Source organism: Pelobates fuscus, chromosome 11, assembly GCF_036172605.1.
Source record: "Pelobates fuscus isolate aPelFus1 chromosome 11, aPelFus1.pri, whole genome shotgun sequence".
In the NCBI taxonomy this organism is placed as follows: domain Eukaryota; kingdom Metazoa; phylum Chordata; class Amphibia; order Anura; family Pelobatidae; genus Pelobates; species Pelobates fuscus.
Window position 1 is genome coordinate 39,165,284 of NC_086327.1, and position 72,089 is coordinate 39,237,372.

The following is a 72,089-nucleotide window of genomic DNA, read 5'->3' on the forward strand; positions in this document are numbered from 1 at the left end:
TTCATTTTTTATTTTTATTTATTTATTTGATTTTTATTTTATTTTATTTTTTCATTTTTTTTCTTTTTTAATTTTTATTCTTTTTATTGTTTTATTTTTTTCAATTTTTTCACTTTTTTCACTTTCTTCTTTTTATTCTTTTTATTCTTTTTTATTTGTTATATTTTTTTTGTATTTTCATATTTATTATTTTCTTATTATTTTCTTATTTTCTTATTTTTCATTCTTTATTTTTCATTCTTTATTTATTCTGTCCTCATTATATTTATTTATTCATATTTTAACTGCTGGATAGAGGCATTATGTATGATTATATCTTTAAGTCCATTATATGTAATGTATCTAGTGATCTAGGGATCACATGGAGTCCTTGTGACAGGTCCTGCGCATTACATATGTGCTGTGTGTATGTTTTGATATGAAGTCATGCTATTTTGGACCTGATGCCGATCCGTTTTCAAGGAAGTGCCGCGTTTGCGTTTCAGTGACGTCATTTGCGTTTCACAGACCCGGAAGTGAGCCGCGGCCAGAAGATAGTGGCTCTAATACATTATTTTTTCGTTTATTTTAATGCTAGGACATATGTGGTATGTCAGCTAAATGTCTACCGAGATACGATTATGCTTAATAATTTCTTCAAAGAAAAGAATACTAGAAATTGGTTAAGGAATCAAAGTAGAAAGCCCTGTTTAACGTGGATATTGGGCCCTCAGTATGGATAGGGAGGTTATGCTATTAAATACCTCACAAGAATCAGAGGACTCTCCAGTTCGATGTATTGCAGAGTTTGACACAGGGTGGGAGGTTCTGTCCCCTACCTAAACAAGATGTACACCTGAAAGATGCAGTGACAATTACATCAATTACAGCCAGGAGGGGCAAAAACCGAAGGGATATACTGGTACCAAGTCATCTCTCAGCTGTTAAACCCCCCAATAACTGGCTCAAAAACACCACAATGCGTACCTACAGATGCCGTAATTGCACAGCGTGCAAGTATATTCTTCGCAACTCAAAGACCATTGAGGATAGTTCCCTGAGCTAAAAAAAATTCAGTCAAACATTTTTTCAACTGTAAAACAAGAGGAGTGGTTTATCTTCTGAACTGTTCATGTGGAAAAAAAAATACGTAGCTAAAACTTTTAGAGAATTTAATCGTATTTTAGAGCACATCCGTTCTGTAAAATGTAAAACTGACACACCAATTTCAAGACATCTATGGGAGCACCATTCATGGTCACCCAAGGACCTGCGTTTTGCAGTGATCTGGATTGCCTTCTTAGGCAAACAGAATCCTACTGGATTTATAAATTGAATACCCTGTCACCCTTAGGCTTGAATAAAGGTTTCACATATACTCCATTTTTGGAATAAAAGTATGGGATTGATGCCTTGGCTCTTTCTACTAAGCCAGTCATAAATGTAATACATTTATTTAATGTCATATATGTAAATAATGTATTGGGCCGGCCTTAGGGGTGTGCGAGCTGTGCGGCCGCACAGGGCGCCATGGAGCAGGGGGCGCCGTGCGGCCGCACAGCCACTTAAAAAAAAAAAAAAAAAAAAAATTTTTTTTTTTGTAAAAAAAAATTTGCAGCGGGGGCGGAGCTTACCGTGCGGCGGGGGCGGAGCTAAAAGCGCCGGAAAACGGCTGCAGGGGAAGCAGGAAGGAGTCCCTGCTTACCCACCAAACAGTCACCAGGAGCTGCACTGCCTCAACAATGAACTCCACAGGTAACTGTGTGATTGTCAGGTGAGTGTGACTCTCTGCCTGTGTGTATTACTGTCTGTGTGTGTATGACTGTCTGCCTGTGTGTGTGTGTGTGTGTATGACTGTCTGCCTGTGTGTGTCTCTGTGTGTGTGTGTGTGTGTATGTATGACTGCCTGCCTGTGTGTGTGTGTGTGTATATGACTGTCTGCCACTGTGTCTGTGTGTATTACTGTCTGCCTCTGTGTGTGTGTCTGTGTGTATGACTGTCTGCCTCTGTGTGTGTGTCTGTGTGTATGACTATCTGCCTGTGTGTGTCTGTGTGTGTGTGTGTGTGTATATGACTGTCTGCCACTGTGTGTCTGTGTGTATTACTGTCTGCCTCTGTGTGTTTGTCTGTGTGTATTACTGTCTGCCTCTGTGTGTTTGTCTGTGTGTATTACTGTCTGCCTCTGTGTGTTTGTCTGTGTGTATTACTGTCTGCCTCTGTGTGTGTGACTGTGTATGACTGCCTCTGTGTGTATGACTGTCTGCCTCTGTGTGTCTGTGTGTATGACTGTCTGCCTCTGTGTGTCTGTGTGTATGACTGTCTGCCTCTGTGTGTCTGTGTGTATGACTGTCTGCCTGTGTGTGTCTGTGTGTATAACTGTCTGCGTGTGTGTGTGTGTATGACTGTCTGCCTCTGTGTGTATGACTGTGTGTGTGTCTGTGTGTATTACTGTCTGCCTCTGTGTGTGTCTGTGTGTATTACTGTCTGTGTGTGTCTGTGTGTATGACTGACTGTCTGCCTGTGTGTGTCTGTGTGTATGACTGTCTGCGTGTGTGTGTGTATGACTGTCTGCCTCTGTGTGTATGACTGTGTGTGTGTCTGTGTGTATTACTGTCTGTGTATGTCTGTGTGTATGACTGACTGTCTGTGTGTGTGTGTGTATGACTGTCTGCTTGTGTGTGTGTGGATGTCTTCCTGTGTGTGTATGGCCGTCTGACTCTGTGTGTGTGTGTGTCACATACAACCAATACACGCATATCACACACTGTTAATATACCCATTACAAATATCACACATAGCATACATATCACACACAGTCATCACACGTACTATTACATACACAGACAACACAAACATAACAGCATACATGGATGACGGGGGGGGGGGGCGCTGTGAAGATTTTTCGCACAGGGCGTCTAAATGCCTAAGGCCGGCCCTGAATGTATATATGTAGATTGGAATAATTGTAGATCTTTGTATATTCTCCTGTTTTAATGTTTAAATTTAGCTTTAGTGCCCCTCTGTACAAATAATGATGTATTTCTCTAATACATATCAGGATGCTAAGATGGCTAGGAGCATATTATTATAATATAGTTCCAGAGACGTGACGGTCCATTTATATTGCGTGTATACACTTTCTCATGATAGACTTTGTATATCATAATAATGACACTAAACATAGACACTAGTGAGCCCCTGGTATCTAAGCCTCTGTATCTCGCCTCTGTATTTGATTATGATGATGTATGGACGGTGATCATTCTGATTGCCCTTCGGTACTATTATAATTCTAGTGTACAAATGTTTAAAAATAGTAATTCTGTAGTGGGTTTTTTTTTTACTTTTTTTTGTAAGCCTTATCCAAGATGTCCGCCAGAGTGCTTCTGGCGGCTTTCCATACATAGGAAATTATTTAATATGGATTTTGAAAGTGAGACCGCAAATCAGCCGGAATGTATTTTCTGGATGACTGGGTACACCCCAGGTGGCTCTTCCAGGTGCAGCAAGATGGCGCAGGAGGAAGGACTGATCACTAGATGAAACCGGAAGTACGCGCCATGCACTGCCGGAAGTGACGTGACGCATCTGAAGTGGGCGTGTTTTTGGCGCCAATCTTTAAAATAAAAAGGGGACAGAAGGACAGTATCAGTATGCACCTGATGAAGGTGTCCAGCCGAAATGCGTTGTGCTTGTTTTAGGAAGAATCTCTTCATGCAGCTTGATGTGCTTCTTATATGCAAGAATTTTTTAAATAAATGTCTTTTGAATAAATGTTAAGATTTTACTTTTAATTCGTGCTTATTATTCTTCACCCTATGACCATTGGGGGAGAGCACAGAAGCTGAGGAACTACATCTTCACATCCTACCTATGCTTATATACCTGAGCCAGTTTTTTATGCAGGCTCATTGAAATTTGAGTAGGATGCAACTATAAAATAAATATTTAAGATTCACTTGTGGACACTATACAGATTGTATTGCCCTATGTGAGGATTTTCTCTTTTAGAAATACCTCTGGACACAGTTATTTAAAAAGTGTATGTATATATCATTGTATCTGCTCTTTCCTTAACACTGTGCACATATCTGTTGTCACATTTTATATTTGTTGTAAGTGCGCTATCCACTTAAGTTTTTGGGTTTCTACACGTGTAAGTGCTGTTTTAATATATTCTCATACTTTCATTTTTTATTTTGTGTGGCACAATGAAATTGGTAGTATGTAAATATATTTTTCTCGATTGTATACTTAGATGTATGGTCCATTTATAAAACAAACTCTGTCCTTGGGGATATTCCAACATTTGAGGCTCCTCTCTTTTTAGTTTGGGACCATCTTTCTGGTCAATATATTGAGGGTTTGGCCCTAATGTTGAAAAATTATCCTACTACAAGACCTTTCTTTATTTTCTTCTCGTGATACCGGGATATATTGTACACCCTATTTGTATTTGGTGGACAGAGTTTATACTTGGTTGAAAAAAATTCAAGTAATAGTAAATAAGTAGAAGTATTTGGTTGTAAAAAAAAGATTGAGGAAAAATTATATTGTTTATATCACTGTAACATTAAAACAAAGTGAAATTACCATAGGAATTATTTGCAGGCTGCAATAGCAGACAGCTATACCCTGCTTAGCTAAGATGCTTGATGTAACTATACCTAATTTATCTGAGCAGTTCACAAACATCTGGGTTAGCCATCACTATGTTTAATAAACATAGGCATGCATTCATTGTATATTCAGTGTGCCCGTCCCATCCCTTTATATTTGATGTCCAATAGAATTTCTAAAGGTAAAATTAATTATTTGAATATTCAGAATGAATAAATAATATATTCTATTGTACAGTGCATCCCTTTATGTTGGAGTTATAATAATACTGACTATGTAATAATTAAAAGAGGTATAGTTCTAACTATTCAGCATTTATTCATAATCCCTGTTTGTATAGTTGTATGCTAATTTTCTGTAAATTAGGAAAATATTCATTCACCCTTATAATATGTGAAATGATGTCTATAAAAAAAGGCACTTTTAGATTCAAAATTAAAATCAAGAGCAGTGAGTTTAATGATACATACGTATGTCAATTTACTTAGCAACTCATGATTTCAAGTATGTAATTGCTCAAATGTGACTATGGTCCTACGGTAAATATACCCTCTGGACTTCCACTTCTAGCTATTATCTAACCCCTTTTGAACAGTGAAGGTCTGGTAATGAGTTGAGCAAATTGGTTAATTTGCTCACAGATTTCCAGACCGTGCTTTCTACATAAGTGAATGGTTTGACATCTTCCTTTTATCTTCCTCTTCAAATTCAATGAAAATAATTTATATTTATGTTTATAGTTGAGCAAGTTAGATACTGGAAACCAAGTATATAACTATGCGTAATTTTATTATTAACATGTGAGCATATATAGGCAGAGGCATATCTACTGAATATAGCGCCTATTGCAAGCACTATGGCGAGCCCCTCAAGGCCCCTTTCCAAACATCTGACACCCGTCTTTTAGATAACATTACCATACAAGCAGCTCAAAAGTTCAAGCGGTATGTAATGTGTGTGTTTGTGTGATGTGTCGTGTGTGCTGGCTGTATGTGCAATGGCTGTATATAATGTGTGTGGTCGTGCTCTGTGTGGCCTTCTCCTGCTTGGTCCAGTGGAGGGGTCATACTTCCTGGTAGTCCAGCAAGGGTTAGCTGAGCTTGTTGAGCTTAATTTAAACATAGAAAAAAGGGCAATTGGGGGCAAACATGCATTTCTCGGTAGTGGTTCTGCCATAAAGAACCAAATTTATAAAAAATACAGATTAAGAAACAGTGCGCACACACAAAAAAAACAGTTTTAAATTGTACAAGGCCACTTAAAATCACCTATCTCAGCAAACAAACATGGGGGTTCAGTTCCACCATATGGTCATATCGTGCATTCGCCCTATTACAGTGTTGAAGTGTTCATGGCTCAGGCTAAATGGGTGAAAACCACTATATGGCAATATAGTTGCTATATTCTGAGCATGGCAACAGAAACCATACCAGTTTTTCTGTTTTTTTTTTATTTTAAATTGTCCTCCAATCTCCTTACAATCCCAGATTATTTTTAATCTCATATAATTTTGTAATGAAAAAGCTCTTGATCATTTACCAGGAAATTCCGTGCCTGGCGAGGTAGTTTTATCAGATTTTTTAGAATATATTTTATAGAATATTCACAGATATGATTAAATGTGTGTGAACAGTTTGTTGATCCAATGAGAAATCTGATTGAGTCAAGAAGTAATTGTTTCCATTTTTTCAGCAAATCGAAAAGTGCTTCAATTGTTTTTCTTGTTGCTTCTTTGCCTTCTTTTGGATTAACAGCATAAAAGAATATGTTCTAAATTAACTTCAGGTTGCATGCTCGGATGGACAGGGCCCTCTTCACCTACTGTGCCTACATGTCATATATGCTTTGTCAGAATTACATAGATACATAGGTTGAAAAGAGTCACACGTCCATCAAATTCAGTCTTTCTCACATTTGTTTTTGATGTTGATCCAAAAGATGGCAAAACAGTTTAAAGTTCTCCAAAGTTTGCAACAAATGAAGAAACAAATTCCTTCTGATGGCAGTCAGATATCTCCTTGGCAGGGGCGTATTAGCCGCGAGGCAAACAAGGCATTTGCCTTGGGCGGCATTTTTCAGGGGGCGGCAAAAAAAGCCGCCCCCAAATGCCCAGGGCAAATGCCTTGTCAGCCTTGCGGCTAACAAGGCATGCTGTGTGGCCGGCGGGCTGCTGGGCAGTGCGGGTAGGGGGGCGGCCGGCGAGGGAGCACTTCCTCTGAGCAGTCTGCTCAGCTCCCTCGCGCGCCGCAGAGTGAGGCTGGGAGCCGGAATCGCCTCCCAGCATCACTCTGCGGCGCGCGAGGCAGCTGAACAGACTGCTCAGAGGAAGTGCTCCCTCGCCGGCCGCCCCCCTACCCGCACTGCCCAGCAGCCACTGGACCACCAGGGAGATAGATACCCCCCCCCCCCCCCCAGCATTCCCAAAGGTAAGGAGGCTGGGGGGGGTTAAATTTAAAAAAATGTATTAAATATGTGAGTGATTGAGTGTGTTTGTATGTCTGTGTATGTCTGTTAGTGTGTGTGTATGTCTGTAAGTGTGTGTCTGTTAGTGTGTGTGTGTATGTCTGTTAGTGTGTCTGTGTGTGTGTGTGTCTGTATGTGTGTGTCTATTAGTGTGTGTGTGTGTGTCTGTGTGTGTGGGTCTGTGTGTGTGGGTCTGTGTGTGTGTGTGTGTGTTAGTGTGTTTGTCTGTTAGACTGTGTGTGTCTGTTAGTGTGAGTGTGTGTGTGTGTATCTGCTAGTGAGTGTGTGTGTTTGTTAGTGAGTGTGTCTGTTAGTGTGTGTGTGTTTCTGTTACCTAGTGTATGCATATTTGTCAGTGAATGTGTGTGTGTGTATTTAGAAGGCGGGACGGGGGAAGGGTTGGGTGGGGGTGGCGCGGGCGGGGGGGAGGGTGGGTGGGGGTGGCGTGGGCGGGAGGGGGGCGCCTGAGTTTTGTCCTGCCTAGGGCAGCACAAAACCAGGATACACCACTGCTCCTTGGATCAAGAAGCTATTACCTCACAAATTAAGAATAGTATCCCTGAATATTATGCATTTGCAAGTATTCATCCAGTTGCTGTTTAAACATCTGTACAAACTCTGATAAAACCACTTCTTCAGGCAGAGAATTCCACATCCTTATTGCTCTTACTGTAAAAAAAATGTTTTCCTTTGCCTTAGACGAAATCTCCTTTCTTCTAGTCTAAATGTACACGTGAATTAAATAGGAGGCAAAATTATATTACGTTTGTCTTGTTTACCTATTGTACAGCGTTGTGGAATATGTTGGCGCTATATAAATAATTGTAAGTTGATGGAATTTAGTCTTTTTTTTTCAACCTAGATTCCTATGTAACTACGTAACCCCTTCCCAATAAAAAAATATTGACGCAGCACACTATGGTGTCACTCACATTAACAAACAACTTATGGCGGGAAGAGTATATCTAAGACGAGGATATTTAAATTTTTTTATTTATATTTACAGCACACTACATACATGAAACTAAAAGTTCACTTAAACTGGACTGTTATAGATTTTTCTATTAGTACATGTATAATATTAATAATATTTATTATGAGCTACTTTATTGGTTAAAATTACTACCAAGTCACTGTGAAACTATGGAAACAAGCAGAAAATAAACATGGGTTTGAACCCTTCCCATAACAGGTATGGGCACGGTCTGAACGCTCGGGACTTCATTTCCCGAAATGCTCAGTAAGTCGCGTTGCTGAATGTGCAAAAAGCAAAGCGTCTTACTAAGCATCACGGGAGTCGTAGTTCATCGCTACCATTTAAAGTGTGTGGCAACGCAAACACGTATTTAGGGGCGGGGATACCGGCTTTCAATCTCCGTGCTGCCTCTGCTATTGGCGGCAGGAAAGGACCGGAAGTGACGCGTGGACTGCTTTTGATTGGTCATCTGGGCGCGTCCATCCACCCAGGGCTGTGGGCACTTCCGGTATCTCTGGTGTCAGCTCTACAGGGGGAGAGAGGTACTGGCAGGATGGGAGTTGCTGGTGACCTGTGACCCCTCGGGGGAGACCCAGCTGCGGGGCAGGAAGACTCAGATTGTGGGAGGGGGGGGAGATAAAGGTAACAGCCGCAGAGACTTGGGAAAGCAGGTAAGAGGCGCTCCTTCCACCCTTCTCCTCTATGGTCCCTGGGAATAGCCTGGCTCTCCATTTAGGGTTGGACTACCACTCCCATTGGGGCTGGCTGAGCATTAAGGGATCTCTCCTCCAGTGGGAGCAGGAAGGACACACCTGGACCCCCAGGTACCCAGGCTGTGATATCCCCACAGCTGCTGATTGCTTACAGTGCTGCTCAGCAAGATGGTTGTGTGGCTGAGCATCATAGGAGTGTGCATCACAGTTGGTTGATTGAGCATCATAACAACTTACGTCTTCAACAGCTGAAGTGCAACTTTTAGTCTAAAACACAAAACCAATAACTAAAATAAAGAAAGTCAACTAAAATGATGTTACCGCTTGTCTCATACCCCCATTTCAACCTTTTAGATTGTAAGCTCATGGGCAGGGCCCTCTACCTGTTGTATCGGACTGTTCTTATTGTGTTTGTCTTTTTCCCCAATTGTACTGCGCTGCAGAATTTGTTGGCACTTTATAAATGCCAGTAATAAGAATAATAATTGTGTGTGTGTGTGTGTGTGTAGAGAGAGAGACGGTGAGTTAATGCAGAGAAAGGAGCACTCTCTTTGTTTTCATAATCGTGTATTAATTCACTTCCATTCACATAAACGTTTCGACCGTCCTGGGTCTTTATCAAGATCTTGATAAAGACCCAAGAGGTTTCGAAATGCTTATGTAAATACACTATTGTGAAAACCAAGAGAGTGCTCCTTTCTTTACCTGATTATGTATCTTGCGCTGGAAAGCACCCAGGTGATCACTGAAACGTTTTGGTTTGTTGTGTGTGTGTGTGTACTCTCAAATCACATACTGCAGTGGATGATGTCACATTATTATTATTTTATTATTTATATAGCGCCATCAGATTCTGTAGCGCTGTACAATGGGATACAAAACATGCATTGCACGGTGTGACTAACACTTTCTAATGCTGAAACCTTAGTGACACATTGGGTCATTAAGTCTTACTTTGATGGGTGTTGCACTACAAGACAGCAGCTGATGCTGTTGATGATATCCTTGGCAGTTTGACCGTGAATCTCTCTTCTCAGAAGTTTAACGCAAAATTGGCACTTGTGGAGTCCTTACGTTTTTCTCAATGGTTGCATATTTATGGGTTATGTATGGGGGGGGGGGGGGGGGGGAGAAAGGTAAATTTACCTAGCTGACACTCTCTCTCACGGCTGCTCCATCTCTTGCTGCTTCCATGTGGAAAGCCCAGCAAGACCAATAGATTTGTAATAAGTTATCTTGTGTACCAGCAGTGAGCTGGCATAGTCATTTGCCCATTGCAATACAAGATGCATATCCCCTTCAGCTGGTTTGAAATGACAAGTTGAGGTTCTGATTTGTATTGGAATGTCAGTGAATTCCAACATTGCATTGGAGTTTGTTTTTTAACTAAAGATTCTATCTGTAATTTTTATGATGCCAGGTGTACCCTTGCCCAGTTCCCTGATAATGGGGCAATACGTTTAGTAACTGTTTGCCCCTTATCTGGTTTACCTTTGGGTTCCGATGCTCTCTAGAGGTCCAGTGATGTGCTTTGCGGCTTCTGCAGAGCTGCAGTTAAACCTCCAGCAGCAGAGGGGTTAATCTCTGCGTGTGCAGCTTTTGAAAGTGAAATGGTGCACATACAGACTGAAGGCACCATGACCACTTCAAATAACTGAAGTGGTCATGGTGCTTGGAGTAACCATTTAAAGCTGTTTTTGATGCTTGGTGTCCTTTTTAAATTTGTCAATTCGTAAAAGTGTAAGAGAACATGGGTTGTAACAGGGCCTGGTGACCTTTTAAGAGGCACTCCAATCACTTTAGCCACGAAGTCATGTTGTGACTATGATGCACCTCCATTATCTATAAAAAAAAAAAAAAAGTTTTTAGTATGTACGGAGTTGGCACACACTGCATCTTGGAGCATGACTTCATAGGGTGATTCTGCTGCTGTTCCAAATAAACATAAGCCATGATGTTTGTTGTAGTTTAGAATTTGCTTATATAATTCAGAATTTCGCAATTTATTTTCTTTTATACCACATTATGTTAATTATGTATATGTTTTATTAACATAGAATTTTCAGATGTTCTTCAACCCTATGTATGCATCTCCAATCAACCATGTGTTTAGCTTTCAAATTTTTATCAATTCCAAATTTCAGCTTAATTTGACCTTCTCCAAATTTGCTTTCTGTTGTGGATTCTATACTGAAACCTCTATTTAAAAAAAAAAAAAAAAAAAAGGTGGGGGGGACGGGACCTCTCCCTTGCTGATAAGTCAAAAAAGGTCACTATCTACTATTTATAGTTTACCTGTTGACTGTGTCCTTTATGACAATCTAATGAATTGTTTTGTTTATGCTTTCTACTAATAATGTACTTTCCCTTCTCCTCGGATTGTGTCACAATGTAAATCTTGCTTACTTAAAGCAAAGCGTAAATTGATTTAACCAAGAATAAGGGAATAGTGCCTTCAGCCCAATGATGCTGTAACCAGTTATGGTGCCTTGTCTACTTCTTTAACCCCTTAAGACCAAACTTCTGGAATAAAAGGGAATCATGACATGTCAAGTGTCCTTAAGGGGTTAAAGTGAACCTACTGTGACACTTTAAAGGGACACTCTAAGCTTCAGAAATCCAACTGACCATGATAAACACTGCCTTTTCTGACAAAAGGTCACCTTTAGTGGATGTCACTCAGGCAACCACTAGAGGAGCTTCCTTGTGCAGTCCTTAAATGTATTCAGGACCATTGTTCGACCTTTACGCTCTGCATATAGATGCACTGATATAAAGCATCTCTTTTAAGAAATGCCAATTTGCGCAGCACAGAGATTTCTCCACATTTACAAAAGTCTCACAATGCTTCCTTATGGAATACAGACATGTTCAAAAATGTAATTGCTAATTTTGCTAGAAAATAATGACTTGATGGTAGACTAAGGATATTCTTTCTTTGGTCTACAATTTATGAGGGAGTGATAGTCAACCTGGTCTGTGTGGCACACTGGTGTTGATTTTCATTGAATGACATTCCTTATCAAAACTTTTAAAGGAACACTAGAATGTTTGGAATACAAAAATGTATCCTATTTGGATTATTTACTCCCCCTGCGCTCCTGTTTTGACGCTTCTTTCCTAGTTGAGATTATCAATCCTAGATGATCTCAGCCAATCCAATGAGTCCCCCAATGGAAGCATTGGGAGTCTAGTGTGCGTGCATAGTGAATCATCATGCTAACTCCATGAATCTCAACTGGGAGCATTTAACATCTCCACACTCTGCATGGAGATGCTCATTGTTGGTCTAGGAAGTCCCCCTAGTGGCTTTCAGAGTAACAGCCAGTTGAGGTGGCCTTAGGCAGCAGTATAAACACTACATTCTCAGAAAAGTTTATGCTGCAAGGACCATCTCTACAGCCCAGAACCGCTAACTTAAAGCTGTAGTGGTTCCGGTGTTCCTTTAATGAGTTTATGTCCAAAACAACCATAATCTTGGTATCCACCCAGACTCCCACCTATCAGCCCACTCCCCCACCCAACTAAGTGACTGACCCTGCTTGGAAAAGCTTCCTCAAGCAGGGATCCCCAAACCCATGATGTCATCTCGCTCTTTAGCATCAGAACAGAGTGCCATCTGCTTGCCACAATGCATAATCATCACTACAACTGTGGTAGAGAGCTACATTTTTTGGGCTCTGGCCTCTATGACAATAGTTTTATGATGGGTGGGAAGGGACCAAATACTTATTATTTTGTATTTCAGAATTTCAATGCTCTTTCGTTAGTACCAATGACTAGCACACTTTAAAATCCCGAACCCTTCAGAAAGCTCTAATTCATACAAATAACCTCATCTATACCCTTTCCACTCTGGCAATGACTTTATATTTACCATAGTTTCTCACCATGACTCATAACTCGACAACATCTTTATGGCTACTCCTTTCTAATGCAATGCCCTTCCTTGACCCATTTCATATTGCGCTTTTTCCAGTCATTTAAAAAAAAAAAAAAATCCTAAAATGTCCTGTATATTGTTACACCTAGCAATCCGCCTTCCCACTGGATAACCTGCAGTCCATTTGACCTTTTGTATAATTTCACCCAACTCCTAAAGAATGTAAACAATCACCTATTGTTAACTATTTTCCTATCTTGGTTTGTCACAGTTACAATGTCTTTTGTTTACCCACTGTACAGCACTTTATAGCAAATATTTGTCATGCGGGTCTACTAAACCACAAACATGTAGCACCAGTTCTTCTCACTAACTAACTATCACTTACTGTGCACCAACCAGAAGGCACCTAATTATATTTTTGGAATGAGAGTGGAAGGGTAGAGAGAACCCCTTCAGTCACTTACCTGAGGCAGCGGCGATGTCCCTCCTCCTCTGCGCCGCTCCTCCCTGTGCTTCCGTCGGCCGGTGGGCGAGACTGATCCCGCCCACCGGCCGAGGAGACCGCATGCGCATTAGGGCTCCCCATAGGAGAGCATTGAAACCGAATTTCAATGCTTTCTTATGGGGATTTGAGCGACGCTGGAGGTCCTCACACAGCGTGAGGACGTCCAGCGATGCTCAAGCACAGGTTTCCTGTGCTATGAAGCAGGAAGTTCCCTCTAGTGGTTGTCTAGTAGACAGCCACTAGAGGTGGAGTTAACCCTGCAAGGTAATTATTGCAGTTTATAAAAAACTGCAATAATTACACTTGCAGGGTTAGGAGTAGTGGGAGTTGGCACCCAGACCACTCCAATGAGCAGAAGTGGTCTGGGTGCCTGGAGTGTCCCTTTAACAACAAATATTGCAAAGCACACATCAGTTCTCTGCTAATCGTATTTTTAGACCAGTAGGTTTAGCAGTGCAAATATTTTAGCAGTTCCTAAATACCGTATATACTCGAGTATAAGCCGAGGCCCCTAATTTTACCCCAAAAAACTGGGAAAACTTATTGACTCGAGTATAAGACTAGGGTGGGAAATGCAGCAGCTACTGGTCAATTTCTAAATAAAATTAGATCCTAAAAAAATTATATTAATTGAATATTTATTTACAGTGTGTGTGTATATAATGAGTGCAGTGTGTGTGTGTGTATGAGTGCAGTGTGTGTGTGTGTATGAGTGCAGTGTGTGTGTGTATGAGTGCAGCGTGTGTGTGTATGAGTGCAGCGTGTGTGTGTATGAGTGCAGCGTGTGTGTGTATGAGTGCAGCGTGTGTGTGTATGAGTGCAGCGTGTGTGTGTATGAGTGCAGCGTGTGTGTGTTTGAGTGCAGCGTGTGTATATGAGTGCGTGTATGAGTACAGTGTGTGTGAATGTGTGCAGTGTGTGTATGAGTATGTGTGCAGTGTGTGTGTGTGTGTTGCAGAGCCTTGGTGGGGGGTGGGCAATTTTATTATTAATTAGTTTAATATTTTATTTTATTATTTTTTATTATTTTATTTTATTTAATTATTATTATTATTTTTTATTATTTTTATATTTTGTGTTATTTTTTATTATTTTATTTATTTGTAATATTATTATTTTACTTATTAATATTTTAATATTTAGGTTTTTTTTTTCGTCCCCCCTCACTGCTTGATACATGGCAGGGAGGGGGGCTCTCCTTCCCTGGTGGTCCAGTGGCATTGGTAGTTCAGTGGGGGGGGCTGTGGGGGCTGTGAGAGAGCGTTACTTACCTCTCTGTCAGCTCTCTCCTCCTCCGCGCCGTCCGTTCAGCACCTCGGTCAGCTCCCAGTGTAAGTCTCGCGAGAGCCGCGGCTCTCGCGAGACTTACAGTGGGAGCTGACAGAAGAGCTGAATGGACGGCGCGGAGGAGGAGAGAGCTGACAGGAGCTGCAGGAGAGGTAAGTAACGCTCTCTCACAGCCCCAGTCTCTATTATGGCAATGCAAATTGCCATAATACAGACTATTGACTCGAGTATAAGCCGAGTTGGGTTTTTTCAGCACAAAAAATGTGCTGAAAAACTCTGCTTATACTCGAGTATATACGGTAAATAAAAAGTCGCATGGCTACTTCTATGTTCAATTTTATTACATTTTAGATCCTGAAATTTCTTCTACAAACTGCTATGCTGTAAATTATTGCAGGAATCCCTGTAAAAAGGACACTCCAGCCTAGAGTTAAAGGGACACTATAGTCACCAGAACAACTACAGCTTATTGTATTTGTTCTGGTGAGTGTATGCATTCTCTTCAGGCTTTTTGCAGTAAACAGTCTTTTCAGAGAAAATTCAGTGTTTACATTACAGCCTAGGGATGCCTCCACTGGCCACTCCTCAGATGACTATTAGAGGTGCTCCCTGGGGCAGTGCTGCACAGTGCAACTAAAATTCAGTGTCTCCATCCTCTGTATGGAGACACTGAACTTTCCCATAAAGATGCATTCAATACATTTCTATGAGGGGATGCTGATTGGCCAGGGCTGTGTTTGGTATGTGCTGGATCTGCCGCCTTGACGGACTCAGCCAATCCAATGCCTTCCTATGGGGAAGCATTGTGGTTTGATAAGAGGATCACTTCTGATGATGTCAGCAGAGGAGGGGCAGAGCCAGCAGTAGCAGACTGGAGTAAAGGTAAGATTATACTATATTTAACCCCTTAAGGACGGAGGACGGTTCAGGACCGTCATCGGCATTTTTGCATTGCCGACCAGTGACGGTCCTGAACCGTCCTAACCGTCCAATGTACTTACCCGATCGCCGTTGTTCCCCCGGCGGCGATCGGCGGTGCTCCCGGTGTGGGGAGACTGCCTGCAGCCCAGACAGTCTCCCCATGGCGGTTTAGGACCCCTGTGGCCATGTGATCGCCCAACAGGGCGACCACATGGTCACAATAGGTGTCCTAGTCTCTGCCTGCAGGGGGACTGTCTGTGCTGACAGGCAGTCTCCCTGCAACTGTAAAATCAAAAAAAAATGTAAAGTGAAAGTTAATAAAAAAAAAAAAAATATTATTATTATATGTGTGTATATATGATATATAGACATATATTATACCTATATATATTATATATATATTATATATATTATATATATATAATGTCATGCTAAGTGTATTTTTATATTAATATGTACATATATTAATATAAAAATACACTTATAATTAATTTACACACGTGTATATATATATATAATATATATAATAACTATATATATTGTATATATTATTATAAAATACGAATAATAAATAATTTAAATTAAATAAAAAAAATTAAAAATAATAATAAAAATTAAAAAAAATTATATCTATACGAAATTTTATTCTAACTGTATTTTGATATTAATATATATATTTATATCAAAATACACTTAGAATGAAATTGTATATATATATCTATGTATATATAAATAAATAAATAAAAAGAATGCGAACTATTCATATGTCCATATACAAAATTACATAAATAATTATATAAATATACACGTAGACTTCAAATATATAAATATGCATATATATTTAAATTCTACGTGCGTATTTATGTAATATTTTTACATAATTAAGTTATTTTATTGATTGCAATTTAAGGGACCTGCCTGCCAACCCAGGCCGAAAGACCAGAGAATTTAATTTGCTATCACTGTATTTTACCCTGTAACGTTCTACGACACCCTAAAACCTGTACATGGGGGGTACTGTTTTACTCGGGAGACTTCGCTGAACACAAATATTAGTGATTCAAAACAGTAAAACATATCACAGCGATGATATTGTCAGTGAAAGTGACTTTTTTTTGCATTTTTCACACACAAACAGCACTTTTACTGATGATATAATTGTTGTGATACATTTTCCAGTTTTGAAACACTAATATTTGTGTTCAGCAAAGTCCCCTGAGTATAACAGTACCCCCCATGTACAGGTTTTATAGCGTTTTTGAAAGTTACAGGGTCAAATATATGGGTCAAATATTTTTACATTGAAAATGGCCAGGTTGGTTACGTTGCCTTTGAGAGCGTATGGTAGCCCAGGAATGAGAATTACCCCCATGATGGCATACCATTTGCAAAAGAAGACAACCCAAGGTATTGCAAATGGGGTATGTCCAGTCTTTTTTAGTAACCACTTAGTCACAAACACTGGCCAAAATTAGCGTTCAATTTAGTTTTTTACTTTTTTCACACACAAACAAATATGAACGCTAACTTTGGCCAGTGTTTGCGACTAAGTGGCTACTAAAAAAGTCTGGACATACCCCATATTGAATACCCTGGGTTGTCTACTTTTAAAAAAATATGTACATGTGGGGTGTTATTTAGCAATTTATGACAGATAATAGTGTTACAATGTCACTATTAATACATTTTAAAAATGTATGTTTTGAAACCGCAATATCCTACTTGTACTTATAGCCCTATAACATGCAAAAAAAATAGCAAAAAGCATGTAAACACTGGGTATTTTTAAACTCAGGACAACATTTTGAATCTATTTAGCAGTTTTTTTCATTCGCTTTTGTAGATGAGTAAAAGATTTTTCACATAAAATTCAAAAAACGTGTATTTTTTTTCAATTTTTCATCATATTTTTTCATTTTTTTTTAAATTAAATTACATGAGATTATATAAATAATGGTATGTAAAGAAAGACCCCTTTGTCCTGAAAAAAACAATATATAATTTGTATGGGAACAGTAAATGAGAGCGGAAAATTACAGCTAAACACAAACACCACAAAAGTGTCAAAAAGATGCCTGGTCGCAAATGTACAACATCGCAAAAAAAGTCCGGTCCTTAAGGGGTTAAGGGGGTCCAGGAGGGCTAGATGGTGTTTTTAACACTATATAGGGCCAGGGATACATGTTTGTGATCCTGACCTTATAGTGTTCTTTTATAATCTTTTTTTTGTCAGGGATTCATGCTGGTACACCATTGATAAATAAGTGCCAAAATTATAATTTAAAAATAAAGATACTGTTGGTGTTTCTGCATTTGATGCACATCTATTGTTTGCAGTTTCTTGCTATGAACTCTGCCCAAACCAATAAGTAGCTGACACTTGTCAACCAATCCTGGCCTTCCCATTGTTTTCACTGGGTGCTAAGAATAACCCAGAAACACCTACCCAGCAAGTGTTTGATGGGATATTTTTGTAGCCTATCAGCAATTCTGTCAGCTAAGATGAATAAGACAGATGCTTGAATTGATAGCGATTAGACCCTGGCTGCCAGCTGATTGGACAGATAACAGGAATGGTGCTATATACACAAAGAAATGATGCTGTTCGTGCCCTGGTGTTACTCCCTGTCAGACTTTTGAGAGCCTGTTGTGGTTTGATACTTAGAATGCTCCTTTGGGACTCCAAATGTAATTAACCCGTTATATAGACTTGACATGTACTTTAACCCCTTAAGGACACATGACATGTGACATGTCATGATTCCCTTTTATTCCAGAAGTTTGGTCATTAAGGGGTTAAAGCAGCTGATATATTACTTGAATGTCCTAAATTTGCAGCTATTTCCCAGGCCATGCAGGGTCTGCATTAATATTTCACCAAACCAAAAACTGCTTTTGGCATCTGTGGTGCTCCCTTAATATGTCACACAACATGGGTTTAAATTAAAGAGCAGAGTATTTCATCTAGACGTTGTGCTAGCAAATATATAATTTAATTTTTTTTAACCATTAAAAAAAAACACCTGTCAGTCCATTCTCATGATTTACCTCTGACAGCAGAGGTCTGTGGCAAGGATGAGTTATGCGTGTACAGGAGAACCATCATTCAGGTGGTTCTGCTGCTCATCACAGTGATATTCGTGTTTCTAATGCATACTGTGGAAATATAGGAATCGAATGACTGATGTCGGCATCTTGCTCTATTTGGGGGAAAAAAATCCTCAACAGGGCCAGTGACAATACAAAGGTGGGACCAAAGGGTGGGTACTACATTAATGTAAAATCCTCTGAGAATGGAGGTGTTGTGGGTTGTTAGGCAGCATCTAAGTCTGTAATATCTCCAAATGCATTTAAAGCAACTCTGCAAGTACCATAACCACAGGTTGTAGTGGTTACGGTGCTTATTGTGTTCCTTTAAATGTATAATTTACCCTTGCTTTGGGGTCTGCTATACTGTATAAATCTAATTTATGATATCAAGTACAACAATATTCTTGTAGCACAATGGTAAATATTGTTGGGGGGGGGGGGGGGGGGGAGGAATCTGCAAAAACTATAAACATCAGTCAGTGGCTAAAGGTAGCCAAGCTGAAATATGTGTGGTGGTTATGAATACCCCTTCTTTCTTACTGCATATAATCCCCAACCTGTGACTGCCAATCTAAAATCACCTTGCGCTTGTGCATGAGGACAGTATAGGAGAGGGTCACAGACAAATAAGAACCATAGAACCAAGCACCATAACAGCCTTTAAGGCCTATATCTATCTAATAAATATACTGTAGTATATAACAAAGTGTCTTTGTATATCTATCCAGATATGATTAGTATTATCTTGAAAACCTTTTAGTCTGCCTACACCATAGATATGATTTAGTCAACCAAGTACAAAGGAAAGCCACTCCTGAAAAAAATGTATTTATAATCTTTTAGCATTACTTCACTTTCAGTAGAAAATTTACTGATACAGCATGGTATCCCCTGTGTAATAGTGTTAACTGATCGGTTTTAAGATTATATTTTTATTCAGCTTCTGTGCTTGTGGTATGTTAAGATATATTCTCTGTTGAGCAGGTTAAATATTACAGAAACACTTACTTAGGTTACGTTGTGTGGTTTATCTGTTAGAGCAGAATCTGAGAACAGCAGCAAACTCTGAAATGGCAAATACCACATTGTAATGTTGCATGGGTGTTTTCAGTGGCATTATCTTTTCTGTCAATTTTTTTTTTCTTCAGGTGACCGATCTGTGCAGGTGAAATGACTGAATACAAACTTGTAGTGGTCGGTGCTGGAGGCGTGGGGAAGAGTGCACTGACCATCCAACTTATCCAGAACCATTTTGTGGATGAATACGACCCGACCATTGAGGTTAGACCAGATCATCTTGTTAAAACTCTAATTTATTATATTTGGTTCTGACATTCATTTATTTTAGCCTATTCACATGAACCATTACAAAATGTATAACTTGCACGGATTTATTATTATTCAATAAATGTTAAAGGGAAATTGAAGCACCAAAATCACATCTTAATGGAGTGTACTTTTTCGAGTAATGTGTAAATCATGTAGCGATTTAGCTGCGCAAACTAACTTTACACTGCTTTCCTGGGAGAAGCATTAGATTGGCTGAGATCATCACTCTTATCTCAGCCAGGGTGGTAAAGGCAGCTGTGGTGAGACCAGCGTGGCATGGGAGTAAAGGAATGTAAAACTACCTTTTAAATGCTCCCAGAGAAGGACACCTAAATAGGTAGGATAACACTATATAGCTTTAGGAATAAATGTTCTGTATTCCTAACACTACAGTGTTTCCTTAATATGTTGTAAATCTTTCTTTTAATCAATTCATGCTGAACTATACGCTTGGAAAAATGCCACTAAGGCACATTTTTGGATACTAATGATAATTAAAGTATTTTTATTTTGAATTTTGTTTTCCCCTAGGATTCCTATAGAAAGCAGGTGGTGATTGATGGTGAGACATGTCTCCTGGATATTTTGGATACTGCAGGTCAAGAAGAGTACAGTGCCATGAGGGATCAGTACATGCGAACTGGAGAAGGATTTCTATGTGTCTTTGCTATAAATAATACAAAGTCCTTTGAGGACGTTCACCATTACAGGTTAGATGTGTAGATATGTTACGGTATGATTTAGCTTTCAGTCCACCTAGCCACAAACATTGGAGTGCCATGTGTTGTGTATTTGAATATTAAAGGAACACTGTAGGCACTGTATCTACTTCATCTCATTTAAGTGGTTATGGTATTTAAAGTCCCCTGGTACCAATCTTTAATTCAGCGTTCAACAGTTTGTTTGTTTTTTTTGGTTTTTTTTTAATGCTAAACAAGAGTCCCCAGCAGCCCATCCCCTATGTGCTGCTTTGGCTAATAATTATTATTTATATAGCGCCAGCAAATTCCGTAGCGCTGTACAATGGGTATGAGGAAGTATTCGCCTGAACAGCAGTGATTGGCTGAGAGTGTCAGCTGACTGCTTGTAGCCTATCCGAGTGCCCATTGCCAGCATGAATGGGTATGACTACAGGGAAGTGTATAATCTCTGCCTTAGCCACTCTTGCAATAGGTGGCCAGGGATCCTTATTTAGTTTTAAACGGTTTGAAAATGGTTTAACACTGAATGAAGGGATAGCACAAGGAGACTCCAGGCACTAGAACCAATTCATAGATGAAATTGTTATGATTACAGTTCTTTGGCAAAATGCAAATTTACTATATTTAAACCTTTATATCCTGTTGCTACATGACCTTACAGCAAATGTTTGCTTATGTTTTATATTTTGATTTTATGACTAAAAGACTGTAACAAATTACTCTTGTTGTGTTCCACCAGGGAGCAGATTAACAGAGTAAAAGATTCTGATGATGTTCCGATGGTATTAGTTGGTAACAAATGCGACCTTCCTTCAAGGACCGTGGACACCAAACAAGCACATGAACTAGCAAAAAGCTATGGGATCCCATTCATAGAAACCTCTGCCAAAACTAGACAGGTTAGTATACTCTCCGCATGGACATTAAGTAGTTTGATAAACTTCATTGCCCCCTAATATTAAATAAACCGTTTTTGTACAATTTGACTTATCTGGTGTCTGCCGGGCATCGCTCCCTGGCCACTGGATCCTCTCTGAACTAAGCCTTGCGAAGCAAGACTTGGCTCGTTGTCTGAGCACGATCAACTGAGTTATCAAATGTTTGATTACTTACTTTTTGGGTGCGCCAGGGTACTCCTGGCACCAAAACCACTACAGCATGCTGTAGCTATGGTGCTTGGAGTGTTCCTTGAATGTCATTAGCTTGCTCCTAAAAATTAGTTATCTATATATATTTTTATTTTTTTTTGCTAATTTGTAATGGTTTTCATAAATTTTTTTTTTTTTTTCTTGACAAAGGGAGTTGAAGATGCTTTCTACACCCTCGTGCGTGAAATTCGTAAACACAAAGAGAAGATTAGCAACGGAAAAAAGAAAAAATCCTCCAAGAGGAAATGCGTCATTCTTTAAACAAAGTACCATGCCCAGGGCGTGCGTCACATGCGCCTCTTTGCCAACAGAGCCTTCGTATGAGCTGGAAGCAAGTGAAATTTGTGGACTTTTGTAATGCAGTGGAATGAACGTAATTGACATGAAAACCAGTGCTCACCTCATATACTCCTATTTTTTTCTATATAATATATTATTTTAAGCAAATTCATACGCCAGACTGTGAGGTGAAAGTACTATTCAGAGAACTGAAGATCAAACAAAAAGACTGTCTTAAACATTTTATTTTCCAAAGGAAAACTGAAGCAGTGCACCCTCTCTCATAATTTCAAACCAATTTCCCAAGTGATTCCTCCATTACTGTGCTCGAAAAGATGACTAATGCGGAGGAAGCTCTTGCCACCATTTTTCTCAAATTGTGTAAAGATTGAAATTCTCATCAGTATTTTTTTTTTTTTCCTAAAAGCTCCTGTTTAAGGGTGTGTTGTTGAATTCATGGTTGTGCAACTTGTCTGGTAATGGGGAAACATACTAGTAATAAAAAAAAGTTTAAAAATTCTATGTGAATTTAATGGTAAATCTATAATTTTCTTATGGAAATTTCCACAAATTACCGTCTTTCTAAATAACCATGGCAATTGTAATGAATTAAACAAACAAAAGCCTATGACCATAGAATCAATATATATAACATCGGGAAACGCTTTCTATACAATCCCATTAGGATCTTCGTGTATTAACTCCATGGTTCATACACAAAAGTTCCATGTTCATCGTTAACATAAAATCACGTTATGATTTCTGTTACTTGAATCTTTAATATGTATTTTATCACAAATACCAAGTATCTCCTTAAACCTAAGGGGTAAAGAGGGACACCTATGTAACCTTGTCGTCATTTTAATAAGCTTTCAAAATGACTCAATACTGTTAGAAAAACTTTCCAAATGATTTATCTACATTTCCCATAGACTTTATTGGTGACCTCTGTAAGTAGTAGTAATAACAATTTTGGACATTTTTCTAACCGCATTGAATCATTTGGAAAGCGTATGGAAGTTGAGGCACTTGCCGTATCTCCTGACATCTGCACAGCTGATCTTTGCAAAAATGCATAGTGATCTAGGTTACAAATGGCTTTGAAATACTCCTATTGGTGAAATATTTGACTTCTTGTTACAAGCTTTTTCACTCAAGTGTGAATGATCTTAAAGTGATGCTCAAGGCACCAAAATAACAATCAAAATTAAGTTGCTATGGTGCCAGGAGGCCCGTGGAGGCATTCTTACCTCAAGGGGTTAAACCGTTCTTGAACAGTTGTTTTCCCACACCTTCCCTTGCAGGCCAGTTTAGTGAATGGAGAGGCACTGATTGACTGCGAACATCAGAAACGCTACCAGTCAGCACTCTGCACGTCCTGAAAATGTAGAAGTCAAATGCCGCTGGGGCGGGTGGGAGAGTGGACATTGCCACTGGAGGCAACTTTGGGGTTAAATCAATCTCAAACAGTTTAACCCCTTGAGGTAAGTGTCTCTGAGGGCCTTCTGGCACCATAGCAACTTCATTAAGATGTAGTTTATTTGATGCCTGAAGTGTCTCTTTAAAGACCACTTCAGTTCATTGTCCCTACAGTGGCAATTACCAACAGAGTATTTTGAAACCATCATTCAAATGATATCTGTAAAACAAGTAACATTGTTGGAAGAAGATTGGTTTGAAAAGCAATGAAATACAAAGATCTCTTGTGTTTACAACTAAGGGTATAATTTATACCAGGATTATTCACTAAAGTGAGGGCTTACATTGATTCTCTTGAGTTAGGCCCTGCACCACTCATTGGCTGAGGCATAAGCTGATTGCTCAGAGAGCTTCCAGCAGGTAGACTCCACTTTTTACCTGGTAGATCTCCGGTAAGAAATAAAACTATTAGAAAACAATGGTGGGAGCCAGGGCTCCATAACCACAACAGAAGACTGTAGTGGTTATGTTTCAATCCATTTGTTTGATATGTGTATTGTTACACGAAACACATAGCCTTATTGTGGCCCTTTTCAATCAGTGTTTTGCATTCTATCGGTAAACAAAACAAAACACTGTACTTTGCTGTACTTCAGACCTTTATCACACAACCAAATGAGCAGGTTTTCATCTTTCTTTCTGCATGACAAGTGTGGCATTAAAAAAGTGGTGGTTCCAAATACTGCAGCTGTACATGGTCCGATAGGAGTCCTTGCACAAGTGTCCAGATGCTGTCTCTTTGTTGTACTGGCTGAAAGAGGCATGAGCCCATCAGGAGGATAACCATCATCTTCCTCCATGACCTGCTCTGAATCCAAACCTGACCAATACGGCATTTTTGAATTTTGGTGAACCTAAAGATAGAAGTAACAAAAATTACTAACATCTTTCCATTAATATGATAGAACCACTTTTCTCGTTTAGTTTCTTTCAGTAATCTAAAAGGAACACCCTAAGCACCGTAACCACTACCCTAGTGGTTTTAGTGCCGGAAGTGCCTGGTGATTCCCTCCCAGTAAGCAGTCAAAACATTTTAAAGCAGTTTGACTTCTTATCTGGTGTCTGCTCCTCACCTCAATTGTGAACTGAGCTAAGCCCTGCACCACTGGATTTAATGGTTTGTGTATTTTCGTAGACATGTGCTTTTCTTACATGAAACATGGACAAATTGAATGTCATCCTAATTTCAGAAGAATCTGAATTTGTCAGCATACAAAATTATCAAAATGAAAGCTTTAACGAATTGAGCCATACATTTTCATTTTTTTTTTTTTTTTTTAAATAAGGATAGCAAGTTAGGGACTGAACTAAGGAATAACTGAAACAGCAATATTAAAGTTTTTTTTTCTACATTTTGATCTTACACCTGTTTAGGAGATAGCACCCTAATTTGGTACACATACGTGGAATTGCCATAATTAAGGGTACCAAATTAAGGTGTGCAACTGAAAGAGCAGAATTAAGAAAAATAGCTTTACCTGTTTTCTCTTTCAGTTGTTTAGTAGATATCTCCCATAACTTGGTAACATGATATAGGGTTCACCTACTTTGGATACCAAATTTGGGCACTGTTTAGTAGGTGATTCAATTAAAAAGGAAAGGCAGATCAGTCATTGGATACTTACACAATAAATTCTTGGTGAAGGGGAAAGGACAAGGTCATCTTTAGGCAGTGGAAAGCGGGCTGTCAATTTCTCCCTCTCTGTGATTGCAAGTACAGTCTGATCATATAGGATTGGACATGATTTGTGATGCAGAAGGTGTGTTCATTTATCTGCTCCACATATCTCATTTCTTAGGACAAATACATACATTTTGCATGTCATCTCATGTAGTGCTGCTCACATCTCCAAAGAACACTACCATACAAACGTACTGGAGTAGTACTAATATGTGTAATATTATAATATTTTGCACACAGCATGTTGGTCTAACAAAATTTTTCTCATCACACAAAATAAGCTGGACAGAGCTGTTATACGTTACTCTGAACAATTAGAGGTGTTTATAAAAGTTTTCTGGAAAGCGACTGTTAAAATCTGATTAATTTTATCATATACATTAAGTTTTACTTTATAGTAAATTTTTTTCACAGAAATTTCTGTTTTAAAAGTTCAGAAATCTTAATTTCACAAATTTAGAATGGAGGGAAAAAGAAGTGCAACACATTTCTGTCAAAAAAGTGGTGAAAATTCACAGATCAGGTGAATCGCTAACAAAATGGCATATAGTCAAAAATGACAAAAAAACAGATTTAAAATATTGCACCAAAACGTAGGCGTAAAAGTTTTGGTAAAGTTTTGATAACTCCATAGACTCTGGTTGTAGACTGTACTGGATATCTCTTCTAAACCTTGCATGAAATTAATTTCAACCCTGACAAATGACCTCTACATCCTTTTCCATACGAATACTTTTTTTTTTTTTTTTTTTTTTTAAATCCGCACAAGAGAGGCTTGATGACAACAAATAGCCACCCTCCTGAAACTATACCTTTTGGGTGCAGGGGGGGTGTCTTCCCTGGGATCTGACTGCAGCAGGTGCTGGCTGAGGATGATGCGAATTTGAGGCTTGCACAGGCTCCCGGTCTGCTCTTCAGGTCGGGTGCACTGTTAAAGGGCACTCGCTGGGCTCCAGATTAGAGATGCCCACCAGGTGGCCGTAATAAGAGGACCACCCAATTTCAGAACCCTGGTGTAGCCACACCAGCAGTGGATCGGCACTGCCAGGTAGTTAGATTCAAGATGACGTCCCATGCCTAATGGTTCAAATTAAGCCAATACTAATGTCTAAAAACCTTTTGTGACGGACCACCTGGCACCCCAACTGGGTGCCTCCGCCAACTGCTGCTTCCTATCTGTCGCCGAGTACCATAAGCACCGTAGCCCCTTAGCCGCCGCAGCTTGGCTGGGGTATCGCTGTCCCTTCTCACCCTGGACCAAACTCCTGTATCCAGCTCCCAGCGAGAAGACCTATCCTCCAAGAGAGTATAGCAGGTATAGCAGTGTAGTTCTTAGAAGAGCTAGTGATAATAATCCAAGGGAATATAAGAGTATAGCAATCCCCAGAGTGAATATAGCTGTCCCCTCCACACATGAGACGAGGCTCTATGTTGAGGGTGAAGGGGAACTCTTTATTGGAAGCCACAACTGGCCTTATATGCAGGTCCCCATGCAAGCGGCACTCCCCACTGGACCGGAGAGTAGACTACAGTAAAAACATATACACGATTACATTGGCTCTCAGGTCCAGAACACTCCCACATAAAACAAGATAATCCCTCCTCTGTGCCCAAGAGATAATAGAATCAAGCACCGTATTAAACTCAATTATCGCCAAGCACAGAAAACATTAATTTTTACGAACCACCCAAAATACCTTTAAACACACAACACCCACCCAAAAGTTACATCCCCTGATAGCCCCGACATATCCAAAAATTACCCAGATCGGTTCAGGGGTTCGGGAATTTCCTGGAAGTCATAATTTGACCAATCGTATGCATGGTCCCATGCCCAAAACAATTCCAGAGAATCAGGGCTTGCAGTTGGTCTAGTTCGGTAGTTTAAAAAACAAATAAACTACCAAACAGAGTCAATGTTCTTACCCTGGAGTTTGTTCACCTTGTTCATGGGAACGTTTCCATCGATCAGTGCCCTTCTAAGTTGTGTAGAACCGAACGCAGGCGATCCTGGAAGTCCAGCTGTGTTCAGAGTTTCAGTGTCTGAAAACAGTTCCATGAACTCAATGACCAAACACCGCTGCCTGCGTTCGTGGGAACAAGATGGCCCCCACCTCGTGGTCGTTAATGCAAACAGCGGCCGCCCAGATGAACACGTAGAACACTTTTAAACACACGTTTAAAGTGTTACAAACGATCAATTAGGCCAAACAAGCTCCCGGGTGGTCTCTGGTTTGTGCGGCTGTTCAGGAACCGAACCATATAATCCCATTTGTACGAACAGTGCCTTTTTAAAGTATTTTGCAGAGGGCCATAGTCCTGAGGCAGGAGGCTGGCAAGCAGGCCCCTCCAAGAAAACGTGGCAGTGGCATTTCTGCCATACCTTTGTCCCACCATCCCCCATCTCCACCATAAAGCATGCATCAATCTGTAAGTCTATAGGTTACTTTGATATAGAACCACTTGTAGAAAATATTTACCAAGCATATAAAGATGACAAATGATACTTATGTAAGAACTTTTCTCTCTCTCTCTGCATGTTCACTGTTCCATATAACTTGCTTGAGAGCTGTTCCCACGCACACTTCAGTTGAGTTAAGCAGCTGTATGTCTGTTGCAAGGCATCGTGACATTCCTCCAACTTAAATTGGAAATACAAAATTCCAGGCAAAAGAAAAAAAGAAAAACAGTAAAATAGAATTGTACATAAAGTAGCTGTGTTCATTACCAAGGGCTTGAAGCCTCTAACAATCAATCATGAAATGTATTGTTTGACAAAAGGTTAACATACTATTTCGTCTGGAGGAATAATTACTTACGAATTCAGGTGAGTCTGGTGGAGCAACTTCTTGGAGAAGATTAAGTAACCCGTCAGTTTCACATTTTATTCGAACAAGCTGTGACATAGTAAACATAATTAAATCATACCTAACCGTTATTCTGTGTGTATTGTTAAAAAATGATAAAACAATAATGCATTAACTTAATTCATAAATAATTCAAAATACAAATCCCATTTTAATCTCCTTAATAATTTAATGTATACGTTGTGTTAACAACAATGTTTAGTGGAAGCAGTAATTCATGTAATTGGGATGTTCTGTAATAAACCTTAAAAAAGGTTGTGATTTTGGAGTCCTCTGGCCTTGTCTCCTTCACACACTGTAGCTGGTGCCGAATGGTAGGAATTTAGCTCAGAAGGCACATGGTAGATGTAAAAGAAGGCAGAACAGAACCTGCTGGAGTAGGGAAGTAGTTAAATATACTGGAGTGCAAGGCAAGTCCTTACACTCCTTGTGGTATGTTTTCACCTTTAAATCGTCCTTGGCAAAGCTGCAAACCTCCCACCTGAAGCATGCCTTTCTCCCACTGTTTCCAGTTCTCTTCCTCTTTCAAAATCGAATCTATTTCTCTTTAAAACATAAGACAAAGTAGGGACTATTTTGTCTTATGTATTTTTCCAGTGTTTGACACATCTTGACACAGGGTGCAGTTTAAGGCAAGCTTAAGAAAAATATATGTCATATAAAGTAGTCCCTACTGTGTCTTATGTTTTAAAGATAAAGATAAATTGGAAAAAAAAAAGGAAAAGATTCTGAGAGAGGAAGAGAAAAGGAAACAATAGACAGGTTTGAGGTGACTTTAAAAAGATATGTGAATCTACTGTGACTGGATATAAAAGTATGGAAAAAAGGGTGCAAGACAAAAAATGGTGAGGTGTGGTTGAAGGTATAATAGGAACAGTCTGACATAATGTCAGAGAGAGTTTCCATTTTTTTCCCATACTTGCATGAAGTATTAGAGGCCGAGTGAATGACATATTCCTTTTGCTGGGTATGTGTTAATAATGCTTCATTCTTCCAGTTTATAGCTTTAAGAATTGTTAGAAAAAGGATGATGCTTTTTCGTGTGAGTTTTTACATTTTATTTCCCTGGATTGTCCTGTGCATTGAATTGTGCAGGAAGGAAAATAAGTGCAACTGCCACATACCGTTAACTCTGTTTCAAACCAAATGTCATCATCCAAAGTCATTTCAGCATCCATGATTAGGGGAACCACGTGCGAGTTGGCGGTTTGCAGTATACCGCACAGAGGAGGTAAGAGCTCAGAGTTATCATTATCCTCATGCTACAATGATATTAAAAAAATCATGCTGAGATTCAATCCATAAAAACAGTAAATTGGCTACATGTAGCTTAACAAGCTAGTGATAAACAAAGCAAAATGAATTTTGTGTATAAATGGCACTAATAAACACAAAAAAGTGCAGCTGCAACCAAACGTGTTTTACCACTTATATAGTACATAAAACTTAACCCTAAAGAAACCAAATAAAAATGAATGTGCAACAAATGCAGTTAATTCAAACTCAGAATTATAGAAAGTACAGGTTTATTTATTCACAAAGTTCGGAGACCCGAGCTCACAAATTTTTAAAGGAGAAAGGGCAAACCTCATACTGATGGCCACACTGAGATTAGCCCAGATCCTCAAATATTAACAAAATACAAAAATCTCAATTTTTAACCTAATGCTCATGTATCAGGACCTCACTCCCACACTCACCTACCTTGCGCTCCCATGCCGCGTCTCTCTCTCACTCCACTAGGACACCGTGTTGGAGCGCAACCCCCTAGACAGCGCGGTAGGCTCAACCACCGTAGGCAGAACTCCGTGCATACGAACACCAGCTCTGCGAACACAGCTGGCCGACACAGGAGACAGAACTTTGTTTGCACGAACGCCGCTGATTCTCACACACGACCATACAGGTAACAGAGCTTCGGGAGAATCAAAAGGGCGCACGCATGCTGAAGCAGATCCTTTTAAAGGTACAGGAGGTGGAGAAAAGGGAGGAACTACAATGAACAAACCACCTACTTTACCTATTTAAACCACACACACACCCTGAACTCTTCATTCAGTTGTACTGTGCTCCTGATTTTATAAAGACCTTCAGTGACTGTCCTGCTGTATCCTGATATTTGACCCTTGCCTGAACCATCGCCTTGGAACCTGTGCCGCCTGTCCTGACCTCAAACTTCCCAGACTACTCTCTTTGTCTGATCCCCTTTGTACTGCGAACTTGGTCCATTGCTCTATTCTACTCTGCATCTTGGGCTCCGTCTACTAAACAATGAACCCGACAGAACAACTGAGCCATAAAATGGAGCTCACAGACGCGACTGGAATGCTTAATACCCTAATGAGACAAGTGACCAACCTGATTCAAGCAGTCCAAAAATTGCAAATGCAAGCACGGACACCAATGCCTGCTGTAGCTGCCAATCTAGTATCCCTTCCAGAAGATACGTCTATGGCACCTGAACCACAGATCCTTTATCATGTCCTGTGAGTTGCTGTTCGATTTACAATCACTCACATTCCACTCTGATTCCGTCAAAATACGTACTATGATTTCCTTGCTTTCTGGCCCTCCACAAGAATGGGAATATAAATTGCTATGGGATAACGATCCCGCTGGGATTCCTTTGTAGCACTTATGTCCTCCACCGTGGCGGAACTACTGCGGTTGCAACTGCAACCGAGCCAGTCACCAGGGGGCCGAACCGCCCTGTGGACCCCTGCAACCGGGTTGCCCACTCAGATGGCCCATGCTGTTAGGGTCACTCGATGGTATTTAATTTCCAGGGGGCCCGGTCATTGCTGTGGCGCTTTAACATCGCGACCAGGCTCCCTTTGATGATGTTAGATGCTGGGAGGAAGTGACAGCCCCATCACTCCCTCCCAGCAATCACCGAGAGCCGTGCGGGAGGAGGAAGGAGAGGAGAGGAGGCAGTCAGAGTGGGAACTCTGACTCCCATCAGCCTGAGCCACTGGACCCCAGGGAAAGTCACCCTCCTGCACCTAGAAGGTAGGAAACAGGAGGGTGAGTAAATCATTTTGTATGTGTGTGTGTTAGTGTAAGTGTGTATATGTGTGTCTGTGTGTGTATGTATGTGTGTTTGTATGTATGGGTGTGTCTGTATGTTTGTGTGTCTGTATGTAGGTGTCATCTGTGTGTATGTTTCTCTGTATATGTGTGTGTGTCTGCATGTGTATCTATTTGTCTGCATGTGTGTGTGGGGGATATGTGTATGTATGTATGTATATATGTATGTATGTGTGTGTGTGTGTGTGTGCCTGTATGTATGTGTGCCTCTCTCTGTCTGCATTGTGTATCTGTTTGTCTGCATGTGTATGTGGGGGGGGACATATGGGGGAGTGGGGTGGACGTATGGGGGGTCCCCAGGGCTATTTTCGCACCGGGGGCCCATGGTTTCCAGTTATGCCTCAGGTCCATGATGTACGACGACACCAACAGGCAATAGACTGCCCAAACAGCCATCAGAGCCTTGCGACAAGGACGCCAACCAGTTGAGGAATACATCACCGATTTCAAACATTATGCCAAAGATACTCAGTGGAATGAAATTGGACTTATCAACCAGTTCCGCCTGGACCTCTGAGATTCTCTTAAGGACGATTTCGCTCACTTTGGTTATCCTGATTTACTGGAAAATGTTATGCAACAAGCAATCCAGCTGGACAGGTGTTTACGTGAGAGGCGTCATGAGAAAGTAACCTCTCTCTCTACCTGTAAGAGCACTTGCTCCTCCTCCCAGGTCCCAGTCACTTTCTTCTCCATCTGTGACAGTGGAACCAATGCAAATGGGACTGGCTCAAGGTTGTCTACCCACTGCTGAATTACAACATAGAAGAAAATAAAACCTATGCCTTTATCATGAACATACACTACATACCACAAACACCTACCCCAAAAAATGTAGAGCTACAAAGGGTAAACAAATGTATCTGACCCTCCTGCCCTCTACTCTGAATACAACAAATCATCCCTTATCAGTCTCCCTCTGCTTGCAGTGGAGTATGACTAAACATAAATGCTAGGCGTTAATCAACTCAGGAGCAAGTGGATGCTTCCTTGATTTCTCCTTGGCTGCTACCTTACAAATCCCAGTGATCAAAAAGGACATTCAACTGAAAATACAAGTGGTGGATGGGTCCTTTCTAAAATCAAGTCCCTTACTGAAACAAACCAAACCTATTCTTGTCTCTATAAGGAAACATCAAGAGTACATTGTATTTAATATCGTCCCCTCACCTCTATTGCTGGTTATTCTCGGCATTCCCTGGTTACACAAGCACAACCTGGCTATCAAGTGGGCCTCAGGAAACTTATCTTTCTCCTCCACTTAATGTCTTAAAAACAAACTCACCACAGGCTATATACACTCCATTCTGGACGCAGATATGAAGAAAAATCAAGACGTTCTACTTCCCAAAGTATATCATGAATATGCGGATGTTTTTGACAAGAAAGGGGTTAATACCTTACACCATATGATTGCCCCATAGACTTGCTACCTAGTAGAATATACCCCTTCGGCAGAAAAATATCTTATTCTTAAAGAATATATTAATGAAAATGTAGCAAACGCATCTATCCGACCTTCCATTTCTCCAGGAGGAGACGGGATCTTCTTTGTGTGGAAGAAGGATGGTAGTCTACGTCCCTGTGTGGACTACAGAGAGCTGAACAAGATCACAGTCAAGAATAAATACCCACTCCCTCTCATCCCTGAGCTAAATGAGAGGTTACAAGCAGCCTCCATTTAGACCAAACTGGATTTAAGGGGTGCCTATAATCTCCTTCATGTTAGAGGAGGAGCCAAATGGAAAACTGCCTTTCGGTCCCGATATGGACACTATGAGTATATAGTAATGTCATACGGTCTCTGCAATGCCCCCGCTTCATTTCAACACTACCTCAGTGATATCTTTAGAGACCACTTAGACCAGTATGTGGTAATCTATCTGGATGACATTCTCATCTTCTCTTCAGAGTTATCCACACATCGTCACCATATGCTGGAAGTATTGAAATGCCTTAGAGAACAGAAGCTATATGCCAAGATTGAGAAGTGCATTTTTGAAACCACCTGTGTTGAATTTCTCGGTTTTTTATCAGACCTGGCAAAGAGGAGATGGATCTACGCAAAGTCGAAGTCATACAGCATTGACCTGAACCTCTAAGTAAGTCCAACAGTTTGTGGGTTTCACCAATTTTTACAGGCGTTTTATACGCAACTTCTTACAGATCATACAAACTCTTACGAAGAAGGATGTAAAGTGTCATTGGGGTCACCAAGCACAAATTGCCTTTGATAAATTAAAACAAATGTTCATCACGGCCCCTATTTCATGTATACCTGATCAACATAAACCCTTCTTCCTTGAGGTCGATGCCTCCGATATTGCCACCGGAGGGGTCACATCTCAGAGAGACGAAAAAACAGATTTACTACATCCTGTCGCCTATTATTAACCCCTTAAGGACACATGACGTGTGTGACACGTCATTATTCCATTTTATTCCAGAAGTTTGGTCCTTAAGGGGTTAAAAGAGACTGACCAAAGTCAAGACAAATTAGGACGTCAGTGACAAGGAATTACTGGCTATTAAGAGAGACCTGGAAGAATGGAGGCGTCTGTTAGAGGGTGCAAGTCATCCCATAACAGTTTACACAGATCACAAGAACCTAGAGTGCCTACGCTCAGCAAAACGACTTAATCCACGAAAAGCCTGCAGGGCATTATTCTTCTCTAGATTCTTATTCCATGTCACCTAATGGCCGGGATCAAAAAACCTAAAGGCAGATGCAGTTTCAAGAATATTCACCCCAGATGAGACTAAACAAATAAAAGAAGAGACGGTGCTAAGTCAACAACACTTCCTAGGCAGTATGTCTACTTCCTAGGGACATCAAGACCAATGCTGCCACTACTAATCTGCCTCTGTCTTCAGAAAGATTTCCCAATGTCGCATGGGAAGATCTATGTTGCTGAACCCTTTCGCCTCCGCATACTGCAACAATTCCATGATGCTCCAATTTCTGGTCATAGTGGACAACGAAAGACCATACTTGCCATCCAACAGTATTTCTGGTGGGCCATCCTTAAGCAGGACGTAAGAAACTATGTGAGTACCTATACTACCTGTGCCAGAGCAGAAGCACTAACCATGAAGGCAGCTGGCCTATTACAACCTCTACCAATCCCTTCCAGACCCTGGAGTCATCTCACCGTCGACTTCATCGTTGACCTCCCCGAATCCCATGGATACAATACCATAATGGTCACTGTCGATCGTTTGACCAAGATGGCCCATTTTATCCCAGTAAAGGAACTACTGCCAAAAAGACGGCCACTTTTTTCACGACCACGTCTTCAGGTTGCATGCATGGAATTCCTGACTCTATTTTCTCCGACAGAGGGACCCAGTTCACCTCCCACTTCTGGAAATCCTTCTGTCAGTCCCTCAATATCTCGGTGGACCTTTCTACTAATTTCCACCCTCACACTAACAGGCAAACCAAACTTTAGAAACATATCTCTGATGTTACACAACACATCTGCAATCCAACTGGAAAGAACTACTGCAGAGTTTGCCTATAATACGCATATACACGATTTCACACATGCTTCTCTTTTTATGTTTAACTACGGATTCCAACCCACATCTCTTCCAGGACTGTCCATTTCTTCCACTGTCCCAGATGCCTCCGCTCACATTAATCAACTAATACAAGGATTTCTCCATGCTCAAAAAACAATACAAGACAGTCAACAACTCTATAAATTGTATGCAAACTGTAATAAAAGAACCCCACCTTCATACCAAGTTGATCAACTCGACTGGTTACCTAAAATTACCCTGTCCTTCCAAGAGGTTGGGCCCAAAATACATTGGTCCATTTCATATTAAGAAGATCTCATCCGTGGTACTTCAATTGGATCTACCTCCTCAATACCGTTTCCATCCATCCTTCCATGTATCACTCCTCAAACCTTTTAAGGAAAATAACTTCCTAGATCGGGTCATCCTTCCTCCTGTTCCCGTGATTGTCACTGGGGAACCCGAATAAGAAGTACAGGACATCCTTGATTCTCGCATTCCAAGAGGGAATCTTGAATACCTGATACATTGGAAGGGATACGGTCCAGAAGAAAGGTCCTGGGAACCTGTAAGTAACATCAATGCTCCTCGCCTACTCTGAAGGTTCCATCTCCGACACCCTTCTTTTCATCCTGGTCCTGGTAGTCTCCTGAGGCGACTCCTAAGACGGGGGTACTATCAGGACCTTGCTCCCACACTCACCTACCTCGCGTGTCCACGCCGCGTCTCTCTCTCACTCCACGAGGACGCCGTGTCGAAGCCAACAGACAGCGTGGTCAACTCAACCACCCACGCCAACGTTCATGCGAACTGCACCTCTGTTCGTGCGAATGCCACTTACCAGACACAGAAGGCAGAGCTCCGTGCATATGAGCGCCACCTCTGTTCATGCAAACACAACTTGCCGACAAAGGAGACAGAACTCTGTTCGCACGAATGCCACTGCTTCTCAAACACGACCGCACAGGAAAAAGAGTATCAGGAGAATCAAAGGGCGCGCGCGCGCCCGCGCCGAAGCAGATTCTTTTAAAGGAACAGAAGGGGGAGACCAGGCAGGAACTACAATGAACAAGACCACCAACTTTCCTTATTTACACCACACACACCCTTAACTCTTTGCTCAGTTGTACTGTGCTCCTGATCGTAAAGATCTTCAGTGACTGCCCTGCTGTATCCTGATCATTGACCCTTGCCTGAACCATCGCCTTTGAACCTGTACCGCCAGTCCTGACCACTGACTTACCCAACTACTCTCTTTGTCTGATCTCCTTTGTACTGCGAACTTGATGCATTGCTTTCAGCACTACTCTGCATCTTTGGCTCCTTCTACTAAACAATGAACCCGACATGATGTCACGTCACGTTTGTGACGGTAGGGTACAATGCACCAAAGACTTAATCTTCAATCTCTTCAATCACTCAAATAGGTTTAGGAATCACACAAAAAAGTTTCTGAGTGATAATTTCATCAGTTTTATGTTCATCGGAAATTGGAAAGCCGACAAGAGAAGTGCAAATAACATAGTTGCATAAATAGTTGCTCTTGTATTTTTTGCTTAAAATGTGCAATTCCTTGCAATCCCAAATTTAGTGAATGAACACCAACACCAACAGATTCTCCCTTTAAACAGCTGAGCTCTTTCAGGAGCTTACTGTCATTGTGTTAATACTACATCTTTCCTTACCAGGACCTTGCGGTATATGTTATCACATTCACTAAATAACATGGATAAAAAGGGTGGGAGGGACTTAATAGGATGATTCAACACACACGTCATTATTATCAATTCTCCTCTACAGCTTAAGTGCTCAATGACAAGTCGCATTGCAGTGAAAATATGCAAACAACGGCCTTGATTTAATTAGCTTTCCAAATGATTCAACACTGCTAGAAAAACTTTCCAAACGATATAACTGCAGAATCACCACTAAAGTCTATGAGAATAAATCCTTTGTAAGTTTGTTAAAATACCTATTTGTAGTATACATTACAAGAATCAAACGTTTTATATTCAGTGATGCTTAAAGAGTAAAAATGTTACTCTTACTAATAATGGTAAACAAAGGATTGCATTGAAATGAACATGCCTGGAATCTTTGCCAATTCGTCCAATTGGCTGGACATAGCTGTGTTCTCTGAGTTAAATTAGCTTTTCCTACTTCCAATCTTCTCTGCCCCTTATCACCGACTTACCACCCATTATGCTAGGTTCCTTACAGCCTACTTTAACTTCAAACTCTTCTTACCCATGACCACCTTCACTCTTTTTCAATTATGAAGAGAAAGATAACTGACCACACTGCATCCAATGTAGTAAAAAAACAAAGGCAAAAAGTTACCTGCGCTCTCTCCTTAATCCCTATGTATATTTAAACAAATGGAGGTCATTTAGTTGCTCCAATGGCCACTGGAGGGAATGCCCGCCTGCCAACGTCAAGGCAGTCCCCCCTTATGGGTCCTACTCTGACCCTTTACCTTGCTTCCTTGAACTTCTGGCAAAAATATCTCTAATGAGACAGAAAGGGTGTGATGGGAGTGAGCGCAGGACTTTTCTTTTTGTAACTGCATCACATATACTGCCCAGGGCCGGCCTTAGGGGTGTGCGAGCTGTGCGGCCGCACAGGGCGCCATGGAGCAAGGGGCACCGTGGATTTAAAAAAAAAAAAAAAAAACATTTTTTTTTTGTTTTTTTTTTAATTTGCAGCGGGGGCGGAGCTAAAAGCGCCGGAAAACTGCTGCAGGGGAAGCAGGAAAGAGTCCCTGCTTCCCCACCAAACAGTCACCAGGAGCTGCACTGCCTCCACAATGAACTCCACAGGGATTGTCAGGTGAGTGTGACTCTCTGCCTGTGTTTATTACTGTCTGTGTGTGTATGACTGTCTGCCTGTGTGTGTCTGTGTGTATGACTGTCTGCCTGTGTCTGTGTATGACTGTCTGCCTGTGTGTGTGTGTCTGTGTATGACTGTCTGCCTGTGTGTGTGTGTCTGTGTATGACTGTCTGCCTGTGTGTGTGTGTGTGTGTATGACTGTCTGCCTCTGTGTGTGTCTGTGTGTATGACTGTCTGCCTCTGTGTGTGTCTGTGTGTATTACTGTCTGCCTCTGTGTGTGTCTGTGTGTATTACTGTCTGTGTGTATGACTGACTGTCTGCCTGTGTGTGTCTGTGTGTGTGTGTGTGTGTGAGACTGTCTGCCTTTGTGCCTGTGTGTGTGTGTGGATGTCTTCCTGTGTGTGTGTATGGCCGTCTGACTCTGTGTGTGTGTGTGTGTGTCATATACAACCAATACACGCATATCACACACTGTTAATACACCCATTACAAATATCACACATAGCATACATATCACACACAGTCATCACACCTACTATCACATACACAGACAACACAAACATTACAGCATACATGGATGACGGGGGGGGGGGGGGCGCGCTGTGAAGATTTTTCGCACAGGGCGTCAAAATGCCTAAGGCCGGCCCTGATACTGCCACATTATATTGATACTCCAAGTTGGAGATTATCCTCTTTTAAATGGACAATGAAGAAAATGCAATCAAAAGTTGCAAAAAAAGGAAACAAAAGCTGGCCCTATATTTTTAGTGTCTGGTTGAAAACTGCAGCAGCTGAAAAGTGGCAAATATTTGTCAAATGCACTGGTCCCCTCACAGCATTAAATGGAAGCACTGCTGGGCGCACAGGAGATGTAATTCAGTCATTCCAAGTGGTTACATGACGTCTTATTTCCAGAGATGTCTGTAAATATCACCTCTAAATTCTTTTTAGTAATAGATATTAGATTTTTGCAGCCACAAAATACAGACATGTTTCACCCCTGCCTTAAATGTCGACATGTTTCACCCCTGCCTTCAATGTCTATTTGTGTGACTTGCATATGTAGTGTACGAACATACCATACTGGAACTTGTGGCAAGGGGAGAATAGCTATGTAGTCTAGATCCAATGCCTGCTCTTTCTTTTACAAATTAAAGTGAGATTTCCCCATATATGTGATGCAGACTCCTCCTGCGATTTACATGCTTCCATTCACTTTAACAAATTGGATGTATTACCCAGTCAGGAACAAGAGCCCAGAAAAAAGTTCCAGGCTGGCTAATGCCATTTCCATACATATTTCTATACACAGCGTTGCATTAATTGGACAGCTGATGTTCTCAGTCAATGAATGGCCAGTGGGATCAGCATCCAGCTTCTGCAGTTCTCCCTTAGAAGACTCTCGGCGCCTGTCGGGGCCCAGGTAAGAGGGCAAACCATTGTACAGCAGGCTCTAGTGGTTATGATGATTATTATTTATAAAGTGCCAAAAAATTCCGCAGCGCTGTACTAACTAACAGGCACATATTTGTAACCAGACGAGTTGAACACACAGGAACAGAGGGATTGAGGGCCCTGCTCAATAAGCTTACATGCTAGAGGAAAAGTGCTATAGTGACATAAAAGTTAAAGGGACTCTCCAGGCACCCAGACCACTTCTGCTCATTGGAGTGGTCTGGGTGCCAACTCCCACTGCTCTTAACCCTGCAAGTGTAATTATTGCAGTTTTTTATAAACTGCAATAATTACCTTGCAGGGTTAACTCCACCTCTAGTGGCAGTCTACTAGACAGCCACTAGAGGTCACTTCCTCCTTCATAGCAAAGGAAACCTGTGCTAGAGCGTCGCTGGACATCCTCACGCTGTGTGAGGACCTCCAGCGTCGCTCATTTCCCCATAGGAAAGCATTGAAATTATTTTTCAATGCTTTCCTATGGGGAGCGCTAATGCGCATGCGCGGCATTGCCGCGCATGCGCATTAGGTCTCCTCGGCCGGTGGGCGGGATCAGTCTCGCCCACCGGCCGACGCAATGCAGAGGAGGAGCGGCACAGAGGAGGAGACAGCGACGAGGGACATCGTCGCTGCCTCAGGTAAGTGACTGAAGGGGTTTTCACCCCTTCAGTTACCGGGGATTGGTGGGTGGGTGGGAGGGAGAGGGAACCTGCAGTGCCAGCAAAACGGATTGTTTTCCTGGCACTGGAGATTCCCTTTAAGGGTAGGATACAAAAGTAGGTTGCTAGGATAGTATTCACTGAGGGCTTAGTGTTTTGCTTTGATGACAGTTTCAGGAGAGGAATCAGGGTGTGGGGAGGGAAAGCTGTTGACAGTTTTATTGATATTTAATTGATTGGGTCAGCGTAGGACCCATCTAGGGGGGTCTGCCATTGGAGTAACTAAATTACCTTAATTTGTTTAAATATACATAGGGATTAAGGAGAGAGAGCACAGGGAACTTTTTTTCTTTGGTTTTTACTATATGTACAGTATTAGCTGATGTGTACTGTAGTCATTGCTGCCGCCCAGGAGTGATGGGAGTGAGTGCAGGACTTTTCTTTTTGTATCACACAGCTAGGTTACAATGCTGCCGCCCATCCCATGTGTTCCCTATTAAGGGTTAATAAGTATAGGGGTGTATATAAAAAATACCCCTGTCTCATTAGAGATATCTTTGCCAGAGGCTCAAGGAAGCAAGTGAAGGGTCAGTGTAGGACCCATCTAGGGGGGTCTGCCTTGACGTTGGCAGGCAGGCATTCCCTCCAATGGGCATTGGAGTAACTAAATGACCTCCATTTGTTTAAATATACATAGGGATTTGGGAGAGAGCGGAGGTAACTTTTTTTCTTTAGTTTAATTGATATGCTTTCCTAAAGAAGTAAGTTTTCAAAGATTTGGAGATGTGGAGACTGAGTAAAAGTCTAACAGAGAGAGGCAAGCATCAGAGGTAGGAGTACGAACAGAGGTTAGATGTAGGTTGGATGCTTGGAGTAACCATTTAATAGCATAGGTGGGTCCCTAAACACTCAAAGTCTATTAATTGGCTTTTCTTTCTTACCACTTACCAACTCTGCAATCTCCTCTACCACAGACTGCACTGAACGATCGCTGGTAAGTTTATTCACAGAGTCCTGTGAGCTTCTGCAAAAATATACACATAAAACATGTTTCAGTTGTAAAAAAAATGTATTTACACATACAGGGTTACTCACTAAACTGAACTAGAAACATAGATGACTTGGATAGTTAGACCTCCACCCTCCCTTCCCTATTTGCTAACTTTCTTTATAATTAATGTCATGGTGTTAGGAAGCATTGGGACAAAAGTCATCCTCAGGTTTAAGTTCTGAGGAAGGATATGGTGTTAAATGGTTGTATATAAAAGGTGTTCAGGTTACCGATAACAACAATTACAGGGTGTGCCAAGAACCAAGTAAATAAATAAAATGTATAATAGTAAAAAAAATATATCAGGGAAACAGGCAAAGTCTCTAATTCACAGGTATATTCTTCAGAAATTCTCAGGACGTCTTGGGTCAAGTTCTCATCAGCATATATGAAAGAAAAGAAAAAAAAACACACAGAGGGGACCAATGGTGCAGTAACTTAAAGGAGTATGGCTACAGACAACACTGAGATTAAGAAATGCCAACTCACATTTATGGGAGCTATAACCAGCTTGAGTTAAAACAGCATACAGTGGTATTTAAACTCCCCACATGTAGGATATTCCTCTCACGAGATTTTCAGTGCAGGTTATATGAAATAAAAACACAAGAGAAGGCCCATAGTGCTCTCTATATTTAAAAAGTGCAGGATAAATAAGAGATGTACTTACAATTTACAGAGCAGACAAACAGCTCTGTGTAAAGCGCCTGGGTGGTACGATCCCCACCATGGATTCTTTGGATGGTATAAAAGCTTCAGATGTTTAGGATATTCCAGGTAAAAAAAAAGGATAAATATAAATGTATTTAAAATAGTCTGAAAAAATACTTTTATTTAGATTAAAACACAACGCGTTTCGCCACAAAAGGCTTCTTCAAGTGTACATAAAAAACCCAGCCGCTGTGAATTAGAGACTTTAATTTGCCTGTTTCCCTGGTATTTTTTTTTTCCTATTATACATTTTATTTATTTACTTTGTTCTTGGCGCACCCTGTAATTGTTGTTTCCTGTTTTTTCAGTCCTTTGAAGGGTTTTGAGGGTTACCCTTCCTTTCAGGTGTGCAGCCTCCCCCTCCCCATTGTGATCAGTTTGGATAGCGCTGTTCCATCCCCTTTTTTTTGTTCAGGTTACCGATGACTGGCTGGCAATTAAGTAGTGGTGAAAGTTAAAAGTTTTGTAAGTAAAGTTAAAAGTTTATGTAAATATGTTACCGTTGTCAAGTTATGGTTGTATGCCCCTTTTAAGCTTTTTTAATAAACACTGCGGCCTAGCCCATTGAAATATAAATAAACTGTGCCTGTGTTTATTGTGTGTTCCAAGTTATTTATGCTAAATATTGCCTACCATAGATATATGTGACCAGCAGATGAGCCTGCATCACATATTTGTAACCAGCAGAGGGCTATTAAATAGGGAGTTTCACTTGGCTATCTCAGATTTAAACCTTGCAATGTAAACACTGCCATTCATTCGAACCAGCAATGTTTTCACCTGCAGGGTTAAAATAAAAGGGGCATGGCACACAGACCACTTCATTGAGATGAACTGATGCTTTTTGGATGACGTCAAGTGTCTCTATTTTGGCCTTGTTAAAGACACTCCACAGACTCATATTGGATTACCCTATGTTAAAGTACCGAAGACGGTTCCTTCGGTATTTCTATTGCTTTTACCCATTTCACACGAACCCCTTGGATTATAAATTCGTGCATACGAACTCGGACCACCCGGCCCCTGGCGTGTGCCGCCACTTAACCCTGTTGACCTCGGAAGCAACCGAACGGGGGATCACCGGGAGGTTGCGGTTTGCGGTTAACCGCAACCTTAATTGACTACTTCAGGGTGGCCTCGTTCGTCGACTATTTTCCCCGTATCCAAACTCCCGAACGAGGACCACCTACACCCCGGCGTGTGTCCGTAATTAGAACGCGGAGGCTGCGGTTAACCACAGACTAATTGGTCCCTTCAGGGCGGTCGACGTTCGGTTCCCGAAGGGTTGGGACAACCAGCTAGAGAGCGGTATTCGTGACGCTGGCCATCCGTGTTTAGTTCCAGGAGTTTTGGGACCGATACCTGCTCGCCTATTCACAAGCAGAAAAGATGGCCGCCATCTCGTGTTCGGGACAATGAGACACGAAAAGACTTATATCTCAGAGACTAGCCATACCGTTCGTGAGGTCTGAGCGCTATTCTTCTATCTGATGCGCTCAGACCCGAGCTAACGAATGGTGGAATATTAGGGATATTGTGCAAATTGTTATAAATATATATTTTATTCTGTTTTTACATGTTGGAAATGCACGTGGGATCCTGTGCACTTGAAGATAATTGCATTGCCATAACCGTTGGAATCATTATCTTCAAGTTGGGCGAGGACTATTTCAAACGATGCAGTGTATTGTCATTGGTCAACTGTATGCATTGTCCCTGTATCCCATCAGGTCCAGAGGGGGCTGTCCCTGGACCTGGGCTTTTGCATAAATATCGCTAACCCTGTGCCATTAAAGCCAGTTCGTGTTTGACCCTCAAATCGCAGCCTCGACTCGTTTTGTGGGAACCAGGGTATCCTAGCTATACTAGAGCTAGTGGGATTGCTTTGTATTCACAGGACTCTGATGGTCTGCCGACCGGAACAGCGCTTATCTCTCTCCTCACTCGGGAACCAGGACATCCAAGCGGTCCAGCCTTCAGCTAGCCTGGGGGTAACCGTAACAGGCCTCAAATTTGGAATTCCCTTTGTATTTTCTAACAATTTTTACTTGAGTGAACCCTGAAATTTGGGGAGCCATGTCATCTGCTGGTGTTGGTCCACTGTGCTTCATTAAGTCCAGGGTCAACACAGCCATCTACCAGGAGATTTTGGAGCACTTCATGCTTCCTTACGCAGACAAGCTTTATGGGGATGCTGACTTAATTTTCCAGCAGGACCTGGCACCTGCCCACACTGCCAAAAGCACCAAAGCCTGGTTCAATGACCGTGGGATTACTGTGCTTGATTGGCCAGCAAACTCGCCTGACCTGAACCCCATAGATGAGAGACATGAGACAGAACAATGCAGAAGAGTTGAAGGCCGCTTTTGAAGCATCCTGGTCTTCCATAACACCTCAGCAGTGCCACAGGCTGATAGCTTCCATGCCACGCCACATTGAGGCAGTAAATGCTGCAAAAGGGGCCCAAACCAAGTACTGAGTCCATATGCATGCTTATACTTTTCAGAGGTCCGATATTGTTCAACTAGAATGGACGCTTGTCTGGACCTGGTTTTAACAAATAACGTTGATCTTTTGACCAACATTCAAGTAGGTGAGCACTTGGGAAATAGTGATCACAATATAGTGTCCTTTGAAATAAACTCAAAAAAACAAAAGCACATGGGGTATACTAAAACATATAATTTTAAAAAGGCCAATTTCAATAAGATAAGGGAAGCTTTACAATATATTGACTGGCATAAACTCTTTAGTGAAAAGAACACTGAGGATAAATGGATCATCTTCCAACAAATATTAGAAAGGTACATTTCTCAGTATGTACCATTGGGAAATAAGTATAAAAGAAACAAATTAAAACCAATGTGGCTTAGTAGAGAAGTAAAACAAGAGAGTAAAAATAAGAAAAGGGCATTTAAAGCATTTAAATCAGACAAATCAGATGCATCTTATAAAAGATATAAGAAAGCAAATAATGCGTGCAAAAAGGCAATTAAACTTGCTAAACTTCAAAATGAAAAAATGATAGCTAAAGAGAGCAAAACCAACCCCAAAGCATTTTTTAAGTACATAAATTCCAAAAAACCCAAAAATGAAAGTATAGGTACACTTAAAACTGAAACGGGGGTGTTAGTTAATGAAGACCAAGAAAAGGCAGGAATTCTAAATAACTATTTCTCCTCCGTATATATTAAAGAAGAACCCATGGCAATAGATGTGCAAATGATTGCTACTAAAAACTTGCAGAATAATTGTAATTGGATAACTCAAGACAATGTGCTGCAGCAACTAAAGAAAGTTAATATAAACAAAGCTCCAGGGCCTGACGGTATCCATCCACGTGTACTTAAGGAACTAAGTGTAGAAATAAGTGAACCTCTGTTTTTAATCTTTCAAGATTCTTTTCTTTCAGGAAGTGTTCCGGAGGATTGGAGGAAGGCAGATGTGGTTCCTATATTCAAAAAGGGTTCAAAATCCTTGCCTGGAAATTATAGACCTGTGAGCTTAACTTCTGTGGCTGGTAAAATATTTGAAAGGTTATTAAGGGATAATATTCAAGAATTCCTTGAGAAGAATATGGTTATCAGCAAAAATCAGCACGGTTTTATGAAGCACAGGTCATGTCAAACTAACTTGATTGCGTTCTACGAAGAAGTAAGTAGAAGTATAGATCAGGGTGTTGCAGTGGATGTGATCTATTTGGATTTTGCGAAGGCATTTGATACAGTTCCACACAAAAGATTAGTGTTCAAACTCAAGGAAATCGGTCTCGATGAAAAGGCTTGTTCTTGGGTAGAACATTGGCTTAAAAACAGAATACAAAGAGTTGTCGTTAATGGTAAATTTTCAAGCTGGACAGAGGTGGCAAGTGGTGTCCCTCAGGGGTCTGTTCTGGGACCCCTTCTATTTAACATTTTTATAAATGATCTTGAAGACAGCATTGAAAGTCATGTTTCAGTGTTTGCAGATGACACAAAACTTTGTAAAATAATACAATGTGAGCAAGATATTACTTTGCTGCAAAAGGATTTAGATAGACTGGAGGACTGGGCACTCAAATGGCAGATGAAATTTAATGTTGAAAAATGCAAAGTTATGCACTTCGGCGTAAAGAATACACAAGCAACGTATACCCTTAATGGAAGCGAATTAGGGATAACAACACACGAAAAGGACTTGGGAATTGTTATAGACAACAAACTATGCAACAATGTGCAATGTCAATCAGCAGTGGCCAAGGCCAGTAAGGTATTGTCATGCATGAAAAAGGGCATTCATTCTCGGGACGAGAATATCATTTTGCCTCTCTATAAATCACTGGTAAGACCACATATTGAATATGCTGTGCAATTTTGGGCACCTGTTCTAAAGAAGGATATCATGGCACTAGAAAAAGTGCAGAGGCGGGCTACAAAATTAATAAAAGGAATGGAACATATCAGCTATGAAGAAAGGTTAACAAATTTAAACCTATTTAGTTTAGAAAAACGTCGCCTGAGAGGGGATATGATAACATTATACAAATATATTCGGGGCCAATACAAACCATTGTGTGGAAATCTATTCACAAACCGGACTTTACATAGGACACGAGGCCATGCGTTTAGACTGGAAGAAAGAAGATTTTGTCTAAGGCAAAGGAAAGGTTTTTTTACTGTAAGAACAATCAGGATGTGGAATTCTCTGCCTGAAGAAGTGGTTTTATCAGAGTCCATACAGATGTTCAAACAGCTACTAGATGCATACTTGCAAAGACAGAATATTCAAAGATATAATCTTTCAATGTAGGGTAATAACTGCTTGATTCAAGGATAAATCTGACTGCCATTCTGGGGTCAATAAGGAATTTTTTGTCCTAGCTTGTTGCAAAATTGTGCTTCAAACTGGGTTTTTTTTTTTTTTTTTTTCTTCTCTTTTGGATCAACAGCAAAAAACAGGTGTGGGGAAGGCTGAACTTGATGGACGCAAGTCTCTTTTCAGCTATCTAACTATGTAAAAAAAAAAAAAACTATGTACACTCCTTGTTTTATTGATTGCATGTCATATTCTAATTTACTGAAATTGTGGATTTGGGGTTTTCATGAGCTGTAAGCCATAATCATTGCACTTATGACAAATCACAGCTTGAACTATCTTTCTTTGCATGTAATGCGTCTATCTCATATATTAGCTTCCCCTTTTACGTTGCATTACTGAAATAAATGAACTTTTGCACGATATTCTAATTTTTCGAGTATCACCTGTAGTATCCATCTCGTAAACACAATATTATATATTGTATTACACAATGAAAATATGTGGCATTTTCAAAACCTACTGTGCTTCCTTAGAGATTCTTTTCACGAGTTCTGTTTCAAGTTAATTCATATTTAAGGTATTAGTTTTGGGGAGGTAGCTAGTAATGATCACATTTGGACAAGAAAGTTACTATAAGAGGATATCGCGGTGGCACTACTCACCGTCTGAATTACATAGCCTTTTTCCAAGTACTGTAGATACCTGTTGGAGATGTAAACAATATCCAAGCATACTGGTCAAGGATAGGGTCAATGATTGAAGCTATAGTGGGAACCCGCATGAAACTTACACCGAAAATGACCATATACCTACTACACCAGACCCCATGTCCTAAACCTCAGAAAACCCTAATATCTCACTTATTGGCAGCAGCAAACCTTCTTATTCCAGTAAAATGGAAGAACACCCTACCCTCTCACCTAGGGAATGGATACAAAGGGTTGAAATTATTAGGCTAATGGAAGAGATTAATGCCTCCTTATCCCATGACTACCATATCTACTCGGCCACTTGGGAACCATGGTTGAAGTTTCTGACGGACAACCCGGAAACATAATCAAACTCACACCAGCCTCTTATCACCACGCCTTTCTCATTGGCTTTACTGGTGCTCTATGCTTTGGTGCTGCACTGAAATTAAACGCACATAACATTGTGGTAAAAGATGGCTCAAGGAAATTGAGCAACCCCCCAAACCCCCACCCTCCTGGCAGAACAACAGAGAGGCCCGAGTGGAGCCTCAGGGACAAATTTAGTCCAAACGGTTATTGATATATCTGAATTAACAAGCAAATTTTTTGTATTCCTATCCTATGCATGGGTTCCAGTGTCTCCTGCCTCACCCATGAAAGGGGCCTTTTGGTGACCGAAAGCGAGAAATGGCCCCGATCTGAGTGAAACCCACCCAAAGAATATAATGAGACCCCAACAGTGTCCATCCATACTAAGTGCCAATGGTATCATCGTACGCTGGAAGTACAGTGTAATGTATTACTACGTACTGTTATCAGAGCAGGGGTTCTCAACCTTGTCCTCAAGGACCCCCTACCAGTCCAGGGTTTAGGGATTACCTGGGTGAGTCTAAGGTGTTTTGTTTCCCTTTTTCTAAACACCTTAGACACATCCAGGTAATCCCCAAATCCTGGACTGGTAGGGGGTCCTGAGGACTGGGTTGAGAACCCCTGGCTTAGAGTATTGCTTGTACACTGTATTGCCATGGTTTCCGCACCACGTTAGCTCTACTGCTGAATACATTAATTCATTCTATCTGAATACCAGTAATGTACATTATCTTCATCTTTATGTACTGCATGACTATGTATGTTATGATGTTATAACAAAATTTAAAAAATGAAAACATTGTTTTTCACATTTGTGGTGAAATCTGGTCAAGTAGAGATTTAGAGACTACATTCTTGTATTTGAAGGCTGAATATAAACGCTGAGACACTAAAGTCATATTTATATATCCCATTCAAGAGCAACATAAAGAGGATCATAAAGATAACATAATTGGGTTGCAGAGTGACTGCTCAATATTTGATATAATATATTTGTAGCAAAATTACAGTCAGACAGACTGACTTACAGACAGTAGACAGACAGAGGGAATTGCTCATTGTATTATTGTAGCCTACTTACATAGCCATGTCTTCACTTGTCTGTAGCAGTTGCTCTTGCAAATCAGTCTTCTGGATCTTAAGCTCCTTGACAGCACAAATACATAGCAACAAGTAATTAAATAACTATATAATATTTATATAGCCACAACGCAGTAATGTTTTATTTATCAATTATAAAAATGATTATGATGCGTTTTAAGTAGACATGGAAGCAATACACGTAGATGAACATTGGAACCTGTAAGTCAACAAAAAGGATCTCATGACCAATGACTCCTTTTGATTCAATTGACAATGATATGCATTTACTAAAAATGCATTAAAGGGACACTCCAGGCACCAAAATACTTTAATCTAAATGAAGTTGTTATGGTGCCATGTGGCTCCTGGAAGCACTCTCCAATGGTTCTCCAATGGTTTAACCCCTAGGCTGCCTCCAGCGGCTATTTCCAAACCTCCACCGGCATCTGGCTTCTGAGTTTTCACTTACAGGAAGTGCGGAATGCCGCTAATTGGCTAAGAGCGGTCAGCTGACACTCTCAGTTAATCAGTGGCTCCCAATTCACTAAACTCGCTTGATAAGAAACGTACCTTTTCCAAGGCTGTTTTCTTTTTTTTTTAAAATTGTGAATGATATTACCTGGACACTACAGGCACCTAAACAATTTAATCTAAATGAAGTTGTTTAGCGCCAGGAGGCACTCTTACCTCAAGTGGTTGCTGGAGGAAACTTTGTGGTTAAACCGTTTGAGAATGGTTCAACCCCTTGGTAAGAGTGCCTCCAGGAGCCTCCTGGCACCATAACAACTCAATTTAGATTAAATTGTTCAGGTGCCTGGAGTGTCCCTTTAATTTATGTATTTATCCAATCTGCTCTGACTGACACAAGGCAGCATAGGGATATACATTGCCTATCCAAGATTTGTGAGAGTATTATACAAAGGCAACAGCTGTTATTACATATAATCCAGTACCTCTTTCAATAATGGTAAGCCTAGAGAGAAGCAGAGGAGACAGTCTGATTCTCATTTTTCTGCTCCTCACCCAGTATATCACAATTGAGAGAGTAAAAGAATTAAGGACAGCAGCCGCAAAGATCAGCTGCCACTAGTGATTGTAACTCACACCAATATCAAATAAATCAAGACATCTGCCATGAGCTGCTGTAAGATTAATGTAAAATCAAGCTCTAACTAGAATATTACAACAGTATATAATCTAAAACATACATCATCGTGAAGTTTGTATTATAGGAAGTTAATGCTTTCTCAAGGTTATATGAGGCGTTCACTTGTCCCTTGGTCTTGTTGTTTATGATGATGTTTCCAGAAACCCCTTTGTTTATGCTGCCTTGGTCACATCTCCCTGCATGAGACTTGTACAGCCTTCCTAATCACTTCCTGTAAATCAAGATCTAATGTTTAAAATTACTTCAAACTAGAATTTCTTATCTCCTGTTCTGTTAGTAGCCTTCTAGACCCTGCAGGACCCCTTGTGTGTGATTAAAGTTCTATTTACAGAGCAGTAGATAAAAAAATCTAAAGTAAATTAACAAACATGAATTAAAATTAAATTAAAACATTTTTCATGCAGGCTGTGTCAATTACAGTCAGAGAGGTGTGGCGAGGGTTGCATATACAGAAATAAGAGCAATTTAACTCATAAATGGCAGAGGTTTGAGGGGCATTATATATAGACTAAAACTGCTTCATTAAGCTAAAGTTGTTTTTTATGCCTACAGTATTCTTTTAAGACCACATTCTCTAAGTCAGCTATGCTTCCATTTCTGCTACTTTGCCTAAAAAATTAAATTCACTTTGAATTCTGACTTATGCATAGGAATGTTCTGCAATTCTTGACTATACAAGTATAAATGCATATAGACATGTGTTCACAGTATAACTTCTCTTCCACAGAAGCCAACAGAGAAAACACGTGGGACACAAATTAATTAGTTGGTTCTCAATTGTAATGCTCACTCTCAACAGGTCTCACTGTGAGTATCTCTTATATAGGAGCTCAAGATGTAGGGAACCAAAGTGAAAGCCAACAAGGGGCAGATCCAAGGGGCATAGATCAGAAACAGTCCAGGGTCAAATATTTAGACTCCAAGGTTCATACATGAATACCACAATCAGAGATCAATGTCAATGTTAGGAAAAAACACAGGGGCATATGACTTTAAAGGGCCACTCCACAGAATACATGATTTTAGTTTGCTAAAGTGCTTTATGTGTGAAGAGTGTGTCCTCTTTTATTCATTTTATAAAAAAATGCAGATTTCTATAGAAATGTACACATATATTAACCTGGTTACACCCCTGTGGTTATCAATCAGACAACAGGTCATATTACTTCCTGGTTTGGTTAGCTCAGTTGAGCTAAGCTCAATAGGCAGACACCAGAGCACCTGCCTTGCAAATACTTCTCATTGAGCTGCATTGGGAAGTCTGTGATTGGACAGACACAGAAAGTCTTGGCTGGGAGAAAAGGGAGGGCTTACAAAGGCTGCAGACAAGTGATCTAGAGTAAAGAGTGCTCCCTGACTGCTGTCATTTTTAGCAACCAGACTTTGAGAAGTGGAAGAAGTTCAGTGCAACTCACGCACTCCTGTGTGTATGGTCCTATTTACTGTGCACAGGTGATATCTTGGCCTGACAAGTGGAGGATGCTGGAGTCTCAAGTGTTAGTATCATATGCATCATATACATAATTTAACATCAATCTGGCCTTTGCAGTATGAAGTATTTACATAGGTCTAAGCGTACGCAAGAGATGCAGACTCTGTGTGGTGTAACTCTACTGACAACCAGCACGTGTGATTAGTGTCTAGAGCACTTTCTCATCTCACATCGTGGATGTAAACAAAATCTCTAGGGACACCAGACAAACTCCTCACAGTCTGCTATCCTCATTAGCCAAGAATTCTACAATCTACATTGAGATTATGGGCTATCATTCCAAGCACAAAAGGATTGCACATAAACACATACACCACCAACTGGCCTGGCAGGACACAAATCCTACCTGACAATTTTCTCCTGCAGTTCTGCTTCGATTGACAACCATATGCACCTCCCTTTGTATAGAATGAATGGTGCTGTGAGGCTGCAGCTAACAACCCCTGTATGCTTGCTGCAACTAACTCCCTGCAACCTTTGCTAGCATACCATTGGCTTCTGTTACTAATATTAACAAGTCTCAAAGTTTCCACTTGTCACTCACCACGGGCAAGTGTAAATTTAGCCATGGAGAGTACACTATGGCTTGTTGGCTTGCAGTGATGAGTAACTTTTATGGTCTGGCTAGTAGCACAGGACTACATATTTTATCTCTTGAAAATACAGGAGGTTTAGTCACTTTTTATGGCTGGAAGGTAATGGGAGGTTTATAGAAACAAAGAAAGGAAAAGATTAACTAAGGAAATATATGACAGCTTTGATGCAACAAATATATAAATGTAATTTACTGCAAGGCTTCATTTAAAATATGTTATTTTTGTGTGTTTTTAAATTTATGGAGAATTGAGCGTTAATGAATGCTTAGTGCTATGAAGTTCCAAAGATATAAGGCACGGTAGAAAAAAATTGTACTAGCCCTGTCCCTGCCTAAGTCATGTTTCACAAGATATTTTCTCAATTCTGCAAGTCAGTCGTTCCCTACTCTAAAGGGGATCTGAAGCCCAGAAATAGGAGCCATGAGACAATTTTACATCCACATCCCTACCTGTATGATAAATGTATATTCTTCTACTATGCTTTGAAGTTCTTCTGACTGCATCGATTTCTGAAAATATATATAATCATATATAATCGAATATCAACAACCTCATCAAACTATATATTACATATTGTCTACTGGTCTAATATTTGGAACTTGACCTTATAACCAGAGAGCTATTTCGTAACTTCAAAAATTAATGATTAGAACTTAACCGTGTCGTTTTTATTATAATTTTTTTATACTTAAGACAAAGGCAATCTAATATCGTAAAGGGTCCATAACAACCTTGTGTCACTGACTGCTGTCCACGTATAAAGTGTTTCCATTCATCCTATAAGATATGAGGAAGTGAGCAGGGGTATTACCTACCTGTAATAAATGTATCATGTGAAAAAAAATGGTAAATGTAATGGATTTTTCTTTATAGGAAATCTGGTATAATTTATTCAAAATTATTAGGGATATTAACTAAACTGGTCAATTTAGCCTACAACTTGCATTTCTGTTGGCAATTCTCTACTAATTCTTGTTTAGTTAAAGCGGCACTGTCATGCCGAATCCCGTTTTTTTTTTTTTTAACCCCCCTCCCGCCTCCACTACATCCAATTGACCCCCTAGTTACCCCCAAATGCCCCTAAGCCCCCCACATTACCTATTTTTTATTCTTTATCTTCTGCCCCGATCTATATTCAGGGCGCCGCCATCTTTGTGTGGGTAGGTGAAGTCCCTGTGGGACACGTCATCTACCCACACTACACAGACTGTAAGATTCCTGCACATGCCCAGTGAAACACCTGGACATGCGTACGGGAATTTCATCTATTCATTCATTCATTCATTCATCAGACAGACGAATGAATGAATAGAAAAAAATCAGATGAACAAACTAACACTGAGTATCAGTGTTCGTTTGTTCGTTCAGTTTATTACAAGGAGGGAGCTACCGGCGTGCAGCTCCCTCCTTGTAATATGTAACTATAGAAGCGGCAGGGAGCAGAGCTCCCCACCACTTCATAAGCCCCCCAGGCCCCCCCCTCACTCTATGGGGGTCAATATGACCCCCATAATAGCATAAGGGAGATTAAAATCGCCCCAATGCCCCTACTCTCTATACCGCGAGTAGGGGCATGTCCACTAAACAGTGAGCAGCCTGTGGCTGCTCACTGTAAAAAAAAAAATGGTAATAAGGAGGGGGGGGGGACCTACTGTCCTCCCCCCTGGCCCCCACCCCTGCGTGGTGGGTGGGGGCCTGATAAAACAATAAGGGGGGGGGACCTACTGTCCTCCCCCCTGGCCCCCACCCCTGAGCGGTGGGTAGGGGCCCTGATAAAATAATAAGGGGGGGGGACCTACTGTCCTCCCACCCGGCCCCCACCCCTGCGCGGTGGGTGGGGGCCCTGATAAAACAATAAGGGGGGGGACCTACTGTCCTCCCCCCCGGCCCCCACCCCTGCGTGGTGGGTGGGGGCCCTGATAAAACAATAAGGGGGGGGACCTACTGTCCTCCACCCCTGGCCCCCACCCCTGAGCGGTGGGTGGGGGCCCTGATAAAACAATAAGGGGGGGGAACCTACTGTCCTCCCCCCCGGCCCCCACCCCTGAGCGGTGGGCGGGGGCCCTAATAAAACAATAAGGGCGGGGACCTACTGTCCTCCCCCCCTGGCCCCCACCCCTGAGCGGTGGGTGCCCTAATAAAACAATAAGGGGGGGGGACCTACTGTCCTCCCCCCCTGGCCCCCACCCCTGCGCGGTGGGTGGGAGCCCTAATAAAATAATAAGGGGGGACCTACTGTCCTCCCCCCTGGCCCCCACCCCTGCGCGGTGGGTGGGGGCCCTAATAAAATAATAAGGGGGGGGGACCTACTGTCCTCCCCCCTGGCCCCCACCCCTGAGCGGTGGGTGGGGGCCCTAAATAAAGATAGGGGGGGACCTACTGTCCTCCCCCCCCGGCCCCCACCCCTGAGCGGTGGGTGGGGGCTCTAAATAAAGATAGGGGGGGACCTACTGTCCTCCCCCCTGGCCCCCACCCCTGCGCGGTGGGTGGGGGCCCTGATAAAACAAGGGGGGGGGATCTACTGTCCTCCCCCCCTGGCCCCCACCCCTGAGCGGTGGGTGGGGGCCCTGATAAAACAATAAGGGGGGGGACCTACTGTCCTCCCCCCCGGCCCCCACCCCTGCACGGTGGGTGGGGGCCCTAATAAAACAATAAGGGGGGGGACCTACTGTCCTCCCCCCCTGGCCCCCACCCCTGCGCGGTGGGTGGGGGCCCTAAATTAAGCCCCCCCATCAAGGTGACTAGGGGTCCCAAGCCCCTAGTCACCCCCCACCCAAAACATTCTATCCCGTACCTACCCCCCTCACCCTAAAAATAGTGAGGGGGGAATAAAATAACTAACCTGTAAAAAAAAAATGAAACTTACCATTTGACGTCTTCTTTTTTCTAAATTCTTCTTTCTTCAGCCCCCAAAAAGGCCAAATAAAAATCCATCATACCCGTCGCACTTAAAAAAAAAAAAAAAAAAAACGAGCGCAAAAAAAAATTAATCCATGTTCACCCATGGAGGGCACGCCGCGTACTGAGCTCCGCAGGGCGGGTCATGGCTTATAAAGCCTTGCCCCGCCCTGCAATTAGGCTTAGAACACACTGATTGGTTGGTTTAAGCCAATCAGAGTGCTCTGTGTCATTTTACACAGCGTGGGAAAATTCAAAAGAACTTTCCCACGCTGTGTAAAATGACAGATCACTGTGATTGGATGGTTTTCAAGCCATCCAATCACAGTGCTCTGTGTCATTTTACACAGCGTGGGAAAATTCAAAAGAACTTTCCCACGCTTGTAAAATGACACAGAGCACTGTGATTGGATGGATTTCAAGCCATCCAATCGCAGTGCTCTGTGTCATTTTACAAGCGTGGGAAAGTTCTTTGGAATTTTCCCACGCTTGTAAAATTACACAGAGCACTGTGATTGGATGGCTTGAAAACCATCCAATCACAGTGATCTGTCATTTTACACAGCGTGGGAAAGTTCTTTTGAATTTTCCCACGCTGTGTAAAATTAACAGAGCACTCTGATTGGCTTAAACCAACCAATCAGTGTGTTCTAAGCCTAATTGCAGGGCGGGGCAAGGCTTTATAAGTGCGACGGGTATGATGGATTTTTATTTGGCTTTTTTGGGGGCTGAAGAAAGAAGAATTTAGAAAAAAGATGTCAAATGGTAAGTTTAATTTTTTTTTTTACAGGTTAGTTATTTTATTCCCCCCTCACTATTTTTAGGGTGAGGGGGGTAGGTAGGGGATAGAATGTTTTGGGGGGGGGGGTGACTAGGGGCTTGGGACCCCTAGTCACCTTGATGGGGGGGTGTTCATTTAGGGCCCCCACCCACCTCTCAGGGGTGGGGGCCAGGGAGGACAGTAGGTCCCCCCCCTTATTGTTTTATTAGGGCCCCCACCCACCGCGCAGGGGTGGGGGCCAGAGGGGAGGACAGTAGGTCCCCCCCCTTATTGTTTTATTAGGGCCCCCACCCACCGCGCAGGGGTGGGGGCCAGGGGGGAGGACAGTAGGTCCCCCCTTATTGTTTTATTAAGGCCCCCACCCACCGCGCAGGGGTGGGGGTCGGGGGGGAGGACAGTGGGTCCCCCACCTTATTTTTTTATTAGGGCCCCCACCCACCGCGCAGGGGTGGGGGCCAGGGGGGAGGACAGTAGGTCCCCCCCCCTTATTGTTTTATTAGGGCCCCCACCCACTGCGCAGGGGTGGGGGCCAGGGGGAGGACAGTAGGTCCCCCCCTTATTGTTTTATTAAGGCCCCCACCCACCGTGCAGGGGTGGGGGCCAGGGGGGGGAGGACAGTGGGTCCCCCCCCCCTTATTTTTTTATTAGGGCCCCCACCCACCGCGCAGGGGTGGGGGCCAGGGGTGAGGACAGTAGGTCCCCACCCCTTATTGTTTTATTAGGGCCCCCACCCACCACGCAGGGGTGGGGGCCGGGGGGGAGGACAGTAGGTCCCCCCCCCTTATTGTTTTATTAGGGCCCCCACCCACCGCGCAGGGGTGGGGGCCAGGGGGGAGGACAGTAGGCCCCCCCCTTATTGTTTTATTAGGGCCCCCACCCACCGCGCAGGGGTGGGGGCCAGGGGGGAGGACAGTAGGTCCCCCCCATCTTTAACCCCCGCGCAGGGGGGGGGGGGGTATTAGTTTTTTTGGTTTTTTTTGTTTACAGTGAGCAGCCCCAGGCGGTATAGCGAGTAGGGGCATATTATTTACTAATACTAAGTAATCTTTACTTAGTATTAGTACATTTGGCTGAAAGACCAATTTAGGTCTTTCATCCTTTTAGTAGATAGCTCCCTAATACCGTGGGAATTAGGGAGTTATCTACTAAGCGGCTGCAAGATGCAGCCACGGCAATGAATAGGATCAGAGTTTCATTCATTAGAATGAAATTCCGATACGATCAAGGTACCGAATGTCATCCTAACACCAATGGAGAAACAGTGCTCATTCTGTTAGACAGAACGCCGGCAAAACTGCCGAATTGCATCCTAAGTGACAGGACGTTCGGCAATACTGACAGGAAGCATTGTGGGAACAGGGAGGAAAGCTAGGGAGCATGGGAAAATTGCTCTGACCAGTGGAAATACAGCACACTTTGCTCCTCCGCTGGTCTGAGCTGGTCAAGCGGAGAAATCCTCCATAAGACAAAGAGTCCTTACTTTGTCTTATGATTTTAAAGAAAACTAAAGAAGACAGGAAGAAAAGAATAACAGATCCTGAGAGAGGGGGAGAAGAGGAAGAGATTCAGGAAAGGTAAGTTCGGCATGACAGTGCCGCTTTAATAAATCCATTCTCACTGTTTAATGGTGCCTTAAATCAACACTATAGTGACAGGAATAAAAACGTGTATTCCTGACACTATAGTGTTAAAACCCTATTTTGGGTGTCGGCCCCCACTTAAAACGAACGAAAAATTACTTTTATTCAAGTGCAACTCAGGTCCGCCACAGCTTGTTCTACACCCACTCTGCCTTTTTAGCTGAGATCATCAAAATAGACAATCTCAGCCAATCCAATGCTTTCCCATAGGAAAGCATTGGGAGGCTAATGAACACGTGTGGCAAAATGCATTGGTGCACCAATCAGCATCTCCTCATAGCGATGCATTATAGCAATGCATCTCTGTGAGGAACGTTCAGAGCCTCCATGTGGCGTTTTAAGACGCTGAACGTCAGTGCTGCACATCGTACAGCACTGACCCATTAAGCACCTTTAGCGGCCATCTAAGTGACTGCCACTAGAACTGTTTTATGGCAGTAATTTAATGTTTACATTAAAAAGTCTTTAGGGACAGGCAGTAGTCACCAGAACAAGTATATTAAGCTGTATTTTTTTCTGGTGACTATAGTGTCCCTTTAAGATGTAAATTAGATTAAATGTCCCTTTAAGATGTAACTAAGATTAAATTACCAGCTGCTGTCCGTTCTCAGAATAGTCTTGCAACCCGTTTTTTGCTCTCCGTAAGTTTAAAGGGTAATCCAGACGTGGACCCCTTGCTCACGGTGCCTAGAGAGATATCAGCTATGCCTCACTGATGATGCCTAACAAGGCTGAAACGATCGTCTATGGTTGCTGTGTCTCTTGTGCAGAGAGAACTTGCTGGCATTTCGGATCTGGACTGCCCGTATGGGTGGGACCAGTCGGATATGCTTCAGATATGTTCTCTCTGTAATGGCACAAGATGAGCTAAAACCAGCTTGAGTTCTGAGCGGGGACCCACCGAAGGGCAGGCTATTTCAGCTGCTGTCCGTTCTCAGAATACTCTTGCGACCCGTTTTTTGCTCTCCATAAGATTAAATTAGTATCATGTAATGCCTTTTTTATTGGACTTACAGAATTTTGGAATGACAAGTTTCCAGGTGATCTTTTCTTTCTAAAGCTTGTAATTTAAAAATTATGTTACTGTATTAAAAGAGGTATTACAAGACAGTAATTGCATCTGTTATTTCACATCTGCATAATTGGACTAATATGGCTAAATTTCTACATTCGTGGTGCCTTAAAAAAAGTTACTTGGCAATTTCAGTATTTATGGATTCAGCGACACCTGCTGGATTGTTAATATACTACACAAAAAGGTTTTGATACGATTCAGTAAAATAGTTGGATAGTTTGAAAAACAATAAAACACAGCATATGCCGATAGCTCATAAAATTATGATATCACAGAAATGCAATATGAACATGTGGGGGCCTTTTAAGTGGTGGTGTTGATAGTGTGATATTAGAAGAGCAAAGCAGAGGGACATTGGAACATTAGCCTGAAAAAGTTAAAATAGCATCCAAAAAAATGTGAATGTTTTAGATTCCTCAGGAAAAATATTTAAATGGAATAGTCAGTTTAGAGTTCAATTTTTTTTTTTTTTAATTCTTTATTTTTGACAGTGCAGCATGGAGTATACAAGTTGCAGCAGTATAAACATATATATTTCCATAATAGACAATTGGCAAGCAGAGATGGTTATGTATGCTGCACTGTTATTTTTCGTTGTAAAGACGAGGTATACATAGAATACATCAATCATAGGGTATTCCTAGCCCATATGGTGACATCTGTAGAGTTCAATTTAACACAACCAAGTTTACAGTAGGGGAAACCTCTCTTGGATGAAGTGTGCATCATACATTAGTGGACACTAAACCACTGCACTCATGGATGCGTAGAACATATATACAGGGAGTGCAGAATTATTAGGCAAGTTGTATTTTTGAGGATTAATTTTATTATTGAACAACAACCATGTTCTCAATGAACCCAAAAAACTCATTAATATCAAAGCTGAATATTTTTGGAAGTAGTTTTTAGTTTGTTTTTAGTTATAGCTATTTTAGGGAGATATCTGTGTGTGCAGGTGACTATTACTGTGCATAATTATTAGGCAACTTAACATAAAACAAATATATACCCATTTCAATTATTTATTTTTACCAGTGAAACCAATATAACATCTCAACATTCACAAATATACATTTCTGACATTCAAAAACATAACAAAAACAAATCAGTGACCAATATAGCCACCTTTCTTTGCAAGGACACTCAAAAGCCTGCCATCCATGGATTCTGTCAGTGTTTTGATCTGTTCACCATCAACATTGCGTGCAGCAGCAACCACAGCCTCCCAGACACTGTTCAGAGAGGTGTACTGTTTTCCCTCCTTGTAAATCTCACATTTGATGATGGACCACAAGTTCTCAATGGGGTTCAGATCAGGTGAACAAGGAGGCCATGTCATTAGATTTTCTTCTTTTATACCCTTTCTTGCCAGCCACGCTGTGGAGTACTTGGACGCGTGTGATGGAGCATTGTCCTGCATGAAAATCATGTTTTTCTTGAAGGATGTAGACTTCTTCCTGTACCACTGCTTGAAGAAGGTGTCTTCCAGAAACTGGGAGTTGAGCTTGACTCCATCCTCAACCCGAAAAGGCCCCACAAGCTCATCTTTGATGATACCAGCTGAAACCAGTACTCCACCTCCACCTTGCTGGCGTCTGAGTCGGACTGGAGCTCTCTGCCCTTTACCAATCCATCCATCTGGCCCATCAAGACTCACTCTCATTTCATCAGTCCATAAAACCTTAGAAAAATCAGTCTTGAGATATTTCTTGGCCCAGTCTTGACGTTTCAGCTTGTGTGTCTTGTTCAGTGGTGGTCGTCTTTCAGCCTTTCTTACCTTGGCCATGTCTCTGAGTATTGCACACCTTGTGCTTTCGGGCACTCCAGTGATGTTGCAGCTCTGAAATATGGCCAAACTGGTGGCAAGTGGCGTCTTGGCAGCTGCACGCTTGACTTTTCTCAGTTCATGGGCAGTTATTTTGCGCCTTGGTTTCTCCACACGCTTCTTGCGACCCTGTTGACTATTTTGAATGAAACGCTTGATTGTTCGATGATCACGCTTCAGAAGCTTTGCAATTTTAAGAGTGCTGCATCCCTCTGCAAGATATCTCACTATTTTTGACTTTTCTGAGCCTGTCAAGTCCTTCTTTTGACCCATTTTGCCAAAGGAAAGGAAGTTGCCTATTAATTATGCACACCTGATATAGGGTGTTGATGTCATTAGACCACACCCCTTCTCATTACAGAGATGCACATCACCTAATATGCTTAATTGGTAGTAGGCTTTCGAGCCTATACAGCTTGGAGTAAGACAACATGCATAAAGAGGATGATGTGGTCAAAATACTCATTTGCCTAATAATTCTGCACACAGTGTATTTTCATAATGGCTGACATACACAATCTACCGAATCATGGGACTTTACATGCAAAAACACAGTTGATTATAGAATACAAGAGAAAGGAGATACAGATAGTTGGTTCGTCTTTAAAGTGCATCTGTCGTGATGGGTATGTCAATTTAATGAGCATTCAACTTCATAGAAGAGTTTCATATTAGAATTGCAAGAAAATGAATAGAATTCTTAAATAAAAAGGCTAAATAAATTACTTGTAACCTGTCCTAATGTGTCAGTCAATTTCCACTTTAACTTCTGTACTAATAGCATAGCATGTATTCTGCGCACTGATTGACAGGTGAAGACAAGGAGAATCACCTTTAAGGTGGTTCTCCAACTTACCTTAACAGCAACTACACTGTACATGCACCAATGCACAGAAACTGCTGTTCGAAAAGTGTTATACAATTCTACACTGTGATTACAATTCTACACTTTCCCCTCATCCTAGATTGACGGTGGTTTCGAGTGACAGTTGAGAAGTGGGCATGCCAAGATCATGAGGCATTTGTAAAAAAAAACACCCAGTCTGACGTCAGTAATGTTCAGGACAATGTGAAAATAGGTCTTTCCACTTTACATATGTAGATCTTTAATCACACACCCACAACAGAGTACTACAACCCCACTATCCTAGGATTGAAGTTATGGTGTAGTGGTAAGGTGTACAGTTATTATATAAATTTAGCACCACCCCCATGGCAAAACTCCATTTCCAATCATCCTCAGATAGGATTTGCAGTATAAAAGTACATAGTAAAGGCACCATAGCACAACTCTCAAACTAAAACTGCCATCCCCATCATCACTGGATAGGGGTTATAGTGTAGTAGTAGAAATATAGGGTTTAGTTAAACTAGCGCTCACCGCATACAAAGTGCCTGCTCACCATAGCAACAACAAAATGTCTCCTGGAGCAACTAATTTTTTTTTTTTTAAATAACATCAGAAATTGGAATTTATGATTTAATCGACACCAACTTAACCATTAGTAAAGTTAAATACCATTATCATGTGTTACTTTATAATCCTTTTTTTCTCTTACAAGTTTAAACTTGAACATCTAATAAATAGTTATAAAACTCATTTAAGGGGGAAACTAAAATCTACTCATATTGTATGAATTATTATTATTTTTTTCCCATAGCATTTATACCAGCTAAAATTAAGTATATAATCTAGTTCTAGTATATATTCTGATGAACGTTGGATTTCATACTACCACATATATACAGTCATACACATACAGCATGGGACGCTTCACACGACTTCGGTCATAAGTGGTAGACCGCCGACATGCTTTCTCTAGTTAACCAGGGGTTCCATATCTTATAATACAACTCGAGATTTTTCAAATTAGTATATGATGCATCTAAGGCCACAAAAATAAAATTCAAATTTTTGTATCAAATTCAAGATTTTGTGCACATTATCACTCCCAGATCTATTTATGATAATGTCTAATTGGTCTGGGTGGATCAGACTAGATATAACTTTCTTCACCCTTTCCACTAGTATCTTAGAAAAGAGTTTTATGTCAATATTTATGAGAGAAATATGATGATAGTTACTAGCAATCATTCTCCAATGTAAGTGTTATAAGCATCTAAAGCATTTTACGTGTAAATTCCCATTGTTTACTAATTCCATTAAATAAATTATAAAGTAATGATGAAATCATTAGGCTCAATTTTCTTATAAAATAATGCCGTAAATTGGTCGGGACCTAGGGCTTTTTTCCAGATCTCAATTTTTTGATATTCATTGAAACCATCTCCAATGTTATGGGGGGGGTTCTGATCTTCAAGAGCTTCTCAACTTAATTTAAGTAAGTTTAAGTTTGTTTAGGAACTCTGCCATAACTTCAGTGATACCGGAGAAACTGACGGAAGCCAAGCACAGAGAGATGGACACAGGTTTCTTCAGGAAGGAAGAGATTCTTTATTGGATCACCGATCGGGACTCAGAGGGACTAGCGTCACCAAAATACAGCAAAGTCTGAGTACTGAATACATAGAGTACATTCCTTATATAGCACTGTAGCTCCTCCCACAATTAACTACACCCACACATACCCTTAACCTATTTAATAAATAGAGTCTAAACTCATCCATCCGGTCTAACCACGTGGCTCATCTGATACAAAGGAGAGGGACGCGTAATTCCAGTTCTTACATTCCTGCACCTGGTCAGTACAGTGATAACAGTATCTTAGCTACGTGTAATTAACTAACTGATACTACAAACACATATACATACATATGCCTTGTGGCAATCTTAGCCTGCTAAACTTGTATTTTACTGGAATTACATCACATTCCCCCCTTTGATGCCTCTGATATTTCACAATTACTTGAGGCATCACTTAACCTTGGTTTGCATATACCTCAGGTTACCATGAACCAGACCAGACTTATCTTATGATGTGAATCTTTTAACACTCATCTTCCTGCATTGGTTCTCCTTGATCTAGAGCCTTATACTTATATATCGCCATTATCTGTGCAGCAGCCTTCCTCTCTGCTATACTTCCTATCAGGCTTTGCACAGACCTAACTACTAAGGGTATAAGACACGGTAGGAGTAGACACAACAGTAAAATCAGTAGGACTCCACCTACCACTGCCTTAAGCCCTCCAAACCACTCATACCAGCTACCAAACCAACTACTTGGATTGTACCCTTTCCATACCTGAGTAGGCACATGCACTAGTTTAACCATATGGCTAGTAAGCTCAGCTATTGCTTGCCCTTCGTCATCTATTTGAAGACAGCAATTGCTCAGGTTAAACTTCCCACATACACCTCCCTCTACTGCCAAAAGGTAATCCAAGGCTAATCTATTTTGGTACACTGCTGTCCTCATCCTGGTATTATGCTTCGCTAGAAGATTGAGTGCTTGTGAGGTCTCATTAGTAATAATCTCAACCACCGCCTGTAATCTTATAATACGGTTGAGCATATAAATTGGGGTTCTATAACCAAAGGTACCATCTTCTGCCCACGTGGCTGGCCCATAATAATCTATGATACGCTGGGGAGGCCATTCATTATCTTCCCAGGTGCCTATCTCTAAGGGTCCCCTTTTCTTCCTATGATTCACATCATACACTTTAACACCTAAAGTCTCACCTGTTTCAATCGGTAACAAGAAGAAGGATGGTTTGAGCATACCCAACACACATGCCCCTTCCCAGTCCTGTGGCAACTCCGAATAGGCTTTCTTACCACAGATCCAGTACAAATTTGCTGGGGCTCTCCAGGTAGATGTGATGGATAAATCAAACCACACATCCTTTAAACTGGCATATCTAGCAAACGGGTTAGATGGTTCTGAGACATTTGAAGCCGACCACCAAGTTGTATTTTTAGTATCATCATCATAAGCTTTTTGCCCTAGACAAGTTAATTCTCCTACAGAAGTATTATACATTATTCCTTTCCTTGCTATGCAAACATAACCTATGATGGAGGTCTTTAATCTCCACTCAGATTTACCTCTAACACTCAAATGATAATCGGCTTGTGTAGATATTAGTTGGTCAACTGCCTCAGAACCGGACATTACCTCCTTTGCTTCCCAAGGCCATTGGTCTCCCATGTTAGTACCTCCACACACATAGCAGTTGGTAACATTAAGACTACCGGCAATACTTTCAGCTAGGTCAATGAACAGGTTTTTAGCGTTATGGGGGATCTTATTATCTATACTCATCTCTTCATAAAAGGAATGGTATACTTGATGAGTCTGGGAGGATACCGTATCAGTCTCTATTCCTATAAACAATAATGTCCCAGGATCTAAACCCGTCCCGTATATCTGAAACCCAAATAAATTTCCATACTTATCTAGGAACTTGTCGGGGTTATTAATAAGTATATGGACTGGGTTGCATTCCATAGACTTACAATAAGGGCTAGTCGGCAACTTAGTCACTATCATGTCTTTATCTACTGTCTGTCCCCAAGTCGCCCACCCCACACAAGACCAATATGGACAAAAGTTATAGTCTTTATTTGGGCATCTAGGACTCACATATTTATTTTTACTACTGGGACAAATATATTTATCATTAGACCCATACGTCCTCTCCCATCTAAGATCCCCACATACATTCCACGGTTTTCTACCACTTGATATCGCCTTACATGCATCAAATAGCAGAACACCCGAAGAATGTACGGATTCTAACACCGTCTTATTAATTAGGGTCCCCTGAGGATCTCCATTCCTGAGAGTCAACCAAATTGTACGAGGTTGATACTCTGGACTGAAGCACTTAGGTTCTCCTACTCCTAAATGGCACACACTATAGTCTATATTTAGGTATCTACATCTTGATACCTCTCCTTTACATTCGTATTGTGAATGCCAAATTAGGGTTTGGGAAATATGGTTACCTGTTCTCGTAGTCTTAATGCATACCTCACAGCTAGGAGTGTCGGTACCTCTACCTTCCTGAATATAAAAACACATATAAATAAACACAATCAAAAGCACATCTTTCGCCGTCATCCTCAGTCTTCGTCCGTGCGATGGAACCTCAGCTTCCAGGATGTGAGGGCTGCAGGGAATGGAGTTCTGCTCGTCTTCACAGGTGTCCCTTCGAGACTTTCCTGGCTTATACACTATGTGTTGGTAAGCGGACAGGCTTTATTATGGCCTTCTCACTCACACCTGTAACAATAAAATTTGTAATCCACAATAATTCCTCGTTACTCCGACTGAGTAGTGCGTTTCAACCGGATCTTGCAGGGATTCTCTGGATCTGCTGTAATTTGCCAAGAATCGACTGCTGCTGGTTTAACCCTGGAGTGATGTATCCACGGAGTTACTTCGGCTACTTTTATCGCTGTAGGGGTAGACAAAAGAACAACATAAGGACCTCTCCACTTGGGCCCTAACGGTACATTATTCCACTCTTTAATCCACACTTGGTCTCCTGGATGATAACTATGAACAGGGGGATAAATATTCACAGGTAATCTATCTTGTACCCATTTCTGTACCTCCTCCATAGTCTTACCCAACTCTACAACCTGCTGCCGGGTAATTCCTTCTCCCAACTGACTCAAGTCCCCCCTTAAGTTACCAAGTACGGGAGGTGGTCGCCCATACATGATTTCAAAAGGAGAGAGGCCCATCCTTCTGGTAGGGGTACTGCGGATTCGCAATAAAGCTATGGGTAAGAGAACGTTCCACTTAAGTTGGGTTTCCTGACACATTTTAGCCAACTGGTTCTTTATAGTTCTATTCATTCTCTCTACCTTACCAGAACTCTGGGGTCTATATGCAGTATGAAGCCTCCACTTTATACCAAGCATATGAGTCAGTTGTTTTAGGCACTGATGAACAAAAGCTGGACCATTGTCCGATCCTATAGAACAGGGTAGTCCATATCGGGGTATTATTTCTCGTAGCAGGAATCTTACAACTTCTCCTGCTTTCTCTGTACGAGTAGGACATGCTTCTACCCAGCCTGAATAGGTGCACACAATTACCAACAGGTAACGATGTCCACCCGATTTAGGCATTACTGTAAAGTCTATTTGTAGATCGGACATGGGGAGTCCCCCCATAAACTGGACTCCTGGTGGCTTTACTGGTCCTTGTCTTGCATTATTCTTAGCACACGTTACACATCTGCGTACAATGGCCTGAGTCAAGTTGGACAATCTTGGTATGTAGAAATGTTTCCTGAGAGATTCTTCAGTACTGTCTCTCCCAGAATGTGTCCCGTTGTGATAATTTTGGACAATTTCTACCGCTAGTGATGCTGGTATGACTATTCTTCCATCTTCTAGCTGATACCACTTGTTCTCCAAATACTTTCCCGGTTCAGTCTTTAACCACTCCTCTTCTTGAGCTGTATAAACTGGAGTCCATTGGGACAGTGGAGTTGGTATAAGAGCAGCTATATGCCCCACATACTCCTGTCTTCCTGATTCAGCAGCACGCTTAGCTGCACTATCTGCCATCCGATTTCCCTTGGTTACATCACCATCTCCTCTCAGATGCGCTCGACAATGTATGATACCGACTTCTTTCGGCTCCCACACTGCTTCCAATAGTTGTAGGATTTCAGCTGCGTACTTGATTTCTTTGCCTTCTGAATTCAGTAGTCCTCTTTCTTTATACAAAGCTCCGTGGGCATGAGTGGTTAAAAACGCATACTTAGAGTCCGTATAGATATTTACTCTTAAACCTTCAGCCAATTGTAACGCTCGTGTTAGTGCTATTAATTCTGCCTTTTGTGCTGATGTTCCTTTCGCCAGTGGCCGAGCTTCTATCACCTTGTCTATTGTTGTCACTGCATATCCTGCATAGCGGATCCCTTCTTTCACATAACTACTGCCGTCGGTGTAATATTGAACATCGGGGTTCTGGATGGGAAAATCACGAAGATCTGGTCTACTTGAAAATACTTCATCCATTACTTCCAAACAATCATGTTGACTTTCAGTAGGTTGCGGCAAAAGGGTAGCTGGATTTAAGGTGTTTACAGTCTCTAAATGCACTCTTGGGTTTTCACACAACATTGCTTGATACTTGGTCATACGGCTGTTACTAAACCAATGATTTCCTTTGTAATCCAACAACGTCTGTACTGCATGTGGGACTCGTACATAAAGTTCTTGACCCAGAGTGAGTTTATCGGCTTCAGCTACTAGCAGGGCGGCTGCAGCTACGGCTCTTAGACAAGGTGGAAGTCCGCTGGCCACTGCATCCAGTTGCTTAGACATGTAGGCAACAGGTCTTTGCCATGATCCCAAGTACTGTGTCAATACTCCCACAGCCATTCTTCTTTGCTCGTGTACATATAAGTAGAATGGTCGTGTGTGATCAGGTAGACCTAATGCTGGGGCACTCATCAAAGCCTTCTTCACATCTTCAAATGCCGTTTGCTGTTCTTGGGTCCATAAGAAGGGGTCGTGCTCTGTACCTTTGATGGCTGCGTACAGAGGTTTTGCCAGTATCGCATAGCTGGGAATCCATATCCTACAGAAGCCTGCTGCCCCCAAGAATTCTCGCACTTGTCTTCTATTCTTGGGTATTGGTATTTGGCAGACAGCTTCTTTTCTCTCTGGCCCCATAATCCTTTGACCTTCAGAGATATGGAATCCCAGATACTTGACAGTTGGCAAACACAACTGAGCCTTCTTCCTGGACACCTTGTATCCTGCCTTCCAGAGAATATGTAGTAGATCGTGCGTTGCTTGCTGACATTTTTCTTTTGTAACTGCTGCTATCAACAAGTCATCTACATATTGTAACAATACACATTCTCCTGGGATAGACTCGAAATCCAGTAGATCTTGACTTAGAGCTGAACCAAATAGGGTAGGTGAATTTTTAAACCCTTGGGGCAGTCTTGTCCAAGTCATTTGGCGTTTTGAGCCCGTTACAGCGTTCTCCCATTGGAAAGCGAAAATACATTGGCTTTCTGCGGCAATTCGGAGGCAAAAGAAGGCATCTTTGAGATCTAAGACTGTGAAGTAAGTAGCCCCGCCCGGAATTAAAGCAAGCAGGTTATATGGATTGGGTACAACTGGATGTATGCTAACAACCGCATCATTGACTGCTCTTAAGTCCTGTACAGGTCGATACTCATCTGTACCGGGCTTTTGAACAGGCAGCAATGGGGTGTTCCAGGGGGAAGTACAGAATTTTAGGATACCATACCGTATGAACTTATCCAGATAGGATTGGATGTTCTTCTTAGCCTTCTGCGGAATGTGATATTGTCTTAGGCTCACTGGATAAACCCCATGTTTCAGTTCAATTTTTATTGGTGGAATATTGCGGGCCAGTCCTGGTGGGTTGTTCTCTGCCCAAACTCCTGGTATGTTAAACAATGTCTCATCACTCCTAGGGTTTTGGCTAGTCAACACTGTATAAAGTCGCCACTCTTCTTCCTTTGGTACGGATAAAGTCATAATACCTGAAGGTCCATTAAACTTTAAGGATGTTGTTCCATTTGGTAGGAACGTAATCTGCACTTGTAATTTTGATAGCATATCACGTCCCAGCAATTGGACTGGACATTCAGGCATATAAAGGAATTGGTGTTTTACTACGTGGCCTCCCAATGTACAGAGTCGACTTTTAAGAACCGGTTTTTCAGCACTTCTTCCAGTTGCTCCTATCACAGTAATAGTCCTTCCAGATGGAGGAGCAACTAGATTAGTCACCACTGAATGTTCAGCACCAGTGTCGATCATGAACGCACTCCTTTTCCCCCCTATTGATACATCGACCATAGGCTCCGCTCGACCAAGGGGGATGGAGCCCGGTCGGTATCAATAGTCCTCCATGACAGTGTCAGCCAATCCTACAAAGTCCCTACCTTCTCTATCGCGGGACCTTTTGCGCTGCTGGAATATACCTGTCTTCCCTAACACTTCCTCTGTTCCCATTACTCCCTCTATAACCATTACTCCCTCCGGGGCCTCCTCTACCTCTCGCTCTACCTCTAAAGTTTCCGTAGCCTGCCCTGGGTTGGTCTCTCTCGTACTGCTCTCTTTGCGGACATTCGTTCCTCCAATGCCCTTCTTCCTTGCAATACGCGCATTGATCCCTACTCAAAGGCTCCCTACTCCATCTATTATTGCCTCTATCTGGGCCCCGTTTATCTACGCCTGCGATCGCTACCGCTAGCATATCAGCCTTTTTACGCATCTTGCGCTCTTCCTCTTTCTTACTTTCTGTATCCCTGTTCATATAGACCTTATTTGCTACCTCCATTAGTTGGGTGATGGACATACCTGCAAACCCTTCTAACTTTTGTAGCTTGTGCTTAATATCTCCGTATGCTTGGCTGACAAAGGCGGAGTTAACCATTCGGGAATTGTCTGCGTCTTCCGGATTAAAGGGGGTATACAAGCGGTATGCCTCCAATAATCGGTCATAAAAGACACTGGGCGCTTCATCGCTTTTCTGGATCACCTCAACTGTCTTCGACATGTTAATGGCTTTCTTTCCTCCGGCTTTCATGCCAGCAATTATAGCGTCTCTATAGGCTCTGAGTTGAACCATATCAGCACCATTTACGTTCCAATCGGGATCGGTGTTGGGATAGTGTGTCGCGGCCCATGCTGCTGGATTGGCTTGGTTCAAAGCACGGGCTCTATCCTCTAATGCTTTAATGGCTGCTTGATTTATTCTTGTCCTTTCCTCATTGTTAAATAAAGTCATTAGTAACTGCTGGCAATCAGCCCATGTCGGATTATGCGTCTGTACTATTGAGGTGAACAGATCAGTCATAGCTTGTGGTTTCTCAGTATACGAGGAATTATGGGTCTTCCAGTTTAAAAGATCGGTTGTGGTAAATGGGACATATACGAAGACTGGGTCAGCGTGTGCCATTTGACCTGCGGCATCGATATAAGCTGACCCGGGATTCAGACGAAGAGGCATCTGATAGTGCTTTAATTGTTGGGCACCAGTCAACTGTCGGGTTTGGATGGGGCTACGTAGAGAGGCGTCAGTCATGGGTTCCGGTCGGGGAGAGATAGGGTATGGGGATGTGGGAGGTCGGTTTTGGGAAAAGGTCGTAAATAAAACACTTCGAGCCGAGCTAGATGAAGCTTGACCGGAAGTCTGAAGTGGCGCCAAATCAGGATATTCGTTTCTAATGGGGGTGGATTCTGGTTCCGGAAGGGGAGATTTAGTACGAGGGGGGGTGGATCCTGTACTGGAGGAGGAAGCGGAAGTGGATGAGGGTAATGAGGGGAGGGGTGCAGGACTTCCTGCGTTTGCGTCACTTCTTCTTAACGGAAAGTAAGGGGGCGGCAAAGGGATCTCGGACTCAGGGGGCGTGTCCAAAATGGGCCTAACACCAGTCCTAGTGGACGAGCAAGTCCTAGCTACCATGAGGCGACACTGCTCCTCGTGGCATGTCTGGAGCCATTTTGGCGAGTCATTTACGGCCTGTCTCCAACAGTCAATATAAGGAAACTGGCCGTAAAGTTCAGGCCTACCCGATACAGCCACGTGTAAGCGCTGTACCAGAGTTGGATCCAAACTGCCACGTGGCGGCCATGCCGCAACCAAAGTAGGCCACTCCCTAGTACATAAAGTGACCAAACGTACAGGAGACATCTTTACCCCAAAATCACAAACTTTGAATCCCTTTTTAAAATTCTTAACCATACATCCTAAGGGATCCGGAATCGTTGACTGCGACGCACCCATACTTAACAATGGAACGTCGTCGACAACGAATACTATACACGCGTACTATTCAACAGTCACACCCGTTTCCTCTGGCAACAGCACCACGTGGTACGGTTACCAAGTGAAACGTACACAATAACAATAAACACTCAGGGAATTCCCGTACACACACAGCTGTTACACCAGTCACTATATAATCAATATTATGCCCTTTGGCGTAACTATACAGTCACCCACGCTATAATTCTCTATATACGAATTACCCGTCTATAACACACCCCAGTAACATCGTCTTTTACAAATAGCGGTTACAGTACGGTTAGCATAGGTCAAAGCACAAGTTAAGGTCACAATACAATTATTAGTGGTTATGGTGTTAAACATGCAATGGACGACAATGATTAGTACTTATTATATAATGTCAGTAAATATACAGGGTTATGGTACCGTGCACTATAATACAGCAACACACTATTAACACTCTCGCTAGACGGCTGAGCTCGCGCTATCTAACAAGATATACACTTTACTAAAACAATCGTTAACACATTTACAATTCCCAACTAAACTATTGGCCAGTACCTTGAATGGACTACCTAAAACTATATACACCCGTTTTGGTTAGCCACACTGCCCAATCACCACATATATAGCGAGCTAGAGAACCGAATTTACACAGGCGCCTCTTAGTCGCACTATCAAAAGTCTAGTGGGTTCCAAATTTACACGCCTTCCCACTTAGCCCAGATAGGATGAGAACTAGCGAACCGAATTTACACAGGCGCCGCTTAGTCTCCCGGTCCCTCCGACCTAGCGAACGTAATATACACCCTAGAACGCTAGTCTAGACAAGACACCGGTGTCCGGCTAGGGCTATTTACACCAGGACCCCGCCTGACTAACCAAATCAAACGGTCTGACTAAAGAGCGTTCGATCGAGCGGTGCGCCTTCGCTCCTTCCCTCCGACAGAGGGGGCAGATACACAGATTCAAAACCCCTTTGGGCCTACCGCACAATCGGTATACCCCTAGTGGGTCCTGCCGTCTAAAACAGCAGTTGTCTTACCTCCTCGTTCCTGAACCTGAGTTCACACTCATCGACGGGGACACCCCAGCACTTCTCACGTAGAGGCCGATGATCTCCTGGACAACAGACCAGTGGCGCCGAGACGAAGGGAGGTCCACGCAGAAGTTCAGGGGTGCAGCCGTAGAGAACGTGGGCAAAGATAGACCGTCTCACGCCTCTGCCTCTCAGCTACCGTTGAACGATGAGCTTCCCGGCCAATGCACCAAATGATACCGGAGAAACTGACGGAAGCCAAGCACAGAGAGATGGACACAGGTTTCTTCAGGAAGGAAGAGATTCTTTATTGGATCACCGATCGGGACTCAGAGGGACTAGCGTCACCAAAATACAGCAAAGTCTGAGTACTGAATACATAGAGTACATTCCTTATATAGCACTGTAGCTCCTCCCACAATTAACTACACCCACACATACCCTTAACCTATTTAATAAATAGAGTCTAAACTCATCCATCCGGTCTAACCACGTGGCTCATCTGATACAAAGGAGAGGGACGCGTAATTCCAGTTCTTACATTCCTGCACCTGGTCAGTACAGTGATAACAGTATCTTAGCTACGTGTAATTAACTAACTGATACTACAAACACATATACATACATATGCCTTGTGGCAATCTTAGCCTGCTAAACTTGTATTTTACTGGAATTACATC

At 41.8% G+C, this 72,089-nt stretch overlaps 2 protein-coding genes across 2 annotated transcripts; one reads left to right on the plus strand and one right to left on the minus strand.

Moving 5' to 3' along the window:
• Positions 1–8,518: 8,518 nt before the first annotated feature.
• On the plus strand, positions 8,519–22,425 carry LOC134576701 (GTPase HRas-like). The gene is made up of 5 exons (XM_063435411.1): positions 8,519–8,709; positions 19,589–19,721; positions 20,301–20,479; positions 21,210–21,369; positions 21,769–22,425. Exons 2-5 carry the CDS (start codon positions 19,611–19,613, stop codon positions 21,877–21,879), a joined length of 561 nt encoding a protein of 186 aa, XP_063291481.1. The 5' UTR covers positions 8,519–8,709; positions 19,589–19,610; the 3' UTR covers positions 21,880–22,425.
• A 1,483-nt stretch (positions 22,426–23,908) lies between these two features.
• Positions 23,909–51,940, minus strand: LOC134577491 (uncharacterized). Its single transcript, XM_063436256.1, has 7 exons — positions 51,886–51,940; positions 48,179–48,243; positions 40,426–40,501; positions 29,049–29,186; positions 27,877–27,954; positions 27,538–27,698; positions 23,909–24,230 (listed from the first exon to the last, which is right to left on the minus strand). The coding sequence occupies exons 1-7, from the start codon at positions 51,937–51,939 to the stop codon at positions 24,035–24,037; spliced, it is 768 nt and encodes a 255-aa protein (XP_063292326.1). The 5' UTR covers position 51,940; the 3' UTR covers positions 23,909–24,034.
• Positions 51,941–72,089: the final 20,149 nt, after the last annotated feature.

Coding starts and splice junctions, on each gene's coding strand:
- LOC134577491 (XM_063436256.1), bottom strand. CDS start 51,939: ATGCAGTCAGAAGAACTTCAAAGCATAGTAGAAGAATATACATTTATC. Junction 29,187..40,425: donor TAGAGGAGATTGCAGAGTTG/GTAAGTGGTAAG, acceptor ATATCATTGTAG/CATGAGGATAATGATAACTC. Junction 24,231..27,537: donor TTGTCATCTTTATATGCTTG/GTAAATATTTTC, acceptor TTCTATCTTTAG/GTTCACCAAAATTCAAAAAT.
- LOC134576701 (XM_063435411.1), top strand. CDS start 19,611: ATGACTGAATACAAACTTGTAGTGGTCGGTGCTGGAGGCGTGGGGAAG. Junction 20,480..21,209: donor GAGGACGTTCACCATTACAG/GTTAGATGTGTA, acceptor GTGTTCCACCAG/GGAGCAGATTAACAGAGTAA. Junction 21,370..21,768: donor CCTCTGCCAAAACTAGACAG/GTTAGTATACTC, acceptor TTCTTGACAAAG/GGAGTTGAAGATGCTTTCTA.